At 39.1% G+C, this 72,089-nt stretch overlaps 2 protein-coding genes across 2 annotated transcripts in view; both read left to right on the forward strand.

The window, feature by feature from the left end:
• Positions 1-13,186: 13,186 nt before the first annotated feature.
• Positions 13,187-44,791, forward strand: LOC107190325 (serine-rich adhesin for platelets-like). Its single transcript, XM_015579117.1, has 7 exons — positions 13,187-17,446; positions 24,243-24,368; positions 25,742-25,852; positions 27,153-27,339; positions 34,965-35,146; positions 42,431-42,671; positions 44,544-44,791. The coding sequence occupies exons 1-7, from the start codon at positions 13,187-13,189 to the stop codon at positions 44,789-44,791; spliced, it is 5,355 nt and encodes a 1,784-aa protein (XP_015434603.1).
• Positions 44,792-58,816: 14,025 nt separating this feature from the next.
• LOC107190326 overlaps positions 58,817-72,089 on the forward strand; it is a 13,721-nt gene continuing 448 nt past the window's right edge. Inside the window, 10 exon segments of the mRNA XM_015579118.1 lie at positions 58,817-58,852; positions 65,765-65,923; positions 66,534-66,677; positions 68,121-68,226; positions 68,682-68,805; positions 69,338-69,523; positions 70,124-70,288; positions 70,766-71,088; positions 71,988-72,034; positions 72,037-72,089. The exon segment at positions 72,037-72,089 is cut by the window's right edge and continues 96 nt beyond it. Of these exon segments, the coding sequence (XP_015434604.1) occupies positions 58,817-58,852; positions 65,765-65,923; positions 66,534-66,677; positions 68,121-68,226; positions 68,682-68,805; positions 69,338-69,523; positions 70,124-70,288; positions 70,766-71,088; positions 71,988-72,034; positions 72,037-72,089 (1,343 nt within the window).

Raw genomic sequence — 72,089 nt, forward strand, 5'->3', positions numbered from 1 at the left:
AGAGGCCAGACGCTTGAAACGTGGTGACTGAATAGGTAACTGATACTATCCACTGTTAATACCAAACTTCCTATTTTAGCCATCGATGTTTTAGAGAATATTCAGTGGCAACTTTTTTTGTGTCTCACCCTATGCCTACATAATAAATTCGTTGCCTGTGTACAATCTCTGAATTTATTACATACACACGACTGTCTTAAAATTTTCGAAATTTAAAATTCGTATTTCATCGAGTTTAGTAGAAGAATAGGAAATTTGATTAGGTCTTCGAGAAGCTTAGTTTCCCCTAAAGCTGTAAGAATTCTCCGAAATTCGAGTCTTGCGTCAGCGTGAGACCAGTTTTTCGGTTCGAATGTTTGTTCGAGCGTGTTAGGAGATGTGGAACATAAATATCTTTCAAATATCATGGGGTAATTACTATCAGGTCTGATAATCGAGACGTTGTACCGCGCAGGAACGAATAGGTCGACGATCGTGTTCAGCACCTGAACGATAAACCGATCGCCTCGATGCTGATACGTTAATACAGTATATGGTTCAGACAATCGAGAATGATCGCGCGGATTTTAATGCAAATAAGTATAATGTCTACTAACACAACCATTATATGTAAGTTTAATGAATAGGCTCTTGCACGACAGGTGGGATGTTCTGGTGCAATTATACACGGATATCTTTTTACACTGAACTGTTTTTCAAATAGTATCTGGTGCACGAGATCTGCCTGTCATTAGCCTGTAATTAATACAAGTAAAAGAGTGGTGTTGCAATTTCCGGTTTTTTATTCTGTGAACAGTCGATCGAAGTGAAGAAGAACATATAAGTCTTTTTTTTGCAAATAAAAATCGGTTCATATAAATTTTAACTATTATATTTTGTTTGTATTACACAAATTTGAATAGTTCACCTAATATACCTTGCAATAGCTTCGATAAAAAGGAACTGATTCAGATCTACCCGTCGTTAATCTATATCTATCACGACTATTACAGAAAACTATAAAGCGATGCCTTGATTGCGTCAAGCCATTTAAATAAGTATTACGTTAACAGTTACTATTAATAATAATAAAAATATTTGCAAAGCATAGATTCCTGTACGTATAGGAAACATATATTTTCAATGTATAAAAATAAATAAGAATGTAAAAATGTGGATTTGCTTTAATCTTGTAATCGTACGATCGTTTTCTGTAATTTTCTTCGGTACACCTTAAACGTAGTTGCATACAGAATCTTTTACATGGAATTCCAAGAATTCGACTCTACGGAGTACTGTGTTGTACTATGGTTACCAGCAAAATGGTACTCGTGACATCCATGTCGTCAGAGAGGTCACGGCTTCGGCTTGAACACCGAGATAATATTCATAGATACCGAGCAGCCCTGCCAGTGATCCGCACGAAGGCCTGGACACTACTGAACCGTGATTATGATCCTGGCCCGTTTGAAACAAGCCATGCAAATTTATTAGAACAGCCAATCTTGTCTTGTCTAACAAATGTTACAATGCTCTGTCTTACATATTAATTCACGATGATATTAGAATAAATCGCGAATGTTTCTAAAAAAAACTTTATTACTGTATTGAAACGATTTCCAGTTTTAAAATAGGTACTTTGTTCCTGAACCTACGTTCAGGATTGCACAGTATTTCCATTGTTATGTATGTTCTTTTTTTTGTTCCTTTTGTCTCCCATTGTGCATTCTTTATTTTTCCACTTTGTTTACTTCCATTATTCAACATTATATTATTTGTAAATTGTACACAAAACCTGTGTTCACGATTGAGTAGTATTTCTATTGTTACGTCTATTCCCTTTTTCCCTCTTCATTGTGCTTACAAAATATTCATTTATATTTTGTTCGTCTCAAACAATTGTTTTCTTACAGTACATCATTGCAACTGTCAAATCCAGGAAAATTTGCTTCATTACATTGTATTGCAACAAAATTTGGCATAAAAAAATTGATTGTTTCAAAATCTTACCTTCTTTAATTAACATTTACGAAAAATATAAATTTCTCCATAAAATATGGGTATCGCCAATCGATTCTTGATGAAATACTCCATCAAAACCATACGTCTTATTTAAAAATTATCATTTCTTCCTAAAAGTTATAAGATATTTTTCAAGATTGATAATCCCAAATTGATTTTCATCAAATTTGTAAATCCCAATTCGCACCACTGTCTCTACAGTCGTTACTGGAAGTGAAATGAGCCTGCCTACCGCGGGCTAATAATATCAATACAACCCGCAAGCGCGATGCAGTTTCGCGTCAGGGCCAACCGACAGCGAGTAGATGTTAAAGCGACGAGGAAGTTGAATTAAACGAGTGGTAATCGGTGATGCAGGCCCCGTTTTCACTGTATTTAGTCGTTCTCCCGTGGACGGTGGTTATTTCGGCGTGGATTTACGAGGCGGTGGTCGGACGGCACGGGTAAACTTATCACGTCGGGTAATGAACGCTTGTTCGTTTTAAGTAGCCGTCCGGCAATTTGTACGTCAAGTCCTTGCCGCCGCGACAAGACACACACCGACTTCTATCTGGCACGAATCTCGCGCGCTGGACGGTTCGTAATCCTCGTTTTGCGGCGCGTGTGCGAGCAGGCTTGCGGCGGAGGCGTTTCCACTTCGAACGACCGAAATTCCACGGAAGAAACAACGCTACGAGCATGAATACGCGATACACGCGCAACGACACTGAATCTAACGAACGCATCGGTGTAAGTTTCTTAACGTGTAATTCTCAGCAAACATGTTTTAGACACATTGAAGTGTTACATCTTAAAGGTTTTCGATTAGGTTTGGAAATAAGTCCTGAAGCAAAAGTGATGACCCAAATTTAAACCACAACCTATACTTATTAGTGTTATACTTCATTAATCGGTTCAGTGTACAGTAAATCTTTGATGAGTGTTCGAAGGCTCCTCGACATTGAAAAGCGGAGGTCCTTACAGGTAACGCTAACTTTTTAATGAGATTTAGAACAGTGAACTTGGAATATTGAAACCAATAATACATTTTTTTTTAGCTGCATATGGCCATTTATGTAGGAAGTATTTAATGTTCCGTGCCGGGGAACCTTGGAACACTTACAGAGGATTTACTGTGCCAAGATTTCGACATTTGGTTTTGCTATGAACACATAAAATCCGTAATCCATCAATGTTACAAAAAATTACAAAGAAATCGTTTCGATCGTTTTTGTAGTGTTTGCGTTGATGAGTCATTCTACTTTGACGACTGAAAAAATTAAGCTATCTTTAGGGATTTTTCCTCGGTAAATACAACATATAATCCAAAGGTACCTGGTTAATATTTATTGAACTACTTATGAATAATATAAAAAAATTGCAAAAATAATGTGGTCATATTTTGTTTTAAGTTTCTGTCTAGCATGAAAATGACATCTCAAAGAAAAAGTCTTAAAATTCTTAATTAGTATAAGTATCGTTATCGTAGGAACTACAATAAATAATTTATCTTAAAAAATAACAGCATAAGGAAACTAAAGAAAGACATTTTTCTCGGTGATTTTTTTATGTAAAAAGTATGATAAATTAAAAGTACAATCATTACTTGGTTCCTGCGTTAGCGATACTTATGCTAATTAAGAATCTCCTTGAATTTTTTGTTTCGAATGTATCTGAGCATTTCAATGTTACCAATAATCGACATTTTACTCTACAATACAATTTAATTTATTATACACCCAATGTCGGTAGTCCTTGCATTAAACACCTGTTTTATTATACTTTGAACTCGTCTCAACACCTACTAGAACCAAACAGACATTACACCAATACCAATTCCTCTAAATTACACCATTCTCATTCTGCTCAGATTTACTTAAGATTCTAAGGATGGTACATTATTTCGAATTAGCTTCACCTTCATCGACATCGTGCAAATGCATATTTTTCAAAAAAGAAAGAAAAAAAGAAAAAACCCAGTTTCACCACTGTAGTAATATTTGACCGTATCGCAAAATGAGACGCAATCACCGAACAAGGCAACACAGCATCGACGTCTCTACCGGTGATCGATGAAGAAATAATAATCGCTACATCGTCCGACGACAACCGCTTTTCTACGGGAAACAATGGCGGTTTCGTGGCGTGCGGGCGCGGTGGCGGGAATCAACGGAAACAAGGACAGAAGCAACACAGCACTGACCTTCCTTATACACGTGTTCACATAAAACATTACGATCTTTTATGCGGTCACGTTCGCGGCGATAACCCACGACTTCTCGTGCCTTCTTCTACGCGACGGGGCTCAAACTCCTTTCTCCCCACTCCCCCATTCGCCTCCCCCCTCCCTCTTCCCACCCCTCCTTTTATTATTATCCCTGGGCTTTTTTTCGCTTTCGTTCCTCCGGTTTGCACGCGGCGGGACAAACAGAGAGGACACCCGGCGTGTATACCACGAAGAATTCCGTGCAACGTGGATTCTCGCGCTCGCTCGGGGGCGAGCAGAAGGTCAGATGATGACTCGCGATTCCGGAAGGGATAATAGGTGGTCTGCATTATTCAGGACCTCAGGATGTGCAGGAGTGACCGTGCCCGGTGTCGGATCTCACGTTCGACCGCGGTGGTTTCGTGCGAAAATTTCAGCTTGTCGATGGGTCGATTCGATTCGGTGGTTACTTTGAATAACATTCGGTGCCTGTTCGTTTTACGCGGCGAGCCTAATAAGGATATTTATACTTCGCCACTGGAACGTGTTCGGTGTCAACGCTTGACACTTTACAATCTGACGAATCTGACAAGTTTCGCCTATTTTATTCTGGATATTGCACACAGAGATATTCACGGCATACAGGTGGACACAAGAAATGGGGTCCTGACTTGTAGAGTAGACAATACTCGCTGTATGATGACAGAAAGTCTTGATAAACATGGATCGAAGAATTAATATTTTCAAAGTTATACACAATTTTTCGGTTTGGTTGAACAATGGAGAAAAATTGCAGAAAGAAGGTAAAAAGATGGTCGAGAATCTTCTGTAACCAGGAAAAGAAGAAATGATAAGGTAATCCATTGTTTCTATACGGTACGATAACTCCCGAAACGAGAAAATTATTGTCTTTCACCGAAAAAAACTGTTTATAACTTCGAAAATATTAATTTTTCGACCTATGTTTATTAAGACTTTTTGTCATCATTTGTTGAGTACTATCTACCCTAGAAATTATGAACCCTGTTTTTGTACCACTCTGTATATGGTGTGAGCATACATTCGTGCTAATAATAAGTAGAAACGGAATGTAATGAACTGGCGCGTTAGCGAAGTCCTATTCAATTGCACGCGTAGCCAACAAGTTATCAAAGTCTATTTTCTCGAAAACGGAGTCTCGAGTGAAAAATTTTTATTATTCATTTTCGACTTATTTTTTCACGTAGCACACCCGATTTTCGGTTGTACCACCAGTCACCGACTACCCTCTATTATTCACTACTGATTAATTGAACAGCAAAAACTAAAATTTTCAATTATAAAGGTTTCAATTTTATCAAAATACGTTTTTGACTTTAGAGTTACTCTGTAAAGTAGCACACTTGAAAATGAGCGGCCATATTGTAATTTTCGAGTTACATTGGTGAACTGTGGAAAAAAAACAGTCTCAATTACTTACTAATGCTAAAACTGTAAAGTATGTGACTTGTACACTTGAAAGGAGAAGATTGAAGTTACTTGTTATTAGACGATTCTATAAATATTCTTACACGGTTTCTGTAATAAGAACTGTGACGGGAAAACGGGAAAAATCTTGAAGGAAAATGGCATGATCGCGTGGCAGGTGATTCCTACGATCACGCGCAACCGTTCATTTCGCAAGAGCGGGTAGGGCGGGAAGGGGGGGGGGGAGAGGGGTTCATTTTTTCGACGGAAAACGAAACGAGAATCGCCCATTAACCGCACGAGAGGGTAGAAGATGCGTCGATGTGGTATCGCGTGTGAGAAAGTCACGACGGAGGATCGCTCGAGGCTTTTTGTATCCGTGTCTTAGAAGGTAAGATGCGCCGTGTCTCGTTACATCTCTTATCCGCGCGGAAATATTAAAATCACATTCAGATGCTATCGACATCGTCAATTGGGCACGATCACGTGTTTAGTTGCGGGGAATTTTTAAATCGTCCGCGTAACGCGTGTTCCTATTCCTCGAAATAATAATGATATCCTCGGTAATAATCTCCAACCAGTAGGAACATAATATATTTAAAACGCTAAACACGTTTTAGTAATTTTCTTCTTCCGTCAGATTTATATTATTTACTTTCATCTAACTGTTCATGAGATGTCTGTAATAACGTCGTCTCGTCGTAACGTAAAATATCCTACGGTAAGCTTATGGGTAATAGATTTATGTAACATGGTGGGCAACGTTTAACGCGAATATGATAATAGAAGTCCTTAAAGTAAATCGAACTTTCTCAATTTGCAATTCGACTTGTGAAACGTTGGTGTCCCGCGGTGAAGTTTACGGCTCCGACTGCGTGCGTCTATTAGATATACGTGCACATTTTCGTGGTATGTGGACGATCAATCATTTCTGACCTCGATACATATTTTTATTGGAACCCTTTGTTCTATGTCGGCGCACCACCTCTTGGACAGAAAACTCTTACTGAATGCGGTTGAAGATATAGCACTTTCTAGGAAGCGTTGAGACAATTTATTTGACTTTTTTTTCTTGCGTTGGTGGCGTACACTTTGGTACATCGAACCAAGTAACACTCGGGTAGTGTTTAAGTATTAATCAGGTACTATTTAGTTACTACTCGGGCACTATTCAAGTACCTTTCAGAGACTACCCACAAACTACTCAGAAACTATTCAAGTACTATTCGGGCACTATTCAGAAACTATTGAGGTACTGCTCAGAAACAATTCAAAAACTATTCAAGTACTATTCAGGTATTATTCAGACACGATGCAGAAACTATTCAAGTACTATTGAGGTATCACCTAACACCTATGAAGCTGGTTCTTTTTACTATACAGGTACCATTTGGACCCGAATGCAACATTACAAAGTTACTACTTAGCTAGTATTCGACACTATACAAATACTGTCCAGATACTTTTCAAATACCACTCAGATACTACACACGTGCTACTCAGGTTTTATTCGGGCACAATACAGATAAAGCTCAGCCAACCTTCGCACATCCGTCAAATATCATTCAGTCCATTCAGCTACGATTTAAGTTCTACTACAATACTATCATATTCCATTCACACACCACACTAGCGTTATTTTATCGTCATACCCAACGACCTACTTCGACAACTTCCGTAGTTCAGTCCATAAATCATCGACGACCGTTCAACAATAGTGAACCTGCCAAAGCTCGAAGTATCAAGGTTTTAACGTCCACCGCGAGGAAAACGACGAAAATACATTCGAAGTTTGCATACACGGCGAAAACATCAAGACATCTGTGTTAACCAAGGCACAGAGGCGTCCCTTTTCCCGTCAACAATGATTTACGAAGGAAGGCGGTTCTACCCGCGGTTTAAGCCTGCTTTCCACGTGTCGTGGTCTTGTAACTTATGCGCGTACATATGGAGACGTAAGTGCCTGACGCGGTCATTCTCGCGGCGCGGCGTCTCGTGGTCGTGGGCCCCTGGATAAAATTCTGTCGTTCCACGTACGAAGGCAAGAGAAGCGTTCCGCAAAAAAAAAGTGTAAATTATCGCGACGGTGGGAAGGCTCTCGGCGGTAGTAATGTAACGAAACGAGACGTTGCCGGAAGAATCGCGAGATTTACTATTTACCCTTAATTGTAATGCCTGGAACGGTGTTACTGATCTCTGTCGCTATGTGGATAAATTTAACGTACTGTATTTTCAAGGAAAAATGCTCAACAACGTGATTTCTTGTGAAATAATTGCTCGTTACTATAATTTTGCTCATACACAGTAGAGCCTCCCGTATGCGAACTAATAGGGAGACAAGTGTGTTCGGATAAAAGAACCATCACTTTCCTGATACTGAAATTCATTTATTTAAATAGCGACCAAGAATATTGACAAGTATTTAAATAGTTAATCAATTTTTAAGATCACAGATTTATGTGTTTCGTGTCTTTTTGGCTGTTAAATTACATACAGAGGTTTTTCAACATAAGTAATTGCATAGAGTTCGATCGAGCTGAGGAAAGTACACGTTTTTTGTGAGCACCGTGTGTATACAGTAAATTCTCGATAACTGCTCGGAAGGATCTCTACGTTGAATACTTGTAATACGATTCTACGTATTTGTATGTAACTTCAATTTTTCGACTTCCTCAATTCTTTGCACACTGATCCTCTATAAAAAGATAATTTTTTATAGTGATCTGTTTTCTCGTTAAAAAGAACACGTACCGCTGGCAATATGGAATATTCTCAAGGTAACTTTGCTCTTACATCGTCAGATGTTATCGGTAAATCTGCAAGGAACTGTTTATACTTAATCACTCCAAGCGAAAAACGTTTACCCTCTTCAAACAAAGTTATATCTTCAAGGTTGATCGAGGATTAATCATTTACTGTTCGTTACAAAAATCTCTTTTATCGATAACTGGTCAGAGATATTAGTGTTTTTATTTTATTTATGTATTATTACACGGAATATTTGATAGAAGAGCCATCCTCGTGTATCATCTTCGGTTGGCAAGCAAACTCGCGAAAAAAATAGTAGCGATCCTTCGGGGAGGGATTATCTGTGCAGCGAGCAGCCGCAGACTTCTTCTATTTCTGAATGCTTATAAGGAAACCGGTACCGTGTAATTACCTTGAGATACCGCTATAGTGTTATCACACCCTTTCCTCTTTTCTCTTTGTCGTATCGGGCACCGAGATAGAGATCTCGCCTCGTCTATCTTTATAGAGTGGTTTGACCTGGGACCTTGACACTTGACTTCGGCCGTATCCTTTCTTTATTGAAGGAGACCGTTAGCTTCGGTGGCTCGCCGAAGGGTGACCCTACTTCCCTTCTTCGAAACTGTTACAGTGTGTACGACCGCTCGTGTACGTTACGGTAAACGCGTGAAATTCAATAATTATCATAAGTATAATCGTATACGTTTGGGAGTAAGTGTATACAAATTGCAGGGACTCACAGGAAATCTAAAAAATAAAATAGATCACTTGATCCTGGCCCGTAACAATTTCTTTAGCCCTCGCAATTATCATCTTTTTCTCGTACTAATTATATTTGTATTCTTTGAGACTTAAGGGTTCAGTATTCGTGCAGAATATTTTTCAAAATTAGTCTGCGAAGTATAATTCTAATGACATATGTATAAAATATTTTTTGTCGTATTTCTGGCCTTAAATGGAATCGTTTTTATTTTGAAGTATTTTAAACTAATAGGAGTTCAGAATTTTCAGATTGAGAAAATTTATTGTATGTACAATTTAGGAATATACAGTATTTATTGAAGGAATAAAGGGGTTGAATTTATGCAGATATATGTATATGTATATCAGAAAATTAAAGTAGAAGAAGATGCAGCCAGTTTCTATTCTTTATATTCTAATATAAATTGTACCCATATTATAGTATTTTATGAGTACAGTGTACATTCATTTCAATCCCCACTCTTATAGATTTGTAATTTCCAACAATAAATATTAAATAAAAATGGATTTAATTCGAAAGAATAAACACAGGAAAAGACATCGATTGTCGAATTAAGAATTATCTATTTTTTCCTCATTTGAAACCTATCAGAAGACTTCAATTCTAGGAACTTATAGCATAAAACCTCCTTCTTAACAATGTGGAATTAATAATGGACTATATGCAGACGCTAATCCGTGGTCCCCCGAAACACAAATATGCCTTCTTCTCATTGCCAGGCCAATTGTGATTGATAATTTTTTATATTAGTCAACTGAGTAGGGCCTCCCCTCCTCATTTGGGTTTTGTTAGAATGTTCAAATTTCGGAATCTGCTCATAAGTGGATCATGTGAAGACACTAATTCAGAAAAGTCTAAAACACCAATATTCGCCATAATATTAGCAATCCAATTGTTTTCGTAGTTTTTAGCATCCTCAAACTGAGAAGGGTCCAGACGAGCCAATTGCCTCTTAAAAATCCTGGTCAGTATCTGATCGGAAGTTCAAGTACGATCAACGGGCCTTGCGTCCCGATGCTGCTAACGGTACCATCCGATCCTTTCTCTTTCTCCTCGCAAAAGTCCCATCCCCTTGTCTACATGCACGGGTTGACTTGACCCAAGACCCAGGTACTCGATCAACCAAATTCTTTTCTCGTAACTCGCCAACCGTCCGTGTGTCCTGACGTTGATCGCCTGTACGGATAATCGCTGGTGTCGCGCAGCATTGATAAGTTAAAATCGAAACCATGTCGCTGCTCTTTTGTCTAGGAGCCTTCTGTTTATCTGTTACATACCTCTTATTGTCGATTTTTTTACTCTGTCGTCATATTCTTAATTAATGGGTCCTGTATTGCCCAAGAAATTTTAATTTTTTTAATCCACGTAGAAATTGTATTAAAATATTACATTATAGAGAAATTGATAGTGAAGCTCCGTTTATTTTTATTAATGATGGAACAGAACTATAATTAATACTATACATATGTGTATGATCATTTGTAAACAGACTGTGGATGTTTATGCAAATATAAAATTGTATTGATTAATTTCTCGAAACTTGATGCAGAGAAAAATTGATTTGCGCTGTTAAAGGTTTCAGTAGGTTCCAAATAAAAAGCCAGCACGAATGAAATTTCTGAAACTTTTTACTACACTGAACCTTCGACGATCGGAGTACCATACAAATGCATAAAATCTGTAGTCTATTTATAAAATCCTTTGTACAATACCTCCATCCACATTGTCCACTATGAAATATTTGCAATGAACCAAAGTAACGCTCTAATAACTTTGAACTTTAACTTCATGTCACTTCGGATCTATTCATTGTCAATTTGACTCTCGTGCACGTAACATTTCAAGACTCCACTTTTCAATGAATTTTGTCGGCATGTTTGTGAAACCAGTTCAGAATCTGTAATTATGACATACTTTTCAATGATGTAGTTTTACACTCCAATTAATAAAGGACACCGTTCCATCGAAACACGCCTTTGTATAATTACGTATAACCAGCTAGGTGTTCACCGATTAGTCACAAGTCCACATTTACATGTAGCGCTGATCGATTCTAACGGTGCACGAAATCGGTCGCGCGTCCTCCACGCTCGAATTTGACGCGCGATTTTAATCGGGCCGTGACTCCAAAGAATTTCACTAACATGACGGAGCCGAACGTCGGTGGAGAAGAGAGAAGAGAGAACAGGCTCAAAGAAACAAACATTCGTCGCGTACGGAACCGTGAAGTAACGGTACACAGGGTCTCTCGAACCCTGGAAAGAGGAGAGAGAGAGAGAGAGAGAGAGAGAGAGAGAGAGAGAAAGAGAGAAAGCAAAAAAAAAAGAAGTGACAAGAGACCACTCTCCTCCAGTCATCCGCGATCCCGATGAACGTCGCATCGTCCCGTTCGTTTAAGGAGGCTGTCTCCTCTCGTGAATTCGTTCTCATTCACGTTCTGTTTAATCCCTTCAGCTCGCGAACGAACCGTGTAATTTAAACGGAATCCCATGTAAATCACCGCGATGATACGTTTCCTCGGTAATTAGCCGTTAATCGTGGCAATTTGAATCTATAATCGGAACGATGAACCCGTTTTTGGCGGTGATTCTCGTGACTGGACGCAGTCTTTTGTGAAGGAACTGGTTAACGGCCGGAGAAGATTAACCCATTTTTTTTTTTTTTTTGTGAGATTGTGTATAGGAATCTCTGCCTGAATTGTCGATTTTAATATTTATAGTAACAGAACATTTATATACAGGAAACGACAGACATTGGGATGGGAAATATCGAATTAATAATATTGTAACGACGACGCTGTAACCACGATCAGTGTGTGGATCATTCGAGATTTAAATGTTTAAAAGTAGTCAAGTGGTCATCTCAGATTGTCTAAATTTTACGTTTTAACTTTACCGTTGGCAGTGTATTGATCCGAAGCATGTGCTGTGCTTTGAAAACAAGGTATTCATTTGCGGTGATGCCAAGAAAAATTGTATCAATAGCTCGAGTTGATGTAACGATTATCCATTGCAACGTTTCTCGATGCATTGTTACAGATCCGTTTACATTACCGAAACTTTCCCTTTACGAATAGTACCGGAACGAAACGGAATTGCGTGTCGTGATTACATGGCGGTGCACTACCGCGGGGCCAATTATTCACATCGAGATCACTGAACGCGCCGCCAGACGCGCGCCGTTATTGCTCTATAATTCTATGTAAACACATTCAAGCCGATTAGGCTCGGTAATCGTCGCGGCAGAATAACGACATCGTTTCAAGAAATATCGAATGATTAACACCATTGTCTCGTTGTAATTACGGTAAATCATATACTCGGATCGGGTTCTTCGAAAGAGGCACTTTAAAGCAAGCGTAGAATGATTCTCATCGCAATCGTCGCACTGGTACAGAACTCGATAAAGTACTAGGCTTTATTCGTCATTTAAAATCACTTTCCAGTTACTTTAACTTAATTTTACTGAAATGATTGCATCACGATATAAAGAACAGAATGATAAGCTACCTGAACGATTGGGTAAGGATAACTGTCAATGTGTAATTAAATGTCTTTACCGAAATTATAATGTAAACTGATCAATAAATCAAATAACTGTGAAACACTTTTATTCATGATAGTAGATATACCAGTAATTAATTCAATATGTCTTTTTAATAAATTAGTAATACATTTAAATTCAAAACATCCTTCTACCCTCTTCTTTCAAAATAACGGCAAACATATGCGAATAAGGACAAGTATTACTGATTTCCTCGAAAATAAGCATTGAAGTTGGCAGAATATAGTGGATCAAATTACTGATGCACCTAATAATAAACCTATGTTCGTGGACAATTCGACACAAACATTTGACCGTCTTAACCGAATCAAACTCTGGACTTTTTTTCTTTAACATGAACGTTATTTTAATAAATCTATTTAATGCAGCACTGTCATACACACCGTACTCTTCAATTAATACTATTTCGTTAGATTCACGAATGGTACATAGGTACTAGCTGCATCGGGTTCAGTGGACCACTGTTTACTTTACTCGAAATGCTTATTCAACGAGACTACGACGGACCGTTATTTTTATTCGTCGTGAGACCAGCGGCATCGACTTACCTTCTCAAATATTTGCTTTCAGATTCCCCGGTCGGCGATCATCGCCAGGCTCGCATGTTCCTTCAAACCGAGCTACCGTCCTCGAAGGCGAAGAGGGAGCAAGCTCTTCGCAGCATCCTCGCCGCGAGAAGACGACAGATCTTGAGCCAGCGGCCAATCGAAACACGGAATCTGAGCCGTGCACCAAGACCGGCTGATGTCGGTCTGAAGGATTCGTCGGACGTGTTGGAGGCGCAGGAAACCAAGCACGGTATGTACGTGACATCGTCGACCGATGAGAAAACGGAGCTCCCTATCGTGGTGGAACCGTCGGAATCGTCTAGCAAGATCATCGCTACCGATCCATCCGACGACGACGTGGACATCGAATTCGTCTCGAAGGAGCCAGAAAGCGGGCAGGTGGTGGCCGAGCAACAAATCCCAAGAAAACCGAGCAACGAGAGCATAGTCGTCCCGTCAAGCATCGAGGATAAACCGGCCTCCTTCGGTAACTCGAGAAGCAATTACTCGATCGGCCATAGAAATTCCTCCTCGCCTCCGTCCACCTCCCCGACGACTTCATCTCTGCCCGCGAGCGGTTTGAAAGCTCCGGATACGGAGACCCGTAAAAAGAACATCGTCTCGATGCCCGAGTCCCTGTACAATTACTTCAGGCCGGTCGAGAGTAACATACCAGTGGAGGATATGTCGCAGTTCCTTTACTTTGGCCAGAAGATCCAGCCAGAGACACAAAACAGCACTGGGAACAACTCGGTGGAAGCAACTCCGACCGTGCCGATCGCGTCCAGCTCTAGAAGACGATATTCGATGAAACGTACCACAACACCGGTGCCAGTGCCTCAACTGGAAGAGATCATAAACGAGGAGATGAATATCGCGGTGGAGAAGCAGATCGTCGAGAAGAACAAGGTATCGAAGATCAAGAACGCGTTCAGAAGCCCAGAGAACGGGGTTTACTACAGGAAGCCCAGACCGACGGATCCCACGATCATCGTCTCGAACGTTATTGCGACGAAGGAGGCCGTCAGAAATACCACGGATACGTACGTGAAAACAGACGACGATCAGTTTCGCGACGACAACCAGTCCGCTCACGCTGCCACCCAGGACCAGCTGCGGCACGAGAGAGGAAGTGTAGCTACCCACGTGCCCGCTGAAACGAGGAATGCGACCAACTCGACCCAGATACCGTCGCGGCAGCCTGTTTCCGCGAACCCGTACAACCCGCCCGCGGAAAGTGAAATCAGTTTTAGGGATCGTCCTACGGATATCTCGGACGATTTGAACGGAGTGGAACAGGGGAAAGCGACGAGTACCGCTCGACGACGGAAGACCGAGAATTCGTCCGTGAATCTGGAGAACACAAAAGGTACACGCAAAGAGGCACGTCAGATCGATCCCACGGGGTTCGACGACACATCGTCGACATTGTCGGACACAGAGATGTACGGGGAGCACACGGAACACAGGATAAGAAGGATCGACGTCTACGATACGAATAACTTCGATTTTTCCCGAAAGACCGATTCAACCATGTCCGAGCAACCACGCGCACGCGAGAGCAACAACATCGAAACCTCGACGTCGCGGGACAAGATCGATCGTTCGACAACGGAACCGTTTCGTATCGTTTGGACGTCGCCGGAAACATCGACCCTGAGGATAATCGTAACCGAGGGAAGCCTGGAGGAGGAGAGTTTTGCGATCGGCACCGACGCGGCGGAGAGGTATACCGTTAAACCGGTCGATTCCACCGAGGAACGGGTACGAAGCGTCGCTTCCGGCGATGTTCCCACCGCGAGTGGTTCGCCGGCTCCAACCGTCGTGTCGACCACGAACGACGACGCGAGCACGGCCACGATCGAGGTGGTGGCCACGAGGTCCAAGCCTCGGCATCGGGAACAGAAGCATCGAACGGAGAAGGACAAGGGTGACGGGGAGGGGAATCGGGATCGGGAGCAGCATCGACATCAAGAACAACAGCAGCAGCACGTGTACGCTTACACGATAACGAACGTGACGCGGCTATTGCGCAACTACACCGGACCTGGGCTAAGCAACGAGGAGGGACAAGGAGGCCCAGAGCGGGGCACCGGTACGACCGAGATAACGACCGGATCGGCGGTGCGGCGTCAGCCGCCGTCGCCGCCACAGCAGCAGTCTCTTCTTCTGCTTCCTCGTGCCGGTAGTGGTATAGAGGCGGCCCGAGCGCCGGCGGAACTCAGTGCCGGCACGACCGTCGAAGCAGTCGCAGCTGGTGTACCGTCCGCTGTTGGTATTCTGGTGGGGGAAACGCAGAAGAAAGTCGTTACAGTCGCGGCTCAGCCGGAGGAACGGACGGTCAACAGTACCGCCGCGCTGCAACAGCAGCTGATCGTAAACAAGAGCAAAGCAACAGAGGTGACGAGCAGTAGCAGAGGTGCGGTCCGATGGAATCACACTAAAGCACGGAACACGGACTTGGAGGGTATCGGTGACAGAAGGTTCCTCAGGAAGTCCGCGAGTGCGGTGCTTAATCAACGTATCGGCGGCGTGAACGGTGAGGAGGACGCGCTGGTGGGTCCTACGATCGCGAAGAGACGAAGGCTGACAAATGGCCAACCAGTTGGGCCCGGTAGGAGAGTGAAAGGGGGCAAGATTCTGGAGGAGGGTCATTTTAACGATCGCCCGGTGAATGGACCATCGGTCGTCGCCGCGAAGACGAATAGTTCAGGGATCGAGAGAAGCGTAGAGGATGCGGTGGAAGGACGTGGGTTTCGTGAGGTCGTATTGAATCGGACAATCGTGGGTATCCACTCGGAAAATATGACGGGTGAGAGTGACGCGATGACGGAACAGAGACAATTGCCGAGCACCACCGAGGTGGCCGATGTGACTACACCCCGTGTGATCAACGCCACCGAGGAGGAATGGAGCAATTCAACGGAACCGACGATTACTTCGACCGGTGGATACGTACAGATCGATACCAAAGACAAATCGTACGGGTCGCGCGGTGAAAATGAAAGTGTGCCCACGGCCGGTAGCTACGCGTTCTCCGTTGGGGACAGCGCGAAGAATGCGGAGAACAGTACCGTGGCCGGAAGCAGTTCGTCGACCGTGACAGTGACCGCGACAGTAGCCGACGAAACGCTCGAGCCCAAAGAAACGACACCGACCACCACCACCACCGCTAACACGCCAATGCCGGCGCCAGTTTTTCCAGTTACACCCAGAATAATCACGGAAACGGCTCGTGCGCAACTCGAGAAGGAGACTTTCACCGTGAGCCCGACGGAGTCCGTGAGCCAGACGACGGACGTCAAAACGACCGAACCGGATAAACCTTTCGGTATGTCGAATCTGGATCCGTCCGAGATCCAAAAGATGTACCGATCGAAGAACGTCACCGCGACGTCGATCACCACAGAAACACCCACCACACCGACGACCGCGGTCCAAATCGAAATATCAACGATACCGCAGGACCAAAGTACAATGTCCGCTTCGATGACCGCTAAGTCACCAGCTACCACCACGGTAGACCCCCGGAAACGCGTATCCGGGGAAAGATCGCCGGAAGTTAGGGCGCGTAACCTGTCCGACAAATCGAAGGACAAAGACGACGTTCTGCCTATAATGCAGCTGTACAACACCTCGGACATATTCAACGGCAGTACCGGCCAGGTGAACTCGTTCTCCCGCGGCACGGAACGACGAGTCGAGCTTCCGGTGGACTCGAAACCAGAGATTTCCAGAACGACCGAGAAAGTTAACGACACGGTTACGACGAAAAGTTCCGCGAACGACGTCACCACACGCCCGTCAGAGTCTACCAGAAAGGATAAGCACGATGAGAATCGTGAAACGTCCACCCATGTTCCGCCGACGGGTCCAGGCAGAGGGTCCACGAACGGGAGCAACAGGACCAGACACAGGCCGGTGTATCATCCGGCGATACTACCGGAATACAACGTTTCCGTGTACCCGAACGAACTGAACCGGACGTTCTTCGAGACCGGTCTGATATCGGTCAGTCCCAGGGAGTCGGTGAATGTCAGTGAAGTGATATCGAAGCGACACGACGGCGATGCCATCGCCTCCCAGGAGACGGTCGCCGTGGTCAGCTACATCTTGGCGACCCTCGTCGTGTTCCCAATCGCCGTCGGCGTTGGTCTAATTCTCAGAAGACTGATACTTAGGAATCGTAAGGTGAGTGTGACTGGATTCGGGTCATGGGGTAGGGGAGACTGGTCATAACGGTAGAAAGTATTTCGTCCACGTATGCATATATAATATAGGTCGTTGGAATGAAAGTGGTCGTTGTGATCTTCGGTGCTGGTTCGGTGGCCAGACTCCACGCGTGAAAGTTTGTGGAGGTGTAGGAATAAGGTTGGTGTCAGTGACCTGCTGCTCGCTTTTCGACCGCTACATTGACACATGTATGTATCCTCTTTTCTCCAGGCTTTGTTGTTGCTCTTCTTGCTCCCGTTGTACGAAGTCTCCGTCGTGGTGAAATTTTGTTTAAATTTACCTTGTTGCCTATGATATATTTTTGTTTCCTGTCAGGACGCACGAGTGGGTAACTGTTTTCTTTCTTAATTCATTATAAATGACTGGAATTGTTTGTGTGCGATCCTCAGTTGAAATTTAGTGAGTAATTGCTAGGTCGATCGAAAGGTCAAAGTCAGAATTTTGTTTTGACGATTCTCTTGTGTCTCTTCTGTTTACCAACAGTTCTCATTGGAAAAAATTAATTAAATACTCACGGAAATAGAAGTATATTATGCTTGTTCCGAACAGATTGGAATGTACGATAAATTCTCAGTGATTTCTTCAGATTACAATTTAATATTTATCTTCGAGCCTTTTTTCCGTTAGCTGTAAATAAATCAGGTTTCGATTTAACAGTGAGTAGGTACTTCTTTCATTGAATCTTTTCCATTACAGTTTCTATTATACTTCTCCCTTCCGTGAACTCCATATTAACCGTCTAATGAGAAGGTCCGGGTCGTATTCCACCCAAGTTATAGTTCCCCTTGTGCTGTGTTCACTCTATTCTTTAATATTTTATTATTTTCATTTTAAAATACTTTTTATTATTTAGTAAACGTTTAATACTTACATTATTATATGCCATACATATTACTGAATTATTATTCCTTATTACATAAAAAAGCAAATATACAATTTCAAGGTAATAACTTGCTTTTACCCGTCTGAAAATATCGAAAAAGACTTCGGGTCCGATCCGACCCCACCTTACCAAGTACGACCTTAAAACCCATCTTACCATTCGATGGTTAAATAATACAGATATATTTCACTGTCATTATTACAAAAATATAAATAGAAGGAAACTATACAATCAAGTATCATTGAACCCCAGTCACATTACAAAGTGCAGCCAGCGTAAAATAACCATTTCACATGAACAATCCACGTTCCCCCATTTCCGAAATACGACCAGGTTACGTTTCAGATTCTAGGTCAAGCGGATCAGCGGAACAAAAACGAGCAAAATATTTCCACGAAGTCGAGGAATTGCAATATAGAAGACGACAGGGATCGATCGAATGAATCACATCGAATAATATACTCCCGACCGAGCGTAGAAGGAAGAACGGTCGAAATGTTTATCCTTGAACCGTTGAACCTTTCATTTTTATTGGCCGCGATTCCACCGTCTGGATTTCCTTTCGGCCCTGCTGACCGAGAACGTTCTTCTCTCTCTCCCCCTGGCAAAAACATATGTATGATTTACGATCTCGCCCCGTAGTATCTGGCCGATGATCGCTAAATCGAAACCGCGGGTCGTATGGTGGTGCCACTTATGTACCGTTACGCGACCGGCGGATTATCAACGGGCATCCCCACGGGAGCATTTATCATCCGGCCATTAACCGGTGGTGGTGTGTGCCTTTCTTGTAATCTCTCTCGCGGCCCGCGGAATGGACCACGTCGTTTGTAGCGTCAGGTTGAACAGTTCGATGATTAGCCAACAAAGCGGGGGCCGCCCCCGGTGGAAGCGGTTTCGTGCATGAGAAATTAATTGGACTGGGATATCGCGGGGTAGACTGGCCGACGGCGGCGCTAACTTCGTGTTAGCGTGCATTCCCGGAGATCTATCAGAGGGGGGCTTTCCCCCCGCCCTCTTACGGGGCCTGTTGAATGAAGCGTAATGAAAGATCGCTTCTCCTGATGGAAATGGCCGTGACTGGTTAGGAAGTAGGTGCTTTGAAGACTTGTTAATGGCGTTTTGGAATTCCGGCGTGCATGGTGACATTGCCTAGCTCGCGGTAACTGGACATTTGTTCGAGTAGCCTCGGCTTAGTTGGTTCGCGATTGATAATCTTTTCGTATTTTTTGGAAACGTTTCTTTTAACGTGCCCGTTGAATTTGAGGGAGATTACTTTTTTGGAGTGTAGTAGTTTTTGAGTTTTGAAGAGATACTGGGAGCAAGGGTAGAACATAAGACATCCTTATGGAATATTGTGATATCTGGAGAAAATACTATTATCGATAAATATAAAAGTAGGTGCTTCATACAAAATTTTTTAATATATCTATATACTCTCTGGAAATATGTTCATTTCAAATATTCACTTGTATCTTGAAAGAAACGTATTGAGAAAGTATTGTAACATCTGGAGAAAATACCATAATTGGTTGATGCAGAAGTAAAATTTCAAATATACCAATATTTTCTTGGAAATTGAAGTTAATCAAATTCTCTCACGTCTTTACTGATATTGTCAGCTGAGTTTAAAGTCTCTTCGTAGAAACAGTATTGTTAATGACTAAATTGCGGACGTTCATGCAAATACAGATATTTATGGGGTAATATACACGGACTGGATCCAAACAGAAACTTGTTCAGACTATTCAGGGTTTCATCAAATTCTAAAATAGATAGAAAGTATATACATTTTTATATGTATAATTCATTAGGTATGTCTATTTTTTTTAACGTACCACATTAAGAAAAGTACTTTAATTTCAAAATTTTGCGTTAATAGTATCTTCAAGATTTTTTTACAGCACTATTGCGAAAGTGGGCGATTTTAGATAACTATCTGTGTGAGAATCTTATAAAAAATCTGGCTACCAGCATAAAAAATAAAGGCTGCTAGCATATACTGGCTGGTAGCATACAAAATATTTTGATAGAATACTGTAATGTCTTAAAAATTAAAGAGCACATGGGAAAAGGATGTGGGTCCACTGTTTGTATCAATTATGAAGTTTAAATACACATTGATGTATTTGTTACTGTGGAATTAACTTTTGTATTTTGAAGTGGGAAAAGATATGACAGTTACCTGTTATTTTATCTATATATTATCTTTCATAATAATTAGTTATGGATGCTCAGTGTTTAATGTTCGTTTTGTTTAAATTAGCATTAAGCGGACGCTCAGCCTTTTTTCTATTATTTTTCTTTAACATCAGAAGAGTCCAATCGTTCGTAGAACGATGACGAGAGACTAAGTCACGACGAAATAGAAATCACGACTTAAGAAACTAAAATCATGAATACGCAATATTTTCTTGTAATCCTCATACAGAATTTGAATAGAAAATAAAACAATATATTAATATGAGGGATCACCAATCGAATTTGACACATGCCAAAGTAATAATACCAGCAATATGTTATTCAATTATTCAATTTTCTATTTTACATATTATTTACACAAGCGTGAGAACAAACGTGTACAATTTGACAAAGGACTATCAAATCAATTAACAAATTTCCACCGTCAACTTCTCATATCCATGTTTTTGTATTCATATTATTAATATATTCAGAATTTTAAAGAACATCTAGCAATAATTCATGTCCAACGTCTATAAATACGTCTTTAACGATCTTTTAGGCTAGTGTGAAAATTCACAAACCATTCACGTACATAGTATTAATAAACCGGATCGTAACGCGATGTGTGTGTGTGTGTGTGTGTGTGTGTGTGTGTGTGTGTGTGTGTGTGTGTGTGTGTGTGACTTTATAAAAAATCGACCGCGTCCCTGAACCGAGCACGAGGGAACGCCGTAACTCGGTTGTCGAAGAATCCTCAACGATTCGTGAAGGTTCGTCAATGACTCACCACGTGGTGATCGTTCAATCAACAATTATGATCGCCAGGTTCATTGTATGAAAAGGATTACCCGGTGTCTTCCATTCAGCGGGATGGCGTTCCATCGTTAGGCCTATTGGACAGTATAAATGCTCCTCGGTGTAATGAGAAAATAAATACATACGGAATTATATAACGCGAAGATCGTTCGCGGCATTGTTCCCGATAAGCGTTTAATTGCGCGTCTCGCGGAGAGGATACTCGATGAACGCCATTTTCTGGAGAAACATCGAAATCAATCTACAGGTATCACCCAGAGTAGGGCAGAATTTTATTCGAATAATACACAGTGAAAAGCAGCAGTTAATGAGATTAAATAATTGTTCAACAAATGTCGATTCATTCATAAAGAAGTATTATTTTATTATAAAAATTGAAATTTTCACGTTTAAACAATTAAAAATGACAAAATATCTTTTTTATCTTTTATTCGTTATTCGAAACTTTTTATCTAGATAATGAGTTTGCCCATCTCTGGTATCACCTATAGAAAATCCAGGGTTGGAAACTTATGATATCGATTTAGGTTTTCGAAACAGTTATGACGAACCTTTATTCTGAATAACTGTTATGAACAGCCTAAATTTCAGACTACATCAATTTCAGTTACTAATTGTATGTATGTAACAGTTAATAATTGTATATATACAGTTTGTACATATATGTATATTTCCTTATTCGTAATAATTTTATAAAAATTCTGCTTGTACATAGTAATTCAAAACTGCAATGTGTTGTGATTTCATTCACTGTAGACTTCTGTACAATCGTTACGAGAATCGGTTCTGTGACCGTTTTGAAACTTATGTAGAGTCTAAAAATTAACGGTTATAGAACTGTTATGGGAGTTGATATAAGAACCTTAACTGAAACTGATGTAGTCTGAAATTTAGGTTTTTCGTAACAGTTATTCGGAATAAAGGTTCTTCATAATTGTTTTGGTCGGAATTTTTATGTAATAGTTTGAAATAGTCATTGTCGAAACTGTTCCAAGCACTGGAAAAATCTCGAAGAAAGTATCGGAGAAGATTATCGTGTTCCTACTTTGTTGACAGGAATGATCGAATAAGATATGACTGGCGATGTTTCACGCGCATCAATGTCAGTTTTACTTATGGAAATGCGTTCGTAGATCTTCCCCGTGTTCGAGGTTATGTCCATTGATTTGTAGAAGTATTTGGGACAAGTCGAATATTTTTAGCGCAACGCGACCATAAAAATCGGGGAACATAAATTCAAAGTTAACTGGACATTCACGGGTGTAAACTTGCACGGTGGTACAAAGGGTCACATGAAAAAGAAACGGGTGAAGGGAGAAGAAGGGGGGGTGGGGAAGAATGAAGAGGTGTAAGGGCCAAATAAATAGACAGTCGGCAAACCCGTTTCGGGGCTCCATAAGACATGGAATGTGCTTACGTGTTTTAATTTGAAATTAAAAAAAACCATGCACGAACGATCTAATTTTTAAAGATATCGATTAAACACGTAGCTTTATTCATCTTCAATATTACCTCCAAAACATTACATTCGAAGCCTGACGAATCTAATAGATTAATTAACACGTTGACTACCACTAGAAATTTGTCGAAAATATAATTAGACCATGGCTGTTGTGAGCAATCAAACAATCAAAACAATGTCCTCATAGCTAGATGCAACAAGTTTGGTCGACATTTAATCAGTGATCTGTACTACAAGTACACGAAGGGTCTGTACAAATTCAAACTAATTTGCCAATCAGCCGAAATTCCAGGAAAACTGTCGAATATTATCGACCCTAAATGTGAAAGTCATTTTGACTGGATTTCATGTAGACCCTAAGTGTTATATTCTTTCAGATTAGTTTGCTCAAATGAGTCACAAAGTCGAGAAAAAGATTTCTTCAATTAACATAATCCAATTGAGTTATTCATTGCAGTAAACAACAACATGTTGTCCAACTTGTCCTGAGCAACCTTAATCGTGTGCCATGTTTCACATCTATACGTTCAAAATAATTTTTTTAATTAAACTGTTTATAATACATTATCATATTATTTCTGTAAGATTTTACTAGTACTACTATACACTGTTGACTATCCTTCTAAATACCTACTTCGATCATTCGTGATCAGCCAATATGACCGTCACTCATACACAGGTGACACGTTCAATTAGAAACCTTACGTTTCACCTGAATTCAGGTTACATGGCAGTCAACGTGTTAAAGTAGCAAGTATTTAAAATTACCAATAAATCAGTTTAATACAAGCAGAATATTTTAAGTAGAAATTAATACTGGCATCAATTTGTCTTCTGTTTGATTATGAACGTGAAACCAATCCAATGTATACGTTCCGCTTGAGTGTTATTTACGTCGATAATTGCGAATTAATCTTCATTCCCTGATGTCAGCAGGCGAGTTTCGTACAGAAGCGCAAACGAAGCGTGCGCCACGTTTAAACGGACCACACGACTTCTTTACGTGTACGTTTCCAAGTAAAAAAACAAACATTCGCATACATTTCTTCTCATATTTGCGTCAATGCCGTTTGTTTTTTTTTTTAATCAACCGCCGCGATATTTGCTGGCTGTTTTGCATATTTCCAAGTTCACCGTGCATGGTGTTATCTCGCGAGAATTCGTGTTGGACGGCGTGTCGGGACGAATTCTTTTTTCGCCGTGGAATTACGATAAGACGCCTGTCGATAGGTGTATAATCGACTAAACGAGAGGTCGGATAAAGCGTCGCTGCCTGATAATTGGCGACAGGTAATTTTACGAGACGCGAAAATCGTCGACAGAAGTCATGATATTGCTCGAGCCGTGGGGGCAATAAACAGTTGCTGTTTTTACGTTAATTTTGCATAATGATGTTATTTTTCCGGCAGGTGCTCGAGGAATCGGACACATCGTCGGAGATCAGCTGCCGGAAGGACGCGCTGAACCTTGAAAACGGTGACTTTAAAACGTCCATCGAGAAGGCGATCACGAAACTGCCGAGGATACAACACTTGGTGAGTTGTCACTTTAACTGTGGATTATCGAATGTTTCGTGATTTTAATTCTGTATATTGTTCAATCGTTTGATCGCAATGGATTCTATCGTTACAACTTTGATAATCGTTCACAGATTATGAATTATTTCGTGTTTCGTTGAGTCATTAATTTATCATTACTATTATTTGATGGAGGACAGTAGTTTCTTTTCATGTAAGTATACTAACGTGATTTTAATACTGAGAATTATATAAACTTGACGAAATATGTAGTTTATGTAATATAATTACAGTGATGTGATTGATAAATGTAGCAACAGAAAGATTATTCGTGTATTTGTGGATGATTCATTAATGTTGTCGCATGCAGTGACACGGTACCACGCGTTGAAATCACCCGAGCATTGTCCGCGTTCCTGTCGACTTCATGATTCAGTTTTGTAAAAAAATATTCTTGTTTTAGCCATTTATATATCTTCTCGTTGTAACGTATTAATTATTTTTCCCTTTGAAACGCGTTTTACTGTATAGTATAACTCGAAAGTAATCATGCTATTTTGTACTTTAACTTTCGAACTGAACGCGTGTGCAGATCGATCGTAAAAGCAAATAGTCGCATAGTTAATAGTGTACAAATCAGCTGTACTTGAAGTCTAACATCGACCACTAATTACGGTTTTATCATGGAACCTATCTAGACGTCGCGATTGCATCTCTAACCGAGCAATTACATAAAGAACCGAAACAATTCCTCACTCGAGCTCAGATCAGTTTTAGTTTCTGTGTACGTAAAATTCTATACTGAACTTGTAAACACTTAGCTCGTGAATTCACGACCACACTATTCTTAGCAAAAATAAATGTTTCAGTAACTATCTAAACTGCACCAGAAACACAATCCTGTAATTCCTATAAATGGCACTTTTCTGATCATCTATGAAAAATTACAGTATCTTACAAAAGGAACATACACTTTGTCTGTTCATTCAACCGCAGTGAATTCCTTTGTAGATATATTTTTTTAAAATCGCTTGAAACCAACCTATAGAAAATCATGTTTTCATGAGAAACATGTTTAAAATTGCCATTGCCCTAGTTTTCACATAAGCACCAACCCCCTTCAAAGATTTATGTATGATTAAATTCTTAAAATCGAAGGTTGATCAACGATTTTTTTAGATAAAAATTAAACGATATGACAATTTTCCGTCAACATCAGAAGCATTATTTCGGTACGTTTCTGTTAACAAATGCAATTGCGTACGTATTTTCATCGCGCGGTGAATATCAAAGGGATCCCTCAGCTCCTTTCCAGAGATTTATTCGTCAGGCATTTTTGAATAATTACCGTTCAGCGACTCAATAACGCCTTTTTCTGTTCCCGCGCGCAGTGTCACGAAGCGGAGAAACCTCCGCCCCCGTCGTCGCAGGAATCCAGATGGGAGTTTCCTAGAGATAAGCTTAGGTTACAGACGGTTCTTGGCCAAGGAAACTTCGGTCAGGTAAGGCATTATTTTCTGCTTCGAGCGGAAACAGAAACACCGAGAGCTTGCGGCGCACAGTCGCGTGATAATAAATCGTTGGACGTTAACGCGAGAAACGTTCAGCGCTCGCAAAACCGCGAATTTTATCCCGCGAAACGGCCTTGGAATTCTTGCAGGAGCACGAGAAACGCGACGCCGCCGTTTCTTATTTTGATTAAGTGCCCCTGTTTCTTTACGATTCACCTTTCTTCTGTCCGACTGTAAAATCTTTTAGACGTAACTTTCCGTGACATTAAACTCATTTGTATTATATTGATTAACTCTTTTTTACGATTTACATTTTTCTTTGTCAAAGTACACTCAGATTTTTATGAAGTAACTTGTACAAAACGAAATAAAATGGATTTACATTTATCTTCCCAACGATTCGCTCAAGTTCCAGATAATTTGAAAATTTCATTAGACTTTAGGGAATTTATGCACGGATTTTCAAATAATTGTGTACGCAGTAAATACACAAAATCAGCAGTCAACTTATAGATAGCTGTTACATGTGAAATTACAGTCACTAGTATAATATTAACAATTTGATGGATGACGTAGTAGTACATACGTGTTTCCAAAAACAAAAGCTGGGGACGGTTGACGTAGTAGTTCGTCTTTCTTTAAATAAAAACTGAAATAGTAAAAAAATAGAGAAAAATCGCTTTTCCTATATATGTTAAGTTTGACAAATAAAAGTTAAGTAGCAGTTTCTGTATATTTTTAGTTTTCTGCATGATATAAATACAGCTCTTTCTGAACGCGCGATCTTAACTTAAACCCGTCCGTCAGCAAAGTATTAACTTTAGCGAACAGTTATGTGATAATTTGTGGAAATTTTGTGTCGTGAGATAATATACCTCAGTTTTTCAACACTCTGTACATCTGTAAATTTGTATTGCGTGAAGCTACTTGCCGTAGAGAATTAATAATTTTTCGAATATTCCTGACGCATAGTTCTTAGTAAATGAAATTCCAGAAATTACGCAATCGATTGTTGACCATAGATACCACAGTTGTTCAGTTACTTCTTGCGTAAGAAGACGTGGAATATTATTATCTTTATCGACACTGGTGACTTCGGGAAAATTGAATAATTCACTCGACACGTGTCATGTATAATACCAGGTTATCGCATAATTTTTGACGCGAAAAATGCTACTATATTCAAAAATCATCTCAAGCCATAAATAGCTCCTCGTGCAGGCAACAAACGGAGGAGATAGTTAAAATCATATTAGGCGGTCGCATTTACGTCTCAATTTCTATCATCCAGGTCTGGAAGGCTGAAGCTGACGACTTAACCGGTCATCAAGGAACGACTCGTTTAGTCGCCGTCAAAACAGTCAAAGAGGGTGCTTCCGATCGGGAGAAGGAAGATCTCGTTCGAGAGCTCGAGATCATGCAGCAACTTGGTAGCCATCCGAACGTTGTGACGCTTCTCGGCTGTTGTACCGAGCAAGGTAAGCTTCAACACGGTTTTTCATGAATTTGAAAATTAATCCTCTGTGTTTTGTGCTCTAATGTGCCCTAATGTTTGTATACTCGTTCCATCTAAATCACTATTTGCACTTGTTGATATCTACAGGAACGTTTCAAGGAAATAGACCAAGAAGGTCGGGAGTTTGGGGAAAATGTTTTATAGAAAATCTATTGTTTATAGGATCATGGAAGTAGTAGATGTGCTTCCAGACCTAGATTAAATACCTTTCCACTTTCGATAGGTACTTTTGATACGGATCCACGTGTAATTGGACGAACTATACTGATATAAAAAGTATTCAAGTATGTATTGTTCCAGATTATGATATCGTTGTCGAAAACGATATGCACCCAGTATATTAATTCGCTGCCAGTACACGAAAATCCACTCACCTTTTTTACGCTCCCGTCTGACACTTTGCGTTACACCTGAACAGACGAATCACTCGAGTTCGACCTTGCATATACTAGCATCGACGACGTAAAACTTTATAAAAACTGGCAGCCTCTTAACTGCCGGCTATTTTGCTGGGATCCCTTCGATCACGTCGTACGGTGAGTGAGTAATGAGGTATAAAAAGAGGGTTCGTTTGTTTAAGAGGTGACATCGAATGCGCTTGGATAGCCACTTCTCATCCTCTTGAAAAGACTCCTCTTCAAACTTTGCGTGAGATATTCAACAGCGACCACTCTAAAATTTTAAAACCGTGGAATTCTGCCATTTCATTCAATATATTTGTCGTATCAATAAGTAATCTATTACTTCTGTAACTTATGAAGCGATATAGTTTAAGTAAAAAATATCTTTGCGACCTTTTATTGAGTAAAAAAGATGAATAATGACGAAATATCATTGTGAATATAAATTTTGCAGTATACACTGCCTGGTATAATTATAAAACCACCTTAAAATTATCAATTTTTATATATTGTAGTTAAACTAAAAATGAACCAAGTATGCCATGTCTGCAATCGTGTTGAGAAATAATGTTTCTCCAGAAAAGGATAAATTACATTCCCTAAAAAAAAGTGGTTCGTTTTTATTTCAAGCACAATACATAAGCATTGAAATCTTTGGAGTGGTTGTATCGTTATGCCACGCAGTGTAGATTTTTGACTTCTATAGAAATCAACATTGATTTCGTCAAGAAATGCTGGGTTACTTATTGCCACACCTAATATATGTATAATCAATTCAAAGGGTTACAGTAATCCTACCTACATTCTGTAAGTACTATTTCTTTTTTATTTTATGGTGGGTATTATACCTCCAAGAATTGTCTAAAAGTAAAGAGACGTAAATATAATACCTTGACACAGGTTCGTTCCTAGAAGAGCCAACCGTATATAATAATATTCTCATTCCGTGTGCCCATGAAGACACGCGACGATAACTGGTTTCAAATGCAATTGCTTCTCAAATTGAGCTTATCTCCCCTGACAAGCTGATGCATCTTTAATTTATTTACGATTCTGTGTTTTCGACGGCCGCGTCTCGCAGATCCTATCGTCGTTAAACCGCGTCGTAATGCATATTGAAGTCATCATTAGGGGGATTGCAAGGGAAGCATTCTTTGTCATTGACTCAGCGACACGGACATTTTTCTTTTGGTGTCAAGCACTGCACCGGTGATCGGGAATCGGTAATCATTTTTGCACGTGCGTGCGGGTATTGTTTCACGGACAAAAGGAGGATCGATCGATGGTTTCTTCGGAGGATATCGCTGCTTACGTGCGATCATCCTGATTGAGTAACGAGCCTAGATAATGGGAATCGCGAAGACAAAACTGACAGATTAACGAGTTCTACGCAGTTGAAAACTAAACAGTCGATGTCGAAATAGTTGAATGAATACCCATTTACATGATGAAACACGTAAAACACCTTGTAAGGAGGAATTTTATTTCGTTGTATAAAAGTTTTATTCGATTTTGGTATATCAATCAAGAAATACTCTGTTAATGTTTTAACAATTCTGTCTTCTGGATTAATCACCACATTTGTGCAAACATCAGCACATTCCAATTCACGTAGATATCGCGTATCGTTCGTTGTTACTTCGACTTATGTATATTGTTGGAATGTAAAGTAAGAAGGATAGTTTTATAAATCCACAATAGAAAACTTTTCTCACTGTAAATGGAATTTAAATGTACTTTTAGTTATGACTCCCTCCATTGGTAATCGTTTTCTGGTTAATTACTGTCTAATAGATGGTTACGTGATTATATCAGACGTAGATGGTTAAATAATTATATTCTCGTTTAGTGTGGTTCGCAATTTACTACGATAAAACGTTAAATCAATAAATCGACAGGTTGTTTCCGTGTCCTCAATTATCGTTCCTACGTATCAGCTTGGGACGATCGAAATTGCACGGAACAATATAATTAAAGATGACTCAGCTGCGGACTGTCGGATTGATAAGCGTGGCAATGTTTTCTTCGGATTTCAAAACATAAAATTTATCGATTCATTTCGAATTTTCACTTGTATTTTCAAAAAACAACGTATTGAGAAAATAGAATATAGAAGTACTTCGTACAAAATTTCAAATATACCAACATTTTCTCAGAAAATACAAGATTAGCCAGCTGACTGTTTGAAGCCTTCTTCGTAGAAATAATATTATTAGTAACTAACCTGCCGACATTCATGGGAATACAGATATTTATGGATTATATACACTGCCTTTCAAAACTATAAAATCATCTGAAACTTTTAATCTGATACAGTTTAACTGAACGGCCATGGAAGAATAATGGAACTTTCATGTGCACAAATGTATATTTTCCTTGTAGTGAAATACTGCTTCTTTTTAAATACAGTAATAGAAAATTTCAAGATCATTTTATATTTCTGAGGTGTACAATATAAGGACCGAAGTCGAACAGAAGTTTGTTAACACCATTCAAGGTACTGTCAAGTTCCAATACCGATCGAAAGTACATTGAACTTCATTAAATCTTCTATTATGTCACATTTTAACCAATGGTGTCTACTATGATGATCAAATTCACAGTTGATTAATGACAAATCAGAGCCCAAAAAAAGATTTATTTCACAATTCTCTGTTAGTATTCCTAGTCTACAGCATAAAGAAACGTCTAAACTACAAATCAATGCCCTATAATAATTTTCTGACTAAAATTTTTCGCTATTACTGCAGTGAAATCGTAAAATCCGAAAGGAATCTTCCGAACTAGTAATCGTTTCTCCATTGTCTCGAGATTAGACATCGCCATACATAGTAATATACCTAATATTCCACGTTCCATCATAGGGACACAGTTTGCCATTAACGACAAATCTGTGCTTGAGACATCAAAACTGCAACGAGACAATCCGAAGTTTTAGTCGTGCCTGGCTCGAAGGGGCGGCAGGGGGGTGGGGAGGCCCCATTATACGTCTTTCGTTCGTGGCTCGTCGGTATCGTCGCTCTGATCGTATAAATTTCCATACGCGTCCCCACGACGACGATCCACATGGCACAATACGTCTATTAAGTCGGCAAAATGATCGTTCCTATGGGATTCTGAGGGGTGGAGAGGGAGAAGGAGAACACATCGGTGTACACCGATACGATCGGGCCTCCTGGTCGATCTGGATTTGACGTCGAACCGGCGGCTTCCACCGATATTTATGCGTGCGCTACCCTTTTTCGCGATTGTATGCTAATGCGTCGCGAGCTCGTCTAGCCAATAACATGAAATTTAATCCCTTCTTCGTGGAACAGTCTCTTTTTCGGAGCGTTTAGAAAAACCTCGTGATTTGTTCGCAAGGGACCCTGTTAAATCGGTCTCAGTTCCCGGGATAGTTGGAGGAGATCTTGTCTTTCCTTTCGCTGAATATTGTTAGGGAAATCCAGTTTTTCGGATAGGAACCTTTATGACTGCAGTTTCTGAACTAACCACTACAATGTTCTTATTTTTTTGTGGAATTGTTGCGCATGAAATGTTTGTGGTAGGGGAACAGAACCAATTACGTATTATAATCGAATACAGGGATAACGTAGGTAAAGAGACATAAATTTTAAGACGTTGCACTCGATTTTCCCCTGTATATAGGTAAAACGTGGAAATTGACAAATGTCGATGCAAAGGGTTAAAGTTTTCTTTGACCACTGTTGCACCTACGCCATAAATGTCACCGAAACATAATATAACTGAATAATAAAATTTTTATTATACCAAATATACACTCGAATTTCATCACTTTTTCAGTCAGTTCGAACTTAATGAATTCTGTAAACAATAATTACCGACCAGATTTCATCCAGTATATTAAAAAGTAATGAAACATCTATTTACGACAGCCACAAAACAAGCTTCTTTTTTTTCACCAGCAACCAGTTATCGAATTATACCTACTACGTTGTCTCCAAAAATCTTGACAAAACGTTTCATATTTTTTCGAAATAAAAGCCTTTATACTTACAACGGACGTGAACAAAATTCGGTCTGGACAGGATGATTCCAATAATCGTCGAGGATGATTAAGTGCCGGTGAAGGACGCACTCTCCTTTTGGCCGCGCGTCTTCCTGAAGGACCTTCGACTCCGTTCCGCTTGCATAGAAGAAAAAACACGGCCGCGGGGACCTCCTCGTAAGATTTACGGCATCTGAATTTCTCTTGGTCCCCCTCTTCTCCCTCACCCCTCCGGCGCCCCACCCCGTATTTATCGTTTCGGTGTTGGTGGGCGCGTTCGAATTCCTACCCGAGCGACGTTTTCGTCCCTTGACGCCCGACTCTCGTCAAAGGGTGCCCTCTCGCGCCCTTCCTAACGACTCTCGACAAGAAATAAAAATTCCGATCCTTGTCGAAGGCCAAGGACATACAGGGTGTTTCATGAAACGCGAATCACGATACAAACAGCCACCGTAGAAATAACGGGAAGGAGCGGTTCGTTTCGTTACAAATTCTATCGGTCAGTGAAATAGAAGGGAACGAATGAAAAAAAAATATGAAAGATTTTAATAATAATCCGGTGAATTTATTAAAATTGAGTAATCCCGATTAATCGTGCAATTATCTCTACGTTGGCAATTTATTACAGATCTGCGGTCGCAGTTTTGAATGCAGCTGTCGCATGAAATACTGTGGTAATCCGAACGAGGAGCGGTGTCGTTATTATCAAAGGCGAAAGATTAAGAGACCTTTTAGAGCCCATGAATATTCATAATCTAATTATACGAGACAGGACAAATCCTAAAAGAAATAATTGCCGACAGAAAAATACGCGTGGATTTAAGATTTTGGGGAGTAGCGTGGGGTTTCCGTTGACGGTTTATCCGCGCGTTAATGTACAGGAGCGTCAAGATGATCGGTCGACGCTCGTTTGACCGTTTCGTTCCTCGAATATAGCAAAAAAATTGATTCGTTGCACGCTATGAAAAATCTTCCACGATTCTTCAGCGGTACTTTGGACCCACGCCGCTTTCCTCATCTCGCCCCTCCCCCCTTTCCTGTTTTTTGTATTTCTGTTTCGCGGTCTAATCGAGGCCCCTGTTTCTTTATTCGCGGGGAGAAGATTCCAAAGACGCTTCAGCTGCGTATGAATTAAGGGCAACATTCAGAGACGACTCTTTGCCGTATCTTTTGATCCAGCGACGCCGCGGCGCGTATTGCAGCCTCTTCCTCTCGCTATAAACTATCCCGCGTGGCGATCATTATACGAGGGCCACCGGTTATCGGTGACAAATTTCAACGACGCGATTGTACGTGGGGACGCATCGTTCATTTGCGGTGTATGCAGTCGTATTTCTGCTCGGTCTTTCGCATTCTGCGTGGTCAGGTGCAAAATATTAATTTCCTTGGCATTCCTTGACGTCTCTGAGAAATTAATTCGTTGACGGTTAAGTGGTCGCTGAGATATGTTTCGAGACAAAGTCAATAAGCGTGGAAGTCTGGATGCCTTTGTGGATATACGTTTTGTACAGTTATATTAAATTGTATTCATGAAGATTGATAATAGGGACAGTGCAATCTGTGAATTCTATGTGGAATACACATACGGAAGATTTTAGGTTGAAATAATAGAAAATACTAAAGCCTGACTTTGTACAGCAAATCCTACACGTAAGAAATCGAAATAAAGAAACGTCGAACTCATAAGATGCAAGGTTTAGACATTGAGAGTCCAAGATTGTAGACGAAGATAGATTCATATAACCCAAGAAAATTGATGTCAGATTCGTGGAATGTCAGTCCAGGTGACCATAGACTCAAAGAACTCTATGGAATGTAGCTTGAATTAATTGGATCGAAATATTCAACAGACAGGATCTGGATAGAAAAATTGGAAAAGACCTCAAAGATATCCCCGAGACCACTTGGATCATCAAGTCCACCGAGAATCTCAGACTCTCAGGATCCTCGAGATCTCAGTGGTCCCGAACTCTTCGAGATCTCCTGGACCCACAAGATCCTAGAGTGGTTTCCAAGACCTTCGAGATCTCCCGGACTTCACAAACCTCTGAGACCCCCCTGATCCTCGAGACCTTCGAACCTTTGATTCCTGAGACACCAAGACCCTTGGGATGCTTTTGGATCCTAAAATAGCCCCCAAAACTTGGAAATATTCAAGATCCAGGGGACATGAGCGGTATTTGGATCTGTCTACACCACGAACACCCCAAAACCTCCGAAATCTATAAGACCCCCGAGATTCCTAAAATTGGAGGACCATCGCGAGAGACCCTCAACATACACGAAATCTTGTGAACCTCAAGAACTTCCGAGATCCCTAGGAACCCCGTGAATCTGTGGACCCCTGGAACTCTCTAAATACTCAAGACCCCTGGGACTCATGGGTTTTCTGGGACCCCTGGGATTTCTCAGGTAGCTGGTACCCCCTATCTTTACCAAAGTCTCAGAAGTCGTAGGTGGTTTGGAACCCCCTTAGATATCATTCTTTTGGATATTCCAATGATTCCAAATTTCATTACCAGATTTCTCAATTCCCTTACTTTCTCTGTCACTGGGTATGCACTCAGAACGAAATGCAACAGACCGTGTCATTTCTGATTGATTAGTGTCGTCGTATTTACGATCATCGATATATTACTGTCATCTTTCATGTGGCGTTGCTGACTTATCAAGATATTCAGAGACACATTCGCCTGTCCGAGAGGAATTTATTGCCTGAATCAGCATTCGCCCGGAGAAATATTGACGTTCCGTAATCGTTTATATGTACGTCTCCTTACATGTAAATATTATGAGCGGCTGTAAGGACCGCCGGGTCCAGAAGCGAACGTCCGGAAGAAAAAGAAACGGGGTCGGTTAACAAACCGAAGTTATTAGAGGGCTGTAATGCTAGCCTAATATGAAAGTTACGAGCTCGCGGAGCCAGCAAAAGTGGGCCCATAAGTTACAATCAGCCGGATACTACCCACGGGGGCCCGAAAGTGCTCCGGTTAAATTACTTTAAGGGCCTCCCTACAGTACCAGACCCCTTCATGTTCTCGCCATGAGGTCCTCTAATCCTCTGCACGCTCCTCTACTTGGCCCACGGTTATAATATTGTTCGGACCAATAATTTCACGGTACTTTACGGGCCTGGTTTGTGGAAAATTAATTATGCGACCCGTTGGTTATTTTCAGAGCCTCATTACCTTATACTCGAGTACGTGATGTACGGGAAATTGTTGACCTATCTGCGTGATCATCGTACCAGGCAGGATTTCTACAATTTCAGCGAGGACTCGGCAGCCCTTACGTCCAGGGATCTCACTGTTTTTGGATACTGCGTGGCGAGGGGCATGGAGTATCTGGCATCGAAGAAGGTAAGCATGCTTTCTCTTATAATGATTTTTAATATTTATATTTTGTGCGGTATAAAGAATATTAATTTTTTTATTATCGTCTTGTACAAGGTTCGAAAAATTAAATTTAACTGTTTGCGATCGGAAATTAGAAATTCAGTTTAATAATAACATTTGAGAGGGGGCTCGGAGGAAAAGTGGTTCACGTGATAGAATCTTTAAGCTGAGAAAACTATGGGTAAAGATACAATTTAATAGAAAAATCTGTTTACTATCAAGTGAAAACACTTGTACCCTTTTTCGTCTTCAGAAATTTCTAGGGATAATAGAATTCTTTTTTATGTACAGTTTCCTGTAGTTATCTTATTGTTAGAAGAAAATTCACTTGTACCATTTTTTCACCGATCCCCTAATTTCTGCTACTTCATTAATACCTACATTTCAGAATGGTAAGGCGTAGTTATTGAATATTGATATAATTATTATTGTCAGATAAAAGTGAAGTGAAAAGAATAAATAATAGTAATGTATTACTGTAGTTTCTCGTGCCCATAATTCTGGGGAAGTTTGATATTATATCAAAACGCCTTAGTTTACCCAAGCTTATCGAGACACTGTCTGTATTTCGATCAGTTTCATGGGACCTCTCAGTGAGGCCTCAAAATTTATTACGATTTCACGTCGTCGCGTGCTCGATCGATCTTGGCGATCGAGCAAGAACGGAACGTTCGTCTTCTATTTATCACCATCCGAAATAAAAAAGAAAGGTTGCTACTTCGCTGCAAATCAAACCTGTTCTTGATTCTTAAATCTGTATCAACTCATAAATCCTGATTAATGAACAGACGGCGAAAAGAAGATAAATCGATAATGACTGGCGTCCCTCGCCCATAACGAATATGTAAAAACCGTTTATAAAGTTTGTTTAAAATAAAGCAACCGAAAGAAAAGTTTCAAGATTTTTAAGATTTCAACATTTCACACGTGCACGAAGTTTCTCGAATTTCCAATTTCACAAGCACCGAATAGAGGAGGAACGATTCTCTCGGGATCCCATCGTGTTTTGAAATCGTGTGATCACGATCGAAGGTCGAGCGCGAAAGAGAGAAGACGGTTTGACAAACAGGTTGTCAACGGTATTTGGATCTCAAATATTATCTGATTGGCAGAAAGACGGGCTCGAGACGTGGGATTATTTTGCCAGGCGAATTCGTGTCAGTGAGCAAAAGTGTCGTTCACGATGAATTTAAGAACAGTTGCTCGACCACCCTGCGAGGCTGTCCTGTAAAAGCCAATAAATCTGTGTTAGCGGGAACACGCGAAAACATTTGTGTCAATTAAACCGTGCCTTTTGTTGATGTTCGAAAGAACGTGTAGCGGGTCCGTAACGGAACCTTTTTGGCACAGCTTCTGTAAGGAACTTGCTTTCTGGTAGCCTACCATCATTAATACGTGTCGAGAATGGAATTTATTTGTTGCAAAAAGAATAACTAGTTAAGAAAACACAAAGTGTTTCAGTACTTTCACGTACAGAATATATATAAATAAATAAACCTTTAGTGTCACAATAGTTGTTCTCTGAGTGCTGAAAGAACAATTTTATATTCGACCAATTCCAAAAAATCGTATTGTAAGAATCGTAGTGTGACTTTAGTACCTGATAAATGTTACTGTTGAAAACTTGATATACCATACTGACAATTCTTTTTATTATCACTCCTACCACTTTCGGTGATTTTTTGTCAAACCAATAACATAATATTTATAGTTTATGTCGCGAATAAACTTATAGTATGTGACAGAGTTTTTCGAAATTTTGAATTTCGTCGTAGAAACAGTCTCATTATAGCTATGGAATCGAACGGAACGTTTATCATAACGGGACAATCAAGTTTTTGGTCGATTTCAGAAATTTCGCAGCCATGCGATAATACGAAGAGAGGATGGGGCGTTCGCGACTATTACTAGCGTGTCACGATTATAACTTTTCTGTTCTTTCGCGCGTGGTTCGTCTGAAAAATGCAAAATAAACATTTTTATGCAACTCCGTCGTGTGTTTAATGGAGTTTCTTTTAGTGTTGCCTCTAGCACTTAACTGCTCGGGCCGGACGACAGTCAACTCGATAAATTGTTCGTCTTTCCAGTTGTTACCTTAAGGTTATGCATGTATTCAAAAAGAAATTTATATTCAGCTTCCTCCAGATATTTCTTTAACACCGAAAAACCTGGCGGAGACGTGAAATCTTATAAGTATGAGTTATCACCGTTTTCATGAAAGAAAAAAGTCTCATTAATTCTCGTAAACCAAGAGAAAGAGAGAGGGCCACTAATGGTAATACAACGTGCACACACGCGGAACGTTTATTCCCGTAAGAAAGTAATAATTGAAGTAATACGCGGCGAAGGTGATCCTTCGAACAGCAGAATTTCTCACCGTTTACGCAAGGACGAACACCAAATAAAACCTACCGTAATTATTTTCTTCGAATCGTCGAATTACCAACGTCCGCGTAATCGTTTCGAGGAATTCCCGCGCGAAAGCTAATTTTCCGAAGTTAGTGGACAATAATTACTCATCGGAAGGGAAACCGCGAGGTATCCACTAGGCTGGCTGCAAAAATGTCGAGACTTATTTTCACTGAACCGACGTCTATTCGAAGCTGGGAGTCGGTACTTAAAGTTAAAATCAATTTGCAACTATCTTGGAGATACTACTGCTCGAAAGTTTGGATACACGTGTTGTAAAAGAATTGGAAATTTATTTTTAAACTTTTGATCTTCTTATAATACTCTATGTTTCTTAGTATAAGAAATACTAGAATAGTTCATATTAAACTAAGCTGTATTTAACCCTTCGTTGTCACGCTGAGTACAATTGATCCAGAGTTTTCGTTGAAATAAAACATCTTTGAGACTCATTGAAAATTGTACTACTGGCGCCATGTAACAGTACTATCAGGTATCCTAAAAAACTTTCTTCTTTAGATTTTTTTTCAACAAAATTTTTTAAACACATTGGAACTTTCAATGTTGATTTGCAACCATGAAAATATAATATACTATGTTCAATGTTCATTTCAGAATTTTCTGCGATTCAATTTCACAGCTAATTGAATATTGCCCTCGGTCAAATTGACAACTACTTTTAATAAAAGAGGTATGTCAATGGAGAGTTAAAAAACCTACTGCGTTTTATAATTCATACATATAGATGTAGAGCACAAATATAGTGACTGGTATATATTGGAAGTAAAGTTAAACATAAGACGTAAGAAATTATAAAATATGAAGCCGCATATTATTAGATTATAGAAGGAATTTTCCTTTATACACACGCTTGTCCACAACCTCCAAGATAACGTTGGCTGCAGTAGTTTATAGTATAAAAGAATCCCAACATCCAGATACATATCATCTTCATTTCCATAATTCGACTGACAGGATTGAGTTTTGTCCGAGTCATCTCCTAATCCCGTCTGGGTTCTCTTTCTCCAGACGTTAGTATAAGAAATGATAATCTCATCTGCAACTGGATCATAAGAATTCCATTCTATACATACACTAGAATTCGATCCATCTCCGGGCGAAGTAACGTTCGATCGAGTATTCCAAGGTACACCCTGTACGCCAGAACGCGGTTCTCGTATTACGTTTCAATGATCCTGGGTGATCGGTAGCTGGCTGCAGCCGTTTACAGAATTAAAAGTGTCGAATAGTTACGGATCATCGTGGACCGGTTATGATTCGCGCGGAGATGTATGTAGCGAAGACGCTCGGGGCGTTGAGCAACAGGAGCGAAACCTCGATTGGAATCGGTATCCTGTACTGGTCGTTGGAAGGACGAGTTGAGAAGCAACCGGACGAGGATGCCGATTTCAATCGAAGATTATATACGACTTCACAGAAATATCTCTCGAGGCCGATACACATTGTATCGGTTAATTGAAACTGGAAGCCGCGGCTGATACACGAATGAGATCGGATCGGGAAAATGAAGTACGGATCGATTCGGTTTTGTTATTCAAGAGGAACCGGTGATACACGTACACTTGTCTTAGATACCGCGCAGAATAATTAAATGCACATTTTAACTACGATTTATTAATGTACTTATTATTAATGTATTTATTAATTTATTAATATACAATTGAGTGTAAAGGGTTAAAAATAAACAGAAGTAACAAGGGAGCGTAATAGATAGACAGCGGATGTTTATGCAAATTTGATAGTAGAGCTTGAAATGAACGCGCTAGAGTTTTTTCCACATGAAAATATTAAATTGGACTTGTAACTTTGAAATACATGGTTCTCATTTAATTCGTATGTCTACTGTTTGCAGAAAAATCGTGTAACACTCACTTAGAATTCACGTGCATATAAATACTCGTTTCCTCGGCTATATACAGCGATTACGTACTGCTGTTACGTACACGAAAATGTGTAGTTATCAGTAGAGCCAAGGAAACGGTCGGTACAAATTGACGCGGACGTCCTCCTCTAGAAACAATATTTAAAGAGATGATTTCAGGATGTGGACAGAGCCTTCTAGTAACGTCGAAAATGATAAAAACGTCGTTCATGTAACAGCCAAGGATTTTTTTTTTATTCTTCATCCTATATTTATCAACGATCTTCCACGATGACTATTTCTTGCAGACGGATCGACGAATGACAATCGTTAATTTGTACAATATTCGCGCGATACAAAATATTTTGTCTCGATTATACGATGTTATATTATACAAAATGTAGGAAAGGAAAGCTTAAGGATAACCACAAAATGCTTAATTAACATTTATCGTAACGTCGATTTATTTTCTCCTCGAAGGAAACGTACCGCTTTTTCCTCGTGCGCCACAGTGTATCGAGCGCGTTAACGTGTTCGTGCGAGCAGAAAACCAGCGGATTCGAGGCGTAAAAACGTATTTTTCTTGCGGCCCGAGAACGCTGACGACGAAGCACAGCGCAAAAACATGAGCGCATCGAGAGAAAGAGAAAGAGAGAGAGAGAGAGAGAGAGAGAGAGAGAGAGATAGAGGGAGAACGAAAAAAAAACGACAAATGGATAGGCGTTCGCGTTTTTCGTTATCCGACCGCGATGCCTCGGTATCTCGCCGCAATAAATCTAGAAGATGAAGCCATTAAAGAAACGGCGAAGACTTATGCGTATAGCCAGTTCGCCTTGACATTGAGCTGCGCGGTTCATTAGCATCGGCCCGCGAACGAGTTCGGTCTCTCCGATTTTCCGATCGGCTTACACGCGGGCAAATTAACATTTTTTTGTTGTTTTTTCTTTATTCTCTTTCACCGACACCCGTTTCAGTTAGGAACATGTTCCCGTTGATTACGTTGTTACCGGTCGAAAGTATGATGAATTGTTTCTGGTGCCACTGGCCTGCAGGAATTTCGATTAAAATAGTTTTAGGAATGCTCGTTTTTAATGCCGAACGAATACAGGGCGATTCATTATAAATGAAGCGATTTATTTATAGCTTCGGGACGCTTGTTTCTAATATATAACCTGGTACAGAAAACTAAATAGAGTATTCGCGTACATCTCTGAACGAAACAGGGGCTTGTAAGTCTAGAAACGTGGAACATCCACTTTAGAAAAGGGGATTTTTGAATTTAGAATCAGATAGTGTATTTATTAATATTTAGACTGAAAAGCTTGTCAGTTCAAAAATTGAATTGTAAATTATAGTGAATAACTTTTGCATCGATACTGCAGTCATTTAAAGAAAAATTATTAGAGTAATTTCGATCCGCGTGTAATTTTGCTCGAGAGACTTCGACGCGTGGCGTGGCAATGCACGTCACTCGGTTCGGGTGACTTGAATGCGCGACGGTAGGAGCACTACAGGCAGCCCAGTCTTGGGTGACTTCGACGCGTGGTACGGACAACACTACCGCCGTGAGGCTCGAAGTGTTGACCGTACCGTGAAGATCGTATCTACCAATTCAATGAGGACAAACGAAAAGCATTTTCGTATCGTACAGTAATTAAACCCGATGTAACCGCAATTTTCAATGTCACTTCCCTATGAAGCAACAGTTAAAATTTATGTACATATAACCTGTTGCGTCACGAAGTATTCAGCGCGACTGCCTATTGGAGTTTCATGACTTCACGTAATGAAACGCAGTTAGGATGATAGAACAAGTTATAATTTATTCCTAATTCCCCATACATTTTGTCCCTTCAGAGAGAACAATTGAGTGCAAAGGATTAAAAACAAACAGAAGTAACAAGGGAGCGTAATAGATAGACAGCGGATGTTTATGCAAATTTATAATTTTTGACACTAACATAGAAAAAACAAAATTGCATAGAAATTTCTTTTCTATACTAGGGGTTTTAATATGTTAATAATAATGCATATATAATATTAAATTTTTTGGAATGTTTATTTTGCTACGTTTTGTAAGTAAGGGGACGCCATAAATGCACAAACATTCGCTGTTTAGTAATAGATTGCATTTTCTGACCGACGATTCTGACAGGATGTAACTACGAAACAGAGCGCGAATATGGGAGGTTATTTTCTGTTGGCTAAATCATAACAAAACTGTCGATGTTTCCCATGGAGCTAACAAGTAGCTTCGTCGTTGTAGGTGTGTCGCATCTAAACGGGTCAGAAAACTCGAAAGAAAGCTTTTTTCTCCGTGTCCTTACGCATTTGTTCGTGGATGTTCCTGGAACCAGTCTTTGTTAAAAATGCGTAAAATGCTCCTATATCGATTTAAGCGCTAGCATCTATTCAGAAATCCATGGTTTGACGTCGATAAAACAATTTTAAACCGTCGAGGTCCCTGTAAACGGCTACCTCGCGACGCGAAATCCACGGTTCTTCGATCCCGAGAATCCTGTCGTGCTCGCCTCCGTTGAACGTAAAATACCACGATTTCAGCTTCCGTGGCCGGTTAACAATACTTAGGCGTAAATCACACGCCGTGATAAATAATAACAAGTAATAAAGACGCCGCGGGAACGGCGTGTTACGGAGTGACGAACCGCGGAATCCGCGGCTCGTAAAGTTCGTCTCGTAAATTCGCCGTGCGAAGAAGCACTCGGCCGGTGTCCGAAGGTCGAGTTTCTTGCTCCCGCGAGGAACCTGCCCGAGAAGGATATACAGTTTCTCGGTCCCGTCGCGGCGCGTCCTGTCACGCGACACCGCGTGATGCGGTTGCGTAACAGGACGTCCACCTGCGGTCCCTGTCGAACGTAAAAATCGGCAAAAAAAAAAAATAAGCAAGAAAAAAGTAAGAATCACGATCAACAACCTTGCGCTCTCGATTTCGCCAGATCATCCATCGGGACCTGGCTGCGAGGAACGTGTTGGTGGACCACAACAAGCTCTGCAAGATCGCGGACTTTGGCATGTCCAGATTCGCGAACGAGGACGGCGAGGTGATCGAGACCAGACACGGGAGGAACGCCCTGCCGATCAGGTGGATGGCACCCGAGTCCTTAATTTACTCCCTCTTCACCACCAAGACTGACGTGTGGAGCTTCGGGATCTTGATGTGGGAGATCGTCACTCTAGGTGCGTTTTCTTTTATTTTTTTATATAGAAACTTTCTTTTTATTGTCTCCTTTCATAATATATCGCCAAGAAATGTAAAAGCATTCTTGCAATTAAGAGTATTCTACCCGAAATTGGACACTTTTTGGAGAAACATTTCGGATTATGTTGACATTTGGATATGTTGTCGTCTTTAGTTGTATTCGGTGTGAGTTAATAAGAGCTGCTATCTAAAATAACTTGTTACCTATTGGTTGTATCAGAAATCGTTTTAACGAATTACGTAGAATTTTAAAGGATGCATCAGATGGATACAATTTGAATTTTGTTATGTCTTAATTTTGTTGAGATATCAAGGTTACTTTTTTTTAATACCATCATGCTGTAGGTCGCTGAATTCGTCCTTCTGTCAACAATAACGTAGTATTAAAAAAAAGATGCATTGACCTTGAAAACACTCAAGGTCACCTTGATATCTCACAAAAATAAGATATAAAAATATCAAAATGTATCCTTCCGAAACGTCCCTTAAAATGCTACGTAATTCATTAAAATGTTTTTTGATACAACCAATAGGTAACGAGTTATTTTAGATAGTAGTCCTTAGTGACTCGCCCTATATAAATGTATCTCGAAGGATTTTTGAAAATTTGTCAAACTCTTGATTCTGCAGCTATTTGAAATATAGTATCCACCTTTCTTCAATAAATCGTAACTCTTGAACTGACAAGCTGATCCAAATGAGCTTTATGGGAGTTTATAATGGAGACATAAGAGTATTATACCTAATAAAAATTATTTCAGTTAAAAAGAAATATTTGTTAACCATTTAGTTTGCAATTGTTTTAAAGAAATGCAATTTTGTAGTAGTAGGATCCGATTAAAAAATTTGAGACATACAACAACAAAATCTTACTCCAAATGTGTTACAAAAGCATTCTATTTTTCGTTTTCAAAAGCAAAGAGATTTTCTGGAATTCCTTAATTAGTATTTCCGGAATATCGAGTTATCCAGTAATTTGACTTATTATCAGGACTAATTTTGGAGCAACCACAGCGATTGACGTGTTTAATATAAAAATGTTAATTATATTTGACAATATTTCAATATATAGGGTGTTAGTAAAAATGTGGGACACTTTTACACAGGGTGGACTCAAGACACAAAACTAAGACGAAAATGAAGAATTACGAAATCGCATTCGAGACCTTGTTTGCGATTTCTTAATTATTGAAAATACGCGAGGAATACGACTGGCGCGATTGATTTATACATACTACGCGGTCGATTTCCTGCTGGTACACGTATCCGATCGATAACCTAGTGAAATTAACGATCGAAATAAAATTAAATGAATCGAAACCAGACCGTGAAACAATTAAAAAGCGTGCCTAAAAGCGATGGAGAACACAACCTGCAAAAATGTCCTGCATTTTTATTAACACCATGTACCGCTTAATCTGTAAAAATAATATTGTACAAAACGAATTTAAACGTGAGAGTTTAAAAAACATTAAAATACCCTGAAAATTGCTTAACAATGCTGAAAACGTTGCATCACGTTAGATAAACAGTTCGATGGAACCTTTTAACGTGAATATAATTCTGGAACTTTCCTGTCGAGGACCGCATCATTAATACCACCCAGAATTTCACCATAACAGGGACATATATCTGAAACTCAACACCTCTGTTGTACAAGCGTCCCGCCGGTAATCGATGACCAAGATTCGACAGCTTCGAAAAATATATTTTTCGACCTTCTCCCTGCAAGAGCCACAACCTCGTCCCCTGGACGATACCCCTCCCTAATGTCGTTTTACATCTATCCTTTTGGTGACGGAACAAAAGCAAACAAAAAAAAAAAAATATGTTCGGTCTTGTGTCCGCAGGTTCGACACCGTACCCGGACATGACGGCGCGCGAAGTGATGCGGAACGTGCAGAACGGTTATCGGCTGGAGAGGCCCTCGCACTGCCGAACCGAGCTGTTCAGGGTGATATCCCGATGCTGGCAGGCCGATCCGGACCGCAGGCCGGAATTTCAGACCCTCAGGAGGGATCTGGCGCAGTTGCTCGAGGACAACATGAACGGTCATTACGTCGATCTCGAGAGTTTCGCGTCCGAGTGTACCGACTGAAAGAGCTCCTAATGCCCGTGCAGAATTTTCGGTCGTTATCGCCGGTGATCGGTTTGACCTCTTAGGCGAGACAGTGTTTCCCAGACAGTCAATCTACGTGATCGCCTTGTGCATCTGTCGAACAGGAACGAGAAAACTAGTATCTTCGGTAGAGAAGGCGTAACTGAAGTGAAGTAAGAACTCAATTTTGCTAACTGCCTTCGAGAAAATTGACATTTTCGAACGATTTTTGGAGACACTTGGAGCTGGAGATCGTTGAATGTGCGAGTGAGTGTGGTTCGGTATGTATTTGATTTTTTTTACGATATACAGTATGATGTTGTAGACAGGGCTGATTGTATTTTCTCAGCTGACTGGTTTTCGTCCGATAGTGTTTTCTTTGTGTGAACTGTGTGTGTATGTGTGTTTGTCGATGGAGGCGAGTTGAAAGAATGGGGGATAAATGAGTAAAAGGAAAGACTGTTAATTAGATGACGCTTCGATGACATTAATTTGGTAGAATACGAAAAATTTGAAGTATTTAGGGGGATAATTTTAGAGATGTGGAAGTGAATTTGCATATCTCTTAAGTGAAAATGAAATCAGTATCCGTCCATTTATTACTTGCTCGCCGAGACCGCGAAGAACACGTTGAAAACAAAGGATTCGTTAAGTGTAAGCAAGCTTATTGACGATTCTCGTGGACCTCCCGGGTATTGTGTTTCAAGGCGGCTTCGACAATAACACTGTCCTCGGGTTTTCGAATGTTTTTGCAAATTAATTTCCTTGAACAGGTGCGTCCCAAGATTTCCGAAAGTGCTAATATTTAATCATTCGACCGCGCGATATTCGCGAAAACTGGAAAACAGTCTGTCATGTGACACGTGAATCGAAGGAAGCGTTGAAACAGTGTGTGTGCGCGCGCGTGCGAGCATTTGGTATCGAGAAACGTACGAAGTCGCTTTATACGAAACAGGAAAAAGACATGATAACAAAAGCAAATAAAAGGATACAGTAATCTGTGTAAAGGATGGCGGACTAAAAAAAAAGTAAAGAAATGTCTAAGTATTTCGTGTAGTATTATTGTCGCATCTAGCGTTTTCAATTAATGCGCCGGTCATCAAACGTTCGTTCGTATCGGTGTTTCTTGAGCAACATCAGTATTTAGTTCATTGGTGTAAAAAAAATTGGTTTAAAAAGAAATTGGTGTGAATTTTAATTCCAAGGTGATTCAAAGAAGTTGTTATTGAATATATTTCTTCCATTGTTTCACGAGATTATTAAACGGTATAGAATCGATACGTTACAAATAACAAGTTCATCGATTTAGTGGTTTAAATTGATCTTTCGTCGGTTAAGAAATAAAAATTGCGAAATTTCAAATTAGACGTGTTTGCAGTCCAATGAAAATTATGTGCTTTTAATAAGAAACCACGGTTAACGAACGATCGATCGTGCAGCTCATCGCGAATGTCTCGATCGCGTCCCATCGTGGAAGCGATCAATAATGGTATCGTATCAATTTTCACTATCTTATATATATACATCGCGACATTTCCTAATCACGGAGCATTGTACATAAAGTCGCATTATCACGACGCATCGTGTCAATCAAAACGCAAAAAAAAAAAAGAAGAACAAAAAAGAAAGATCCTCCTTCATTAGCATCCTATCATCGTAATTATATTGTCTAATAACATGTGTATTATCGTGTAATCGTTCTCACGGCATGTGTACGTCCGTAAGGTTTTCGATCGTCGATACATTCTTAATCATTCTAGTCTTTCTCGACGCGTTTGGGGTGGCGATTGGTTTATAATTATTATTATTATATATACGTTAGCACACGGCACCGCGTGTAAATTTATTCTGGATTGTGATATCTGCGTAATTTTTATATTGCGCGAGAGCTCCCACGGAGCCGATTAAAGCCCCCACCATTGTCGGTTGTTTGTCGTATTTAAGTTTGTATTTTATATTTAACATCGCGTCGATGCCTCTTCGAGAACCTCCGACCTCGCTTCCGCATTATCGAAGAGAAGCGAAGCTGTCGATGATATTCGATATGTCATTCTTTGTAGTTCGCGAACCGAGCGTATATATATATATATATACATACAATCCTCTTTCCCATCTCCTTTCACAAAAAAATGCAAGAATTATTGTATGTAAACTCAGCTATTGTAAGAAGTTTTTTTTTGTCAGTAAACGTTGTCGTAAATCTCAAGCAGCTCTTTCTCTTCCGCGTAAAGCTTCGTCATTTGTAGGAAACATTGTCATTTCTGACACACTGATGGATGGGTCTCACTTTTTCCAAAACTATATAGAAGATAAACACTTTTCTCTTTGTAAGTCTTTCACTATTATAACTATCTAGAATGTAATTACAGATTAAGTGCCGGGAAACGGTGAATGGATTACAATTTTTGTAATACGTTTATCATAGATACGATAGTCGTAACAATTTCCTACGAGTACAAAATCTCTTTTTTTTAAACATACTGAGTATACAACAAAGAATTTGTCGTGATATATATATATTACCAGTTTCACGAATTTATGTGAACTTCCGCCAGATTTCTTTCCATCGTCTGTTCGTGCGACTAATGTGGCAAACGTGTAACGTAAGTTAATAATTAAATTAATGCTTCTAGTTAAAGCAATTTTATAATATTTTCTCTTGTTCGTTTCGGAACATTTTTTTACCGAAATTAGCCAGGACGATGTGAAGGTATCGTAATACGTTCGACTTCAAAGCACTTTCTTCTGAACTTTATCGTCGCATGAGAGTGTCGCCGCTATTAATGGCCCTCTCAGGGCATGCAGCACCGTTTTTGCAATTAAGGGTGTGACGCGGAGGGTACCTACGGTTTCTGATTAATCGAGCCGCGTTCCCTCGCGACAAGCAAATTTATTTACGAACGAACGAGGCAGATAAGGGGCGAAAGCCCCGACTCGGTGGTGCGTTCGGCTCGTTCCATCAAAGTCCACGGGATCGGGGGTTCGAGAACGAAGAAAAAAAGGCGGGAAGTAAAGGTTCCATTTAAAAAGTTGTGGGTGTACCAAGCCTCGAGGACCACAGTTTTCTACATCCATTTTTTATTACGGTATCTCGACAGAAAATTTTATTACACCAATTAACGTGTTTATTAGTACGACTTATCTATGTTTTGTTTTATTATTGTGAATCTGGACTACATCCTGTGATATATATATATATATATATATATATATATATATATATGTATTCTAAGAGAAGTTCTTCCAAATCACTTTTTAAGTTAATCCTTCGGTGACAAATAGCGAACATCGATGTTTCGCTTATAGGGTTGAAAGTGAGAAAGATAAATAATTTCATTATATAATAAAAGAATAATTAATTAGTTTTCAGTATTCGATATCGTTAAATATGGAAAGCATAAACAAATTTATTTTCGAGGAAACAGGTACGACTTGTAAATCTATATTCATTAACTCGTCTTTATTCTTGTGCTGTTTTCATCAAAATTGCACGATCAAAAGTCCACCGCCGTTTCGACACAGGAAACACGAGCAAGGTTTCAATTACTTTCACCGACGGCACCTAATTAAGATCGATTATCGTCGCGAAGTCATCGAGTAACTCGTAATTAAGCCCGAATTTCCGCTCTCAGGCGTGATTCTCCATCAAAACAGGAAGCTGTTCGTTGAAATTCGATTCCGTTATACATGCTCTTCGTTGTGGAATATAAATACTATTCACAACTTCTTTGTACAATTTTTGTTAAGTTTTACTATTAATCGCAATTGTTTACAACTTTAATAATAACGGTATTTAATAATCACTGGTCAACAAATTTTAACTTTTTCTTTGTGTTGTAACAAGCAGTAGTTGGTTCTTATAGGTTTTTCTACGCTGAATGCGAGTTACTAAACAGTTTTTTGGTAGCACTTACGGAAGTATTCATTCTACTGATATTTAAATATCTTCTTGAATTAGGAATACGTAATATGTGAATCAACAACAAACTGTACTTCTATAATGTTCGTTTCTATGAAAGTCAAGGATCTGTACCCTTTCATTTACATTCGTAACAATTCTCAAAAAATTTACACCATTACTGCTCAGTGAAAGATGAGGAAAAAATTCTTAACACGTTGACTGTCACAGTGAAAACGGCCGTACGTAGCCAGACAGGTTTTATTTCGTTCTCTAAGTTATAAATCGTCGAAAATATCTCCGTTCAGTTAATAGAAGTTGTTGGTCTTGTTTTAAATTATACTACAAATATTAATTTTCTACAAAATTTTCTAACTGTGTTTAAATAATCCAGCCTATTTGCAATGCACGTGTCACCCATATTTGGGTGACGCAGCAGTCAAAATGTTAAATATCAATACCAATAATAGTTTGTATATTTCGTTGAATTTCTTCAAGTTTAATATAAACGCAATTAATGAATTCACGATTAAATGGGTTAACCCTCGATCGACGAACACGGGTCACTAATCCAGGACTAAATCTGCGCTAAAACGCAGGCTAAAACTTTTGATGAAATACCTTGATGAAATAATATACAGTTTCGGTATTTGGTTTTCCAATGGACCCACCTTCCGAGGGTTAAAATTATTCCTCAAAAAAATCCAATAATCGTAAAGAATGTTCAGGTACGTTCGCGGAAAAATTGGCTACGAGACAAGCACAGAAATCGAACGAAGACCGAATCATTGGGGATCTTGAATGATCCCTGAAGCCTGTCGGTAGCGATTGCGTGGACGGCATATGAACGCGCGCCAGTTGTCTTCACTCTTCTTGGCAGTCGGGTGCTTGCTGCAACATGCATCGGGGTAAGGATCGTTATCGTAAATTGGATCGCATTCCAGAAATCTTGAAATAGCCGTAAAACGTCCGAGCTGCCGTGTAGCCACGAGCGAAACGATGATCGGACGAGAAAGAGATCTAACGTCGCGAAAAAAATCGTATAAACGATTCCGAGCGTGTAGCAGTCTTTTACGTATAACTTTCTGTGGTCGCTTGATTTTTTTTCTTAAATATATAGACTAACGTATGCACTTTCTGTATACAGGGTGTTCGTTATAATTATCCTCTGAATTTTTAGTATTCTTTTGTTGTAATGAAAATAGGTTAAAAATATTTTCTATTTTTTTTTGGTTAACATAAATTATATTAGCGGTACAATCCAGAATATAATATATTATTATTGAAGTCAGAGAGAAATATGGATTTATATATTTTGTTAACATATGTACAGCATAAATCATATATTGTATGGTTTTACTGATCCTATGACACCGGGTCGGTTAGGTCAACTCTCCCGCGTTTTCTCTCTTATAATTCACTTTTGTCCTTTCTCCTAACTATAATACACAGTCTCATCCCAGATAACCATGTATCCATTTTCCCATGCAGCCTACAGAAGATTTCTAACGTCGATGGACTGTACCTAATCCCATACAGCGCATCCTTTCCTACGGCACCAATCAAACTTCATTTTTTCGTAATATTCATTCGAACAATTATTTTTCACTCTTCCTTTATAACACACGGAATCTTAACTTTAATAAATCCAGATGAACATGATTATCAGTCCATCTTCTTAACCAAAGAAAATCGTTTCATTAAATCCATGATCGATACAAGATCGATTATTCACTTTCCTTTTTTCCGAATAGAATCGACCAATCTGCGTTGAGTCTTTCAACAAAAGAAGACATGTTCAAAGTCGTACATCCTTTCCCTTGCCGAAAAATTCTGGAGAGGAAAGTTAAAAATCGTCGAAGCAAAGACGAAAGCAAAGACACTGCCAAATGATATTTTCGAAACTTTCGCGAAGTGGTAAACATTGAAAGGAAAAAAAATTGCAAAGGTTAATTTGCAGTAACCTAAGAATATTTTACATTGTAGGTGTCGACGGCGAAGGTACGTTCTAATTGGTTCTCGTTGACGGGGCAAGCATTTGGAGTCATTTGAGACATCGGTGAGGCTCCATCGGATACTTTAATGAGCTAATTGCGACGACTAGCACTTTCGCGAAGGTCAACGGGGTAAGCTTCGCGTGCAGGGTAACTCTGGGAACGGGTGTCTAGGTCGCGGTTACTATCTATAGAAAGACTTTCGCCTAGAAATCGAGTAACGGAGTCGAGGTAACATCTCGAGAGCAATATAAAAATCGAAAACATAAATATCGTGTTATTATCACGTATATTATGAATGTTCTGTAGATATTACACATAACAAAAATAAATTTCTATTTAAGTTGTGTCCTTTCTGGACTAATTTGGAATGATATTATGAAAGTTTGGGAGGATATTTATATATTAATTATTAAACATCCTATTTTTTATGCTCGATTTAGATAGAAAAGGAATTCTGAGTGTAAAAGTACAAGGATACGTTTACCCTAAAACTTACTATTTCTGAGATATTTCACATTATTCATCCTATTAATCTCGTTATGAAACATGTTCGAAGTGTTAACCATGCACGGGGTCATATGAACAAAGTTAAATATCTCAGGAACGGTAAATTTTAAGATAAATGTACTCAGAATTCGCTATTCTATCGATGTGAAGCATAAAGCAATTGGACGATCCATTTAAGAAAACAAAATTGAACTCTACTATATATCTTCTCTACGTATCCACCTGTCACAAAAAAATATTACAGTGGACTCTTACGATATTACTATGGCCGGGACTGTAGGGGAATAAAATACGTAAGTACTGTCATATTATGTATTTCTTTAAATCCTATATTTGTTGAAATAACTAAGATATTTCTGGTGGACAGAGTTTGTGGGACCGACAGTATTTTCTATAACTCGCTACGTATAATACCGATTCTTCTGATTAAGATACTGCCAGACAGATCTCAACTCCGACGCCATCCAAGATCTTAATGAATTCGCTGGTAGATCCTTTCCATTCGGGAGAAGCGGCCGCGCAATCAAAAGTAAGATCGCGCGGGGACACGTTCCACTTTCGTTCGTTGCCGGTTGAAAATTCAGCCTTTCGTTGATCAACGCCATTTTCTCGGTAGCAACATTAACGAGCCCCTGACCCAAATATTTCACGAAACGAGCGTGTTTCACTTTCCCAAAACTTGTCGAAATGATACAGAGCATGTGTGCCAAACCGTGTAAATATCGACCATCATTGACGATCGAGAATATGCTTTTGTATCGATTTGACGCTATGTAACGTTTGCGATCACCGTTGCGTTGCCCCTTGGTGAAAAAACAACAGGTGTATAACGAATCGCGCCGATGAGAAGACTTTTAAAGGAATAAAAGACGCCGCCGGAGGCTCTCCCGACCATTTTTGGACGTGAAAGACTTGCCGAGGCGTCCGAAGTAATTGCTTCTTCCAATTTTGCAAGCTAAACAGTGTTTCACTGTATCCTTTTCAGGAAGTAGGTTCGTACAAGTATTGTATCGTCGAAATCTCATTTCTTGCGTCTTCAATTCCAAGTATAAAGCTACATTCGTATGGGTCTGTGAAATTAATTTTTAATAGTCCTAGATTCATTATCTCTTCTTGAATTTTGTTGCGCGTTTCTTTTAATATTTTCAAGGAAATTATTTTATATAATCGTTTTTAGATGGCGTAGTCGTATTTTCGTCCATTTTCGAGCAAATACTAATTTCGATATTTTCGATTCGACTTCTAACTATTGGATGTTAGTGAACATTTGAACTTATTAGGAAACGTTGTTATTTCGTGTAATTAGCATAAATGGCTTGGATTCACTTCGATTCTTTTTAATTGCACAATCTCTGATTTTCAAGGTGTATGAAAATAGTTAAAAATATTGTCCATATTTTGTAATTATAGTAGGAAGTGTTTACTTCCCAGTTACTCGTTTAATTATCGTCAATGTAATGTAATTTTGAGTGCTCAGTATTTAGACCATCGATTCCATCGATATAACCGTGAGAAACGAATTTAAATTGTTTCCAGGATGTCGTGGTAATTACTATAATAATGAAGTTTCATTGCTATCGGAAGCTTCCAGGAAACAGAGGAAACACTTAATTTTTCACAGAAGGAATAATGAAGGGACATAAACAGTTTGAAGCAACACGCGAACTACGCGGTTAGAAGCTGATTGGACAGTTCGGAAATAAGACAGTGAAAGTGGCTTCCAGTAACCTGGAATAATGGAACAAATGGGGTTAAGCAGAAAAATGAGATATTGTCGTTTAATTGGGGACGTACGTACTCAGACACGGTGCTCGTGAAATTTTAACACACTTTCGGCGTTCCAATTCGCAGTACCAGCTTACTTGAATACATTTCCACGATCTGTGACAACAGGTTTGAACATTCCCCAGTCCTCACATATTAGAAAATTAAATGGACAATGCCACAAGAATTATTAAAATGGATTTATAACTATTTCTTTATGATGGGCACTGTTTGCATACAGTACAATTTCGAATCGACACGCCTAGCGCCATCTACAATACAAACATTTTTTCTATTTATCTGAATGTATAATAAATAAAGGCCAGGAAGTTTTTTCTACCATATCTTTGCTTTCTGCAAAAAAAATTCGAAGTTCCACCTTTTTTCGGCCGCTGAAGGGGAAAAGGACCTAAAAGGGGAAAAGGGCCTTAAAGGGTTTACCATGAAACAGTCTGCCTCAGACAAATTAACAGGAACGTCTCCTCGAGAATGCATCTCCGTGGACACTTCATAAATCCCGTGTATAATCGAGTCGAAAGCGTTTACGAGTCCCCCTAATTTTACTCGATAAACTCGCGGACGTAGAAAGTACCACCACGGGCACGCGTAAAGTGTCACGGGATACGAGGCGGTACAGACCACCGTTCCCCATTGTCCTGTGAATCTGCATTCCGGAACGGCGCGATCCAACGGACAGCCGCCGCATAAAGATCGCCCGTAAGGTGTTCCCGCGAATGGAGGCTTAACGACGCCGCAATGATTCTCGGATATTTAAGGTAAGTCGCCGGGAATCGGTATAAACCGGCGAGCAATCGAAATAAACCAGCGAGGAATCGATCGCTGAACGATCGGCGCGGGTCGGTTAATACTATAAACAAAACTGTTATTGCTTCGGTATGGAATGTTTATACCGTTTTACGTGACACACGACAACAGTTCAGATCCCTGATACAAGTACCTGCTCGGGAAGATTTTTCGAATGTTAATAGGTCTGTATTTAAATAATCGCGTTGTCTCATGGGTCGCTGACGTTAACGTGCTTCGTTCGATTATTCGCCGCTGTTCGAAAGTGTTAAAAGGGTTTAAGTGTCTTTTTCGTTGTGGAATGTTTGTTGGACACATCCATGACCATTTAATCAACGAGACGGGACGCATTCTGCTGTTTAAATTAGTGTTGGAAATGATCGGGTCTGGGTACAAGGTATGACGAAAAAGTTTTTGGAATTTTCATTTACTTTAAAAGATATTTATTTATTCCTTAATCTTGATATGGTCCCCTTGAAAGTAGTCCCTCTCGGATATAATACACTTATGGCGACGTTTTTTCCAATCCTCAAAACCTTTTTGAAACAAACTTTCCGGTATAGCCTTCAGCTCGTTCAGTGATTTTGACATTATCTCCTCTGTGGTCGTGAAACTGATAGTTCTCTTCATCTTTGGAAACCGGAAAAAATCGCAGTGGGTCATTTCCGGTGAATATGGCGGTAAAAACGTTACAACAGTATTGTTTCTTTTATAAAGATCAAAACTCATAACTTGTTATATTTGTCGTACAAAAATCAACGTCAATTATTTAGAAATTTTCGCCGCTGTACATTGGATGCCAAATGCTTCATATCAGGTTCACAATTATTAAGCATATAAAATAATGTCACCGATAAATGGTTCACGTGTCAGCAAAATTTTCGTACGTGCCACCTGGCACGCGGTTGCCATACGTTCGCCATTCATCCATGCATAGCCTGGAGGATATAAATCGACGAACATAAAGACAATATTCCAGTCACCAAATATCCTGACACACGATATTTCCGAAATAAAAAATCCCTTACAACTGATGATAGCCACATTGATGTTCAGTGTAATCCACCAGATAACCATATCACTTTGCGGCCAGTTACAGCGGATCAGCGAGAGTGGGTATACACAGGGGACGACGTTTGCTTTCCCGCGTGTTCTCCAGGTTCCATCAGGTTTCCGTTAAACGTTACGTTAAACGCTCTAACGATTTACTCGCAAGCAGACGTTTCTGTGCGAAATGTCGCCAATTACAGAACGCCACGGACATCGTAGAAACTCCCCTTGAAAATAACATGCTAGAGTGACTAACGCTGATTGCCGGTTGAACGGCAGACGAAACCCTATCTAATCCAGAAACGCTTCGCCGCTTTCACCCTTCCGTTCGTCGGTTCGCCATTAGAAACGCGTCCGCGCGAACGTAACCTCAAATGGGGGGAGGGGGCACGATTTAACGCGCGGGAGAAGAAAGTTTATGGACGTAAGAAACATCGACGATCGCGACTTTTAATTGCCTGGTGTTTACGACAATGTCGGTCCGGCACCATTTCTTGGTGATTTAGACACGGATTAACTTCCTGTTCGATGGTATCCGCCTTGGCTTTAATAGGATCGTTCGCCATACGCAAAAATTGTATCTTGGCTGTTTAAGGACTTCAAGGTTTTTATATTTGATAATCTCGAGGACACTTTATTGGCGTAACAGTTATATGTTGATTTATTGCACTTTGATGTGTAAATCGTTCGATGAATGTCGCTTAGAATAGATATTTATGGGTAATATAACGTTTCTTTCGATTGCCTGTGAAATGATGGACGTCAATGGGATTGGTTTTTTATTAGGTACAGTGATTTATAGGTTTTTTGTTAGTGTAACGGTTTAAGGTTCATTCATTGGACTGAGGAGAAATTGTTCGATACAGGTAGTAAAAAGTTAAATAAGAACAAAGTATGAACGGATTCGCATGAGATAAAGGAACCGAAGAACGAAGATTATATAAATAATCAGTTAAATGTATAAAAATATTTATTTGTGTATACACTTTGTTAATGGTCTGTGAAACAGCAGTCAATGGCACAGATGCAACTGAAGTAGTAGTATTAATGTTATCGAATCTTTGTTGCTATTTTGTGATTTTTCCTAACTAATTCCTTTTTTCGCTGTACTGCACAAAGACGCTAATTAATGCATTACATTCTAGTTTCTAAAGTAATATTATTTCTCATATTGCCACACTTTCGTAATCGCTTTTGGGCTGTCACGTTAAACACTTCGATGGTTTACATGTGAATATAACAATATAACAATATTTATAGCTGAATAATATATTATATATTCAACAATGATATTACCGAAGAAATTAGAAGAAATGTAACGTCGGCCATCTTCTATTTGAATTACAATCTTAAATGAAGTTGCAGTAAATTTTTTCTAAGATGCTGATCTTTTTATTATAATAATGGATTTCTTGAATAAACAACATTCAAACAATTTGATTTTATTAATGTTTAAGTATGTTGAAAAAATTTGAGAGTGTCTGATTTAACTGTACGTTTCATGTTTTAAAACATTTTTGTGTGTACGTACCTGTAAAGTTTCATTGAAAGACATGAGACTTAATGTATTGCAATCTTTGATGCGTATAATAGTGAAACACATGTATTTCTATCGAAAGTACTCGCGGAGAGTAGTAATCACGGAGAAAACGTCGCGCGTCACATAGAGAAATAACACATCACTTTTCAACTGACGGCTTTGGAATTGAATTCGAGAGAGCTGAAAGTTTAATCGTGGAAGAGGTAGTGCTACGAAATGTTCTAAATAGTTCTAATTGATTTGTCAACAGATGTCACGACTAGATGCGTACACATGGGAGAAAGTGATACTACAAGTTTTTTTGATCCAATTTTTTAAACATTAGACATGTCAAAGATATCAGTGAGATGTTCACGTTTACAGAATTATTTGGACAACCTTTATGATAATTACTCTGTTATATAAATAGAATCATATCTGCTTGATTCTAGACAAATCACTCGTTTAATTTTATAATTTTTAATAATTATGTATTTAAATACCGATATTCACCAGTAACGTCTTCACGTTTCTTGTAATTTAAATTATAACGTCAACGAAAATGAGAAAAGCAGAGAAGTAATTACAAGACAGAATAAATTTGAATATTTGAGTAGTAAACAAAGATCAATTAATGAAAAGTGACTTTTAAAGGGGACATGTCAAGTATCTTTCAAGAACCCTCACTTCGTTATTCAAACAATTTTCAACCATCAATTCACAAAACTTCTTCAGACAGTACTCAACATCATACTCAAACAATTTAAAAATAATACGTCCTCTTCAGCATCACATTTCTATTCCAGTGGAATCCCTACACATTCGATCGTATCTGTGAATCGTATTCGACACAATTATTAAATCACTGCAATTATATGGTATATAAAAGTTTGCAGCTTCACTGCCTCCCTGACGTGTACTATCGCTTTCATATACATTGCCTAGAACAAAGAATTTTATTCTACCAACCAAGCGAAATAAAAGTAATATTAGGTGTACCAATATGTCATCCTCTATTTCCTGACAAAATCAATTCACATTTCTACGGAAGCCAAGGATCTATACCCTTTCAATTATATTCGTAATAATTCTCCAACATTCTACACCATTTTTGCTCGGTGAAAGATCAGGAAAATATTTTTGACCCGCTGACTGCCCCCAGTGAAAAGGGCTGTACGTAACCTGAACAATTTATTTCGTCCTTCATTAAGTCACAAATCCTCGAAAATATATGCGTCTAGTTAATGATGACTTTTTATTCTAAATTATACTGCAATATTAATTTTACGCGCAAGTTTTATAACATTTAAATAATCCAGCCTCTTTGCAATGTTTCAACTACGAGTTATCTCTTAGTTGGTACTCAACGTGTTAATTTAAAACACGTCGCCTTAAAAAACGAAATATTGTGTCATTGAATAATTTATCTAACACCCAACAAAATTAATTCCTCTAACAAGAATACCCACTATCACCATCTTCCCCCACCGACCTCCAAACCCAAACACTTTCTGATCCCCACCGTCTGCATCAATCCAAGTCACAAGTCATTCCAGGTCAATCAAGACAAACAAGCACGGTAAACGAGTCCTAGAGCAACGGAGCAAGTTCACAGGATAAAGGCGTGCAGAAGAAGAAAAGAAGGTAGAGATGGGTCAATCGAAGGCTATCAACGTAGAAAACCGTGATGCTGCTGTCCCATCAGGGGTGACGCGAGGCGGCCACCTCTCTGTCGCAGCTGCTCCCCAAGCAAAGCGAAACCCGTATACCTGAATCACTGGTGGAGGGAGGAGGTGGTCCGTAGTGGCCGACTTCTTCCTTCTCTCGGATACGACACGCTTATCCGCCGTGCCGGTTTTCTCGGTCACGGCTGGTGTACGAAAGGGGGAGACCACGCGGGCTTACGAACGAACCACGCTCGTTCTTACATTATCCCCCCACGGCGGTGAGGCCCCGCGAGGCCCGATTCTTCGTCTTACTCTTCTTCTACGGGCCCCCAGCGTCTCCTTTCCACCCGACCAGGACCGAGGGGGCACCGTACACAACCGGGCACCGCACTCAGCGGCGGCTCAAAGAACAGGCCGGAGTGTGTGTGTTCGCTACGCCGGGGACCGCAAGGATTTTTCATTCTCTCGTGCCGGAACACGCCTCACAGGACCCTCTCACGGTCCACCACCGTCCGCTTCCGTGTGTGCAACTCGAGACCCTAATAAATTGAACGCGTAGCCGCTGTCAGGGGGCAAGAGATTCAAGAGGATCCCGTGGAATAGCTTGGGGAAGCTAGTTTTTTCGGGTATAGAAAAGCTTATCGGGTGATTCTGATGAGAAAGTCTGATTAGAGAGGCCTGGTTGTTTCGGTGAAGGAATGAGACGGTTTCGTTTCGGTGGCCGAATCATTTAGAGGACAGTTGTTGGTGACAGTGAATGGTGTTCTGTGCGCTGACAGGGTAGCTAGGGAAGTTGATGACCACGCACCAAGGGCAGCAATGATGACGCGTGGATTACTTTTCGTTTCGGTGCTGGTAAGGACTTGATATTCGTTTCGTATACTGCGTTTTGACACTGTCAAACCATCTGAAGCTAGTCGTGTGTTTCGAGTGGACAACCGGGGAAGGATAATGAAATTTTGATGTGCACGAATGTGTAGTTTTTTGTAGTGGAATACTGCTTTCCAATACGCTGTAATACAATGTGTACTTGATTACATTGAATTTTAAGTGAAAATACAGTAATAGAAAATTTCAAGATGGTTTCATGGTTTTGTCAGTTGTATCATGCTTTATTTCGTAAACAGTGTGATTGATCTGATCTGCATGAATATACTCAGCAACAAAATCAGCATTGGTATTACAATTTAAATATATAATCTATCGATACTCTGTATATTGACGTTTTTAATTCTGTTTTATGGAAATGAATAGCTGACTGATTTTCATAATTTTGGTGAAGTGTCTCAGTTACGTGAAACTTTCGTGTAAGGTCGATGATCGTCTCGCGAAAGGTTCGTCCGTATAATTACGGGCATCACGATATGGACCAATAAAAAACGCTACCATAGAGGCTTAGAATAAATTCGAACAGACACAAATTATCGGTGTAAATACTGCTTTCTTTGAAAGCTTCCAAGGAGATTAGTTAGTAAAGTTTTTTTACAGAAGGCAATGTTCAGTTGAATATATTTGACAGTTGTGTTTAACTTTGAGGTATAAAATAGGGGGCATGATATCACGACGATTTTTATTTCTTTTTTTATTTAATGCAATCGTAGTCAATTCGAGGAATTAATCGTCGCGAGCATGTGGTGTCTTCGTCATGGAAAGGTGACTGACTGTCCACCTGACCACGTCCGCTCGCTCTCTTGGGATAAAGTGGAACAACCTTTGCGTGGCCTTGATCCGGTAACCTGCCGTAACCAGGAAAAGTAAACAGCTTCTCCTTAATTGCCGCAGGTTACTAAGTTCGCTCTCGCGTGGACGCGTTTGAATACCTACTTCCTTCTTAATTAACTACTTAGAGAGACTTTCGTTCGAAACTAACATATCAAAACGAAATATTAAGATTCTATAACATCTACCAATTAACAAATTTTATTATGAGTAGAACTAATTGTCTTTTGAAAATCGTGCTATTCGTTATTATCATGTTACCCTTAAAGTTTCGTTTATTACAATGACAGATCATGTTTTGGTCGTGTTGCGAAAGTAATTGAAGAATCCTAATACTTTTCACCATTCACCAAGTCTTTACCATTAATTCTTAGAGCCACCAATGAAGACTCACTTTATCAATAATTGTGCCAGTGATTATGAAAACGGTCTAAGTAAAAAATTTAAACAAATTGAAAGTATCACTTATTTGATGTTACATCAATTTACGTCACAATAGTATGAAAGCATTTATGCAGAATATTTCATTGACTTCGGCTACTTTCATAATCACCGGCACAACTAAAAAATATTACACATTATCCAACTGTAAATTACAATTTGTCTAATTACCCACATATAATACTAAGATTAGAATTTACACTTCGAATAAACTTGTAAAGTGAGTTTCTCCAGTAGCAGCATAGATACGATTCCAAGCTGAATCGGAATATTTATTCTTTAGCTCGACAGAGCGTTCCGTTTGATCAGCCGGCCAACAGGTCGAAGATTCACCGATGACTCGTGATTTACGACGAGCATTTATCTCCACCGCTCGATATGTCCGGTGAAAGTTTCCGATGATAATCTAACATCCACGAAAGTTGATTATGAAAGCCGTATGAACAGTAAACACGATGTAATTCCCGATCAGATGAAATGCTCAGGCGGGTAAAATGACACAGGTGCATCTAGCGACGTGCGACGAATCTTAGAAAGTTGCGTTTCATCGTTGCCTCTTTTCCATTTTCGAGCAACAACGCATCCATGCTTGGGCGACAGGTGATTAAAACGAAACTTTCCTTTCAAAATTCATGACTCATTGCATGTTGCGTGCGAGAAACGAATCTGTACCACTCGAAAGTTCTTGATTTCTTCCATGAAAGTACATACATATGTACAGATGTGTTAAGCATAGAAGCACTGAGCTTGAAATTAATTTTATTTTGTGAAATCTAAACAATAGCGTTTTTTTCTATTTCTGAACAATTTCATAAATTTATAACGTAATATCTCCGTATGAAATTATTCTTATAAAGTCTTGAGGGATCGCCGAGGAACATGCGATGAGAGAATTGTTCATGGTTAGTGTATTTTAAGTAACAAGATGGGAAGGATTTGTTAGTACTATTTGATAATGCATAGTCATAACTATAATGGGGCCGTTTCGAAACATCCTGAAAATTGTAGAGTATTAGCTAAGAACTGATGACGAACAGTGATACAAAAGAAAAGGATCAGTCAGTGAAATCGTAGCTCTTCCTTCTGGTGAGCATCATGGTTACTGGGTCAACGCTGATTGCAAACACCGGAGGATATGTTGGAATTTCCACTTTTACGGTTATTTCACGCGGCATAATGCACTCGAGCCACTCCACACACGTGCTGTTACATTGCCCATTTCCTGACGACATTAACACTTCGACTTCCCGGCGGTGTTGCTTGTTGAATTATTGAGATCACCGAAGCTTACCACAAACATGATATTCGACAAAAAAAAATGTTATCCGACTGTTTTTGACATTGTTCTACTTTTAAATCTGCGTACTGTTCCTTTGTAGATTATACTTAAATTGAGGAAAGAATTTGATCGATATTTAGCTTATACATGTGGAACTCTGCAAATAGGGAAAATAACAGGGATAAAAATGGCAAATAGTAACTGTAATTGGACAATATTTAGTATAAGTAATACTGATTCCATAGTAAATGATATAATGCATGGGTTCAATATAACGAGTTAAAGTTTGAAAATTTACCTCGCTATAATGAATTAGAAATTATATCGGACGAAATTAAAAAACGATCGAGGGTATACAGAAATCAGTTCATTCGCCAAATTAGAATACAATTAATTAAGTCGTACAGAATTTAACTGGATGTATCGGAATAGTAATGATATGACAGTAATCGTATCAGTGACGTATCAAATGTGACTCGATACAGGACAAAGTGAAATATTGTTTTGGCTAATAATATTAACGAAAACCATGTCATTGCATTGAGATACATTGGTACTACCAGCGATGTCGAAGTTGACAGCGCCAAATCAGATAAGATGTTCAACGTGGGTGTACCCCGGGGCTTTTTTTGCAAAACACGCAGACCACCCAAGAATACTAGAATTTAATTCAATTGGACTTGTAATACATGTCAAGATCAATCAGAGGATTTTCATATCATTGTCCAGTCACTATAAAGTTGACAGCCTTTCGTAAGAATTAGTAACAATGCGCTACAATCAGTGCATTCTTCAAATTTACATTTTTAACAAGTGAATCAGGAACAGACCCACTTGTTAAAATGATATTAATGTTTGATGTTTCTAAATTCGTAATTAATCTATAGACCGTGGATGTTTATGTATTTATACTAAATTTTAATATACAAAGTACAGTAAAATAATGACTTTAATAAAACTTAAGGATACTTATGTATTTTTATCAACATAATAAGACATCTAGTACAGGAAATACATTTTTATCTCATTTTCATATTCATAAATTAATGTTTACAATTCTGAATTTTCGTAAACATCTACAGTCTGTTTATAGATTAAGATCATAAATTATTCTCATGATTATGTAGATTTAGATCAATATCTTAAAACCGACAAATCCTCGTTTAGTTCATTCACTATGCAGCATAATATTGAGAGATTTATCGTTTATTCTAAATTGACCGCTTTCACGCTGAACTACTGAGAGTTCCGTCATGCCGGTTCATTGTCAAAAATTCATATTTTAGAAAGTTACTCTAGCCCAATAATTTGATATCAACGTGAAAGTCACGCGACCGTTTATTCAAATTCAAGGAGAGAAACTAGGCGACCATTGACTAATGAAAATCTCCATCGAACCGATGCAGTGTCCACCAATTAATCGATGATTCATTGGACGTGGATCGGCCGATACAGAGTTTAACGCCCGTGTATACCGGCACTTCCCACCAGACATCGAGATAATAAAGATCGTCTACGAGGCCGTGAACACGCTCATTCTGTTCGAAACTAGCCGGACCATTCGGAACAACGTGACTTTCACCTGTACGGTGTTTCTCGTAAATCGTAGGCAGCGTTTTTTTTCCCTATCATTCCTTTTCTCGCACCGTCCGATGGAAAATCTTCTAATTTCACTCGGCTGGGGCAAGTCGATATATTCTCATTTAGAAGATAGGATAAACGATTTATTTAATGTTGCTGTTATAGTAAAGATATTTTAGTGAATCTTCGAGTAAAGAAGAAATCGCGATATAGATCAAATCGTAGTACTCGTTTTCAAGACCAGGCTGCAAATTGACTAAAGTACTCTGAAAACAGACTATATTACAAAGCCTATCAGGAATTGATTATAAAAGCTGTCAATCTTATAGTTGATGAAAATTTTTATCATAACTTTTTCCTGTTCTGAATTAGGAACTATGTTACAGTTCTGTTCCAATTTTTTTAACGGAGCAAAACAATTTTACTGAAAATTCGTCTCTGGTTAATCTTTCAGAGGTATTCCATCTTCACATTCGTAAACGTAGATCGTTCGTCATAACGTAGATTAATTATGTTTTAATACTTAATAGTAGGTGATTCTTACGACACAGCAATGAATTAAATATACAAGGTGTTTATTAATTGTAATGCTGGTTATCCACTTTAGTGTAAACTGTTCCGACCTTCACATTCGAGAGTAAAAACAACAGCTAATTAACCAGTTAACCGAGGAGGATAAATTAAGTTCTCAATGGTGTATGACGTTTCTTCATTTACCCACCTAAACTTTCATTGTATCGTGATACCCACAATAGAATAAAATACATTGTAGGAGTCTTTAGAATTGAAAACTATTTGGGCAATAGGTTCACCCTCGGAAGACGGACCAATGAAGGAGACAGCCGGGTCATTTTTGACCCATACCATAATGTCGTTTGAATATATCAACAAAATTCTTAGCCTGTGTATTAGAGTAAACTTAAAATCTGAGTAGTGATCCATATTCGTCATCCGAGAGTGAAAGAATAACTAGACAAAAAAGTGATTTCACTCGTGAATTCCGATTCACATTGAAATCTTGCATGAATATTTAATTAAAATTTCTAGTCTACGTTTCAATATAAGCTTAAAGTCTAGGCCCCAACTGACCCACGTTTGTCATCTAAGGTTTAAAGAATAACAGGAAAGTGATTTCAGGTTCGTACCCATCTAGTATTTCCTACTCGTGATTTTTAGCCCGCACTAAAATCTCGTATAAACATTTCATGAAAATTCTTATCCTACGTTTTAGTTTAGGCTCAAATTCTGAGCCCTAAATGACCCACGTTCATTATACGAGGATTGCCGAATAACACGAAAAGGAAGTGATTTCAGGCTCGTAACCGTTTACTACTAAAATTCTCAATTCCGTGTGTACCATCAGGTATCAATCTGCGCATTGCGCTGACACTTCCGACGGCCCGTCAACGAAATCAGTTTACACCACAAAGAGGGTATAGTTTCCAGTAAAGATCTCTTCCATGATAGCTGGCCCACCGATCTGGCGAAACACCCAAGATGCCCGCGTAACCCTCTCCTCGCGAATTAATTCTCTCACGCTCATAATAGCGGGATTGTGTTATTGTTCCGTTTCGGGAACTGGCATCGTTCGAAGCGCGCGGATTACGATTATGAGAGTTCGTTTTTCATCGTGTACGATCGCCTGAAAACGATAAGACTGCGTACATTGCACCCGGAGGAAACCGCGAGAGTAAAAAGAAAAAAAAAAGAGAAGCACGAAAGAAGCAATACCAGTTTCGGGGCCACGAATGAATCTTTATCAAGAATCCTCTTTCTTTATTCCCTCCCGCTCCCTCGGTGACTCTGGTGGCTCATAAATTGTACTTTTAACGGAAAAGAATTAATTGCGTCCCTGCGACGGACCGGGGGACAGAACTCGGTGTATTCCAACGCTGTAGGTACCCTTGACTCGTTTTAAACGTGTTATGATATAGTATCTGGTCGTTGGTTGTACCGTAATTTAGGATTAGCCGGTGATTATTAACGAGACTGATTAATTTAATGGCTTTATACCAAAGCTGTTAGTGTCCCCCCGGTTTTGAATACTAATTTGGACTATTATAATCCTCGTTTGATCGTGTCGCGTAATTAAAATTCACGCAGAGTACGACCGAGTCTGCAGAATCATCGCGAATCCCAATTTCCAAGCGGATAAAAAGTGTCGTACAGTTACGCGGAGAATATTTTCTGAAAATATACTGTTAAGATTCTTGACTTTGAATGGTTTATTCATACGGGCTATGCCATTATACGTTCCAAACTTTTCAAGTAACAGTTCTTCTGTGCAAAAAGAAACTACTACCCAACAAAAATTGTGCACTTGTTGCTAAAATAATTTTCATTGATCCATCGATTTTTGTAGTCTTAATGATTTCCTCGTGGGGCAACTATTATTCCAAAGAAGTGTGTTGTTATTCCTGTATTAACTTTTATCGGTCCCCCAGTTTTTATGTTCGAAAAAGTTGTGGTCCTGTTCCTATAGTAATTTTTAATTTTTCCACCCTGTATATTTGAATCCATGACAGAGAAGATTTGAAAATTATAGATTGTTCGTAAACGGAACACGATGAATCATTTGCGAGGATTTCGCAGTCGATTCTAAAAGGATTCGATCGCTGATTAGTCGATTCCAGCAAGTGTGACGAGCAAGCACGTTTGCCAGCTTGTACAGGTGTTATTGTCGGCGGTAATAATAAGTTGATGCGAACAGAAATGCAGAAGTGATCGTTGGTCGTTTCACTCTCTAGGCAGTCGTGCTACTATCCTCGATTAATGTCGGCGCTGAAGAGGATCTGAAAGAAGACGCGGACTTTAACGACCATAAAGAACATAACCGGACGACTGCCGCGTCCATCAAGATCAACGGCGAGGAATCCAAGAACAAGACGACAACGACGACGATTTCGGTGAGTGAAAGAGATTTCTATTTGCTTAAATAACATTTCGCATGGCGCATCGACTGCGATCGTTATGGACAAAAGTGTTTGTGTTGTGACGAATTCGTTTAAATGAAGTCTGAAATTGGAAGGGAAGTAAGTTCGTGTTGAGTTCCTGCTGCTTTATCTCGAACAAGAATGTACAGTAATTATCAGACACTGCTGATGTTTACTCAAATACAGATTTCTGTGGATTAATTTATTACGATTGAAGTCAAATAGAAATTTGTTTGACTCGCTGAGGCTTCTGTGAGGCGACAGAAGATAGAAGGTTTTTCAGAACCTTTGACCAAAGCGGTGTAGTAATTATAATACATACTTGTGGCACACAATAATGTTGAGGGATAAAAAAGAAAACGTAAAGGATGATGAGGTAAAATAGGTGAAGAATTAGTATAATAGGTGAACAATTGAGTTATTTGTCCAATTCGTCTCTTAATGTTACGTCTATCGATCGATATATTCGGAAGAAATAAGACGAAGCTGTGCCAGTAAATTATAGTTTACTTCCATGATAGAATGTAGATCGAAAATTGTTTATTTTCTAAAGATTTGAGTTTTAAAAATGATTTGTATATATTTAAAAAAGGTTCAATCTTCCTACGGAAATGGAAATCGACAAAACGCCACCAGGGTTCTTGCGCTTCCGCTGAGCGCGGACATCGCGAAAGTGATAGCCGAGGATGCCACAGGCGACGAGGAGAATCCTGAAGAATTGCCAGAGGTAAAAACAATTTTTTTGGGAGGTATCTAACGTTTCGATTTTAAAATAACATGTTATTTTCTAATTACAAGCGACTGATTTCGATCGTTGAATTAATTTGAACTGTCGACTACCTTTTATTTGACAGTAATTCTATTTATGCGTTAGCTTGATTCTCATATACCTACCTACATCTGATAATGAATTTATTTATTTTTACTTAATTTATACGTACTCTTATATATCACTTATTCCCTGTGTTATTATAACATTTTCTTTAATAGACCGGTCATTACATTAAACACGCATGAACGATACAACTTTCACTGAAATGTGGTGAAGCTAAAAAATTAGTCTCTCCAATTTCTTTATTTGTGTTCATGGAATTTGTTATATTGATATGTACAATATATATGTATATCGTGATGTGGAAATAGGAATTTGATGCTCTGAATATTTTTATGATACTCAGCTTACCACTTCGTTATTCTAGATTTACTACATCCTCAATAGTAGCCTTGAATCTGTTATCTCATTAAAATGTAATTGCGAATGACGAACTTGAAGTTTAGAACACATCAGCTTCTGACTTCTGGGTCAGTGTTAGTACTCCTTAACGAAGCGTGAATGACTGACCTTCACAAAAGACAGGTAGAAAGCTGTATTGAAAACTTCTTTTTACAATACTAAATTGCAGGGAAATTTTCTTCTCAGTTATACATAAACATTCTACTGTTCATACTTTGCCAATGAATCACTCAGTACCTATTCAAAGATGATCTTGTCTGCTGAAAAATTATTGTATTTTTTACCGATGAGTCTTAAACACAAAATACATTAAGTTTTAATACACAGTTTGATCATAAGACCTTCAAGTTTGAAGTAGACTATATAAAATTATCCGAATATAATTCCGATGCATTTTCTAAGCAACATTTAACAGTCTCTATTGTTAAGTAAATCATGTTACGTACACAGTAAAATATATCTTTTAATTTAATGTACATTTAATAATGTTTGTTGGTAAATTTCATTGATGCAAATGTAACCTGTTATCTATAAATTTTTGTGGAGTTTCTAATTCTTATATTATATTAAATTCCACTATTGTTATTATTTAATTGGCTCTAGAGTTTATGTAATTTCACCATGATATTTCACTACGATGGAAACATAATTAATTCAAAGATACCATCTTCAGCCGTATATTCAAGCAGTGTCAAAACAATTTCCCCTCGATTATCGCTTCTGATCTAGGAATTTTCAAGAGGACACTTTCGTCTGTGACCATGTTCTCGCAGGAGCACTTTCACATTGCATCTGACGCATTTTTGTGGTCAGGAATTTCAGAATTTTCTAACTCCGAATGGAAATCTGAGAACTAGGAATGGATTTTTTAGGGCTATATGCATTAATACATAAAACCGGGTCAAAGTGTATAATACTTTGATATTTTTATTACAGGCACAAGAATTGAAGATTATTAGACCAAATTTAAGGAAACGACCCACTTATCGACCACCTCCTCCACGTAGACCATCTCCAACGAATAGAAGAAACGTTTATGCAGGTAAATATTTCACGCATTCAAATAGTAACACTGGATTGTTTTCGAAGTAAACAATGGAGCTCAAATTCATAAAAACAGTAACACTTAAACTTCTGAATAGTTCAAGTGTCATTGATCAATAGTACAATACTTATCAAATGTTTTAGCTGAACGGTATATAAAATTAATGATATTATAATTGCATATAATACATTATACGAATACCAAAATATTATATTAATGAGTAATTCAAAATCTAGCGGAAAGTATTTAAATTCGCATACGTCAGAAATATTAAAATTCCATAGTTTACAGCCCGTAGAATTGTTCAGTTTATCTTGTAATCTACGAACCAACCGAGCATACTACTAATAAAATGAAAGACGTCAATAAATTTACGGAGATCTCAAAAAGAATTTATTCTCAGTCGTTACTACAAACGACAGTCATTACCACGAAGGAATGTGATTTTGCAGATATGACGAGGTCACCGTTGATCAGACCACCCCGAAGGCCCACAGATCCGAAGAGGGATCCCACTGAGAAAGAGTGCACTTTCTTCACAAAGACAGTTTGTCTCGAGGCGGCTGATTATCCTCAGTGAGTATTATATCGCGTTTTTTCCTCGTTTCGCTAGAATGCTACAATTGCGTAACTAATTTCCTCCACCGAACTTTAATGTACTTTCTCGGATACGTAGAGACAAGAGGTGACTTCCATTAGGAAAGCGTGATTCTCACACAATGGTAACAACATAATTCGCGGCTCATTAAAATAAAAGAAAGTACTTTTCTCTGTGGTTCAGCGGGTTTGTACGTCCATTGCGTAATTGTAATTTTCACTTTTACGTTCTCATAACCATTTTTATTCTTAATTGAGCTTCGTACGGGTTCTGACAACAGTGGAAACTATGGAAATAATGAGAAAAGCATAAACTTTTGTTTTCTATTTCCTGCTTGTATCATAACTCTGTGCGAATGACAGTATAAAGAGTGGATAGTGTAGGGTATTTAAATATATCTTGAATAATGTTTTTTGTAATGTTAGTGAACCTTATATAATGCTTCTAGTAAATTTTAATAATTATAGGCTGAATTCATTATTGATGCCAATGAAATAAATATTTGTTTAGCGAAGCCATAATTAGAAGCTTGAGAGGCAACAAAGAGATGGTGGCAGCCTTGCTGACTGATTATAAATCGCAGGATTTTGATGATTCTGGCGACAGCGTGCCAGTTTCTATACCTCTTGGGGTCAACTACGAGAATAAGTACGATGGACGATACGAGAATCGATTCGATAGCAACGAAATCAGACGGTAAAATTTACAATTTTTAATATCCTTAAAGATTATTAAAAATATTCTACAAGGTTTTTAACAGATGTCAGAGGAATAAATATATATACAGTAAAAATTGACCTGTTTCGACCTATATAGCAATTGTAAAATATTTATTACAGCAAAGTAGAACTCTGCTATCTGGTTACTTTTATTAGTATGTTATATCAGAACTCGTGCTAACCCCTTGTGACTGCTTACACCGTTAACAGCGCAGCACTATCGTATAGTATAGCCTCTTCACGCAGGAGCAGACAGTGCATAATAGAAAATGCAACGTATGCAGTTGGAGTCAACATTATTCATTCTTAATTGCACTTTATGAGTTCAATTCGGAATAATGTACTATAATCATCTAATTTGTTAGCGTAACGGTTGCACAATAATGTTACTATGTCTATCTAAGTCATTAATATGTCATTAGTAGTCTCACAAGTTACAATCAAAAATAATTTTCCAGCGCAATTACTTTGTAGTCAATTATTAACTTCAATGCTAAATTATTCCAATTAATTCATTTAATTGTTACGACATTGTTTATGTAATTGATTGTAGTTTTGTGGAACATATGTATTTTAGGAGATCTGATGCGAACTTGCCGTTCGAAAACGTCGAAGAAGGCTTCACGTGTCCATCGATCATCAAATATGCGCGTCCGCAATTGGCCAGAGCCGCTTCCGGCATGTGGAAATATATAATAAATACTGGCGAACATACGCAGACTTTGAGGTTGGAGAAGTGTCTGTAAGTGAATGATAATTAAACGCAGCGTAATTTATTCATTACTACTAGAAATATTAACTTTCTAAGTAAAATTTGTTGAAACCTAATTACTAGTATTTCGAAAACAGTATCGTTTATCGTTATTTAATGGTCATGGGGGCCTTTATTATACGATTCAGTTACTGCTTTCTCAAAAGACCACATCGGATCGTTCCTATCTTTTTCGCCGTGGAAATTGAAGTTGGTTACTTCGTCACAAATGAATGAACGAAACATCTACTTTATGGAGAACGGTTTGCGGTGAAGGGATCACAAGCACCATTTGCACTAACATTTACGCTTCACTTTCTTCCGTAGTGACAGAATCAAACGAGAATCACGTGAAAAGAGTCCCTCTGAAGCACCGTTTAAGACTAGTGTTATAATTTTTAAGCGAAAGATGACATAACAATTGAATAGCACAGAAAAATACCAATAAACGTAATCTTTCAATTTCAGGAATGCACAGTCGAGTTGTTCCTTTATTTCGGAGAATTATCGATCATCCTGCGTGCAAATCTATAATTATCACAGACTCCTAACGTGGGACAGCAAACTGGGTCTTCACATGGACATTTTTAAGGTGCCGTCATGCTGTAGCTGTCACGTGCATGGTTATTCCGATATCTTTCCTCCTCATCAAAAGGATCCACCCCCGAAACCGAAGGAAAAATTTCCTGGTTCCGATTTCGCCACCACGAACGACCAAAAAGACGATTACGAGGATGTCACTAATCTGAGCTATTTGAATAAATTTGCAGCCAATTTTGATTCCTCTATCGGTACGATTTTCATGACTTATAGGAACAGTAGCTTTGACAAAGTTTCACATCCGATTCTTTTTTTTTATTCTTATTAAGTCTTTAACACTAGAACCGCCAGCGTTGAACGTACAGTAAACTAAATTGTATAATGTATAGTAATATACATAATATACAGGGTGTCCTTTTTAAATCCACCCACTTGAATACCTCCGAAACTATTGACGATATTAAAGAATATTTCAGATAAAAGTTAAGTGGTATCAGAGAGCATACTTTCTGATGTAACTTTTTTTATGTGGGTGCGTAGAAATCATGAAGGTCAACTTTGTTTTTTTAATGGAATCGTATATTCTTTAAGGCACTAATTTGCCATAAGTGACTTAGTACTTTATGTAGGGAATAACGAGTAACATCAAGTGGTGCATTAAAAAAATATATTATTCCATGTAAGGAAACAAAGTTGACCTTCATATGACCACTACGCGTCCACATGGAAAAAAGTTCCTCACATAAAAAACTGTGCCCCCTGATACTATACAACTTTCGTCTGAAACACTTTTTTAGTATGGTTAGATATTCGAGTGGGTCGATTTAAATAGGATACCCCGTATAATATAATCTAACACAGGACACTATGAAATGTGAATTCAATTAAAAGTCCACATGAATTTCGCCAAAAGCGCTATTATGATATCAGTAATCGTAAAATAAGAAATCTTCAATCCCTCATTTTGATAAGTTCGGTAGTTCTACTGTTAATGAAGGCTCAGTAGTAAAGCTCCTGTCTATTACAACCACAGAAATGCTATTGTTTCTAAACTGCAGCGGTTCGTTAAATGGGAAATTAAATAGAAGTTTCTTTCAATTACCATTATTTATATAGAATGGACACATATTCCCTTTCTTGTGTACAGTAGGCTCAAGCAATAAAAAACCTGTAATGGAGCCCACGCCGAGTCGACCAAAGCGCCAAACACCAGAGCACCTGGCTACACTGGTCCATTGTCGAAAGGTGCGAG

Source organism: Dufourea novaeangliae, unplaced genomic scaffold, assembly GCF_001272555.1.
Source record: "Dufourea novaeangliae isolate 0120121106 unplaced genomic scaffold, ASM127255v1 scaffold177, whole genome shotgun sequence".
Lineage (NCBI taxonomy): Eukaryota > Metazoa > Arthropoda > Insecta > Hymenoptera > Halictidae > Dufourea > Dufourea novaeangliae.

What these genes read in the sequence shown, in the direction of transcription:
- LOC107190325 (XM_015579117.1), top strand. Translation starts at nt 13,187, where the DNA reads ATGCTTATTCAACGAGACTACGACGGACCGTTATTTTTATTCGTCGTG. An exon ending in CGGCTGTTGTACCGAGCAAG is followed by an intron (nt 27,340 to 34,964) that starts GTAAGCTTCAAC and finishes GGTTATTTTCAG; the next exon opens with AGCCTCATTACCTTATACTC. An exon ending in AGTATCTGGCATCGAAGAAG is followed by an intron (nt 35,147 to 42,430) that starts GTAAGCATGCTT and finishes CGATTTCGCCAG; the next exon opens with ATCATCCATCGGGACCTGGC.